Below are 72,089 nucleotides of genomic sequence, written 5' to 3' on the forward strand. Positions count from 1 at the left end.
GTTTACATCGAGAGCTAACTGCATCAGGCGAGCATTCAAATAGAAGAAACACCACCACATATGCAAAAAGGAAATGAAATGATTGATAACTGGCGGGAAACAGCTGCCTCCGCCACCGGCTCGGTAGCGGCACGGACACGGGAGGCTGTTCCCGCGGAGGGGACGTCTGGTCGCCATGTTTTGTCTGAGGCTGTAGTAACAGGGCGGGGAGGAATCCGGGAGGGCGGGTCTTACCTAGAATACGACTCGCCTTGTTGTGTGTATTCCCGTGCTCGCATCGCCATCTTGTTGCAATCATCTTTTACGTATGCGAGGGTCTACTTTCGGTTTGGTCCGAATAAAAAAATTCCGTGCACTTAGAGGAGAACCACCGAGGACCATCCGCTCGGGGCGCGGGGCAATCGTGCACACGGTGCTTCCTGGAGACTACCGCTCGGTTTTTATCCTCCTTCCGTCCCGGGCCACCGGGTCGCCTGTCGTGAGGGGTTACGCGCAATGAGCATCGATACTCTTTTGGAGGCGGCCAGATATCTGGAATGGCAAGCCCAGCAACAACAGATCACACGTGGTAAGTTGAGGTGAACCGCGGCCGGGCGGAGGGTGCGGGACATGACAGCAGTCACAAATTGTGTCAATTTAGCCTTAAACTAAGTGTTTTTGGGTGACCGGAGCGTGTTACTATCATTGCAGGGCATGCATTTCAATTGGCCCGCCTAGGTAAGGAGCGTCTGCAGTTTTCGCTCGTCGCTTCGCTTTCGGCTCCAAAGAGAACTTATTCCAAGTAACATCCGCGTCATTTTATTGCAAACTTTGTTTTCGCTCAATGCGGAAATGGACAAAGTTGTTTTTCCGAACTACTTTGCGCGCTCTCGATCAGTGTGTGCGTGTGTGCGCGCGTGAGTGTGTTTGTGACCGAGTGACTCAGAGAGAGAGAGAGAGAGAGACGGAGTCCTGTCAGATCACGGCATGTTGCGCCTCCCCGATTTCTATTTCTGCACGTTATGAAGTAGGTACTTTATTGCAGTGGCCAGATCATGTTGGAAAACAAAGGAAGTGATTGGCGCCTAGTATCTGCTGGATGTAAATATGTGTGACGAAAGTGAATCATTTTCTCGGAGGTTACATTAAAATAGTCCTTGTGGAGTCGATTTGCCCTAGTTTTTTGCCGTCGAGGGCCGACAGGGCGGTGGCGAAGAGAGGCTTGCTCTTTACATAATGCCCTGACATTGCTCGGCTATCTTATGACACACTGGGGCGGGCCCCTGCGCGCTCGTTCCGTTTGTGTATATACGCGCGTGTATATGTACGCGCGCGGGTGACCCCCACCCCCTCTCCTTCTCTCGCTGGTCTCTTCATAATCAGAAACTAATATCTTGCAGTGGGAAACACATTGTACATAAACGACACGATGATCTTTTTTTCTGCCCTCTGATGACGTGTCAGACTAATCAACACCCCCCCAGCCTACATACCTCGTGCTTGGACCCGCCCTCAACAACCACGTGCACATACCCCCCCCCCCCCACCCCTCCCCGACCCTCCCCATTCAGCCTACTGACAGTGGCAGGTCACACAGAAAGGGGGGGTAAGTAGGGCAATCTCCCCTGCCCCCCCCCCTCTGCCTCCGTCAATGCAGAAGTTATGTAATTTACGTTTTGCGTGCAGTGGCAGTCGGGAGCATGGCTTAATAGTGTTCCTATATTGATTGTGCACCAATAAGAGGAAAACCGACCATAATCTTAAAAAAAAATCTGTATAAAACAGTAAGTTGTGTGTGCTGTCTTACACTGCACTGCAGGCCTTGGGGTGATTTTTAAAAGAGGCAAAAGCCGGGACAGTTGTGACATGTTTCTTCCAGACAGGACAGCAGAATGATTTGTGCATAGTGGCGTTATGTCGCTTTTCCACAATTAAACACTGTAACATTTAATTTTATTTCCCACTGCAGTTGAACATGTCCCGTACTGTATGTTTATAGAAGTTACCACACAAAGCAGTAAATAAATTTTGTTTACTGCAATAACAATAAAAGAATGTTCCAGGCACCCCAAACAAGTGAAAATGTTATTAGTCTTTATTGATGGTTAATTTAAAAGCAAACCTGTGATTTTGGTGCCAAGATCATCAAGGCTGCTAATACAGATTATTTATCAGGATTACAGCATCAACACCTACAGGGTAATCACGTTTGACAAAATCTTTCATATTCCTTGCCTTACCCTACATAAAAAGCAGTTGTCATAAAAGGGTGTGTCATGTTCAAAGGAGATATGCAGTGTTATTCAACATGACATGCAGACAGGCTCATTGGCATGCAGTGTGTGTGTGTGTGTGGTTTGTTTTATAATGGTAATGTCTGGGCAGTGTGTTGGCATCGTGTAGGTTTGAGGAATCCCTGGGATCTTCTGTTTCTAATGTTGCTGTATCCATAGTAACTGAGGGCTCTTGAGACTTTCTTTGAGTGGTGAACCTGTCTGCCTGTCGTGGTGTGTAGTAAATCCCTCATATTGTTTAGTGCAGGAGTGCCTGTGCTTTATTTGTGTGTAGTGTAGTGTGGGCAGATTCCTGACCTACAGTATGAATGCTTTTTATTTGGCGTGTCAATGCCGCTCCTTCATATGTTGTCATGGTGCCAATTGTAGTTGACCCAGCTGAGTGGCTCCTTGACAACCAGCCACTCCCATTCAGCAGGCTGTCCAATTGGATCCCAGAGGTGAAAAGCATGCCTGGAATGATCCAATCAAACGGCAGACAGAGGGGTGTTCTCTCTGGTTAGGAAACAGACGCAGACACCTTTTCTGCACGTCTCTGCACTGTCTGCTACTGTGATGACATCACTCTGTGTGTGTGTGTGTGTGTGTGGTATTTCATTCCCAAATAAAAGATGTACCATATGAAAAAAGTAACAGTTACTCTGACAAAGTGATTTGTAGCATAACAGTAAAACACCTCGTGGTACTTTATGAAAGTCAGTGGTTAACTTAAATTCTTGCCTGACAAAATTACACTTGAGAAGAGTATATTCTTTACAAGGGTACAATCAATAGACAATAGACAATATTTGTACAGATATTCTATATCTTCAAATTAGAAAATTGCCATGTAAAAACTAGAGAAAACTTATAAGACTAAAACTGTTTGTTTGGTTAAAGAAAATGAACAAAGAAAATGTTGCAAATGCAATGTAGAACTAGAAGAGTGCACAAACATTGGCCAAACTTGTCAAACAATTTTAAGAATCCTCTGAAAACGAGCAAGAGAATAACATTTTTTTAAGTTCGAGAGAGAGAACACAGACACAGCAAGATCCGATATTGAGAATATAGGCAAATGTTGTCGATGTAGATCAGTAAATCAAAATGATAAACTCCAGGCAAAGGCTTTTTGTCCGAAATGGATGTGAATTTAATAGAATCTCTCATAGACCCTTTGTGTCTATATGTACGTGTGTGTGTATATGTGTGTATCTGCGTGTGTGTTTGTGTGTGCTTTGCATTGGTGTATTTATGGAGGATATTTGCACACTGAACATATTTGGTTGGTGGTTCACATATAGGATATATTCAGTTATATTTTGCTGATTTACTTTAGAAATTGAGGACAGATCCTCACATTTCTAACATAATTTATTTCCTGTTTTTTTGTCCTCATATCCAACCACATAATTTGTTTTTCCTCCTTTTCTTTATTCCCCCTTTCCCTTTGCCTTGCTACATTAATTTTCCCTCCTCTTTCTCTCACCACAGAAGAGGAGCAGCGCAAAGAGAAGGAGCTCCTTAACAGGGAGGCAGAGTCAAAGCACGTGGAGGTTTTGACCCCATCAGCCCAGCCAATCAGAGCCAACCACGTCACCTGGGGGGATGACACTCACCGTCAACAGCTACACCCCTCCCCTGCACCTCCACCCCCTTCTCTCCCACCTCCTCAAGTCCCTATTGCTGTCATCCCCATGGTCCCAGTTGTCACAGCGACACCCTCAGTCCCGCCCCTCCCCCTTGCGACGCCCATCGCCGCCGCAGCAACGGCCCTCAACAGTTCCCCGCCGGTTAAGAACTCTTCTTCCCCTCCCTTGCAGCAGCAGCAGCAGCCCACCTCCCGTCACCTGTTGTGCACCCCCCAGATAAAGGTGGAGACCAGTCCACAGCAGATTGGTGGAAAACCCAGCCAATCACAGCCTCAGGTTCAGATTCCATACCCGACTTCCATCAGCACTACTGGTTCCAGTTCCCAGCATGCACTGGTTCCCCAGCAAGCTCCACCCACATCTCAGCCACGGCCCAATGGAGTGACAGTGGAGGACATGAAGGCGATGGATGGGAAGAGACGACCTGGAGGGTCAGTTTGTGTGTGCGTGTAAGAGTAAATTGGAGTAGGATTTCATTTTCCTTTCAAATATTTTTATGTGCCTTTTGCCTGGATAAATGTTTTTTTTTATTATGTTTTCAGGGCGGGGACCAGAGAGGTACACAACAAACTGGAGAAGAACAGGTTGGTCATGACATCTGAAGTTAAACATGATCTCTGTCAGGTGAAAACCTTGTTTCTCCAAATCCAAAACATTTATGGAAATAAGAAAAATCAACCTTGTTTTCAGCTTCACCGCTCTGTATTTTTGAGTTTGTCAAGTGAGGGTTTGAAAAGTTTTCACCAGCCCACACGGTTCATAGCATTTTCCAACCCATGGAGAATCTTTTAATCTTCGAAGTGAAGTTACAGCTGTTCTTGGCATATTTGTAGAAATGAGCAAGACTTTAGAAGTACACAATAAAGAAATCCGCCCCCTCCACCCTCTCGTAACATTGCCTGTCAATTAAGATAGTAGGGGCAAGCTAAACAAACTCCAAGCATTTTACACCAAAAACAACAAAAACAGCTCTTCTATATTAGCCTAGTTATTACTAATAGATTTCCCAGCAGAAAAAAACTGACTTGTATTTGGCTCCTGATGAACACATCCTGTGAAAAAAATAGCTCACCTCATAACATAAATGCGTTTCAGTCCCAGTTTTGAATTTACATGACGTTTACATGCAGTTTTATGTCATGTCTTCTGTGGACATGATTGGCTGCCCCGCTGAGGACAGGGACCTAGACTGACAAAGGAACTGCTCTGCGTGCATGTGATTGGCAGTCAGTGTTGACGTCTCCTTGCGTAGAGCTCACCGGATTGGTCTAGACCTTATGGCAGCAGTGAGATTTTTGGCTGGATCGCACAGTGCAGTCAGACCTAGACTTGGCCCTGTGAGTGAGAGAGTGATCAAATTTACTGGATTGATTGGCCGACCAAAAACATGTTGGTTACTGTCACTCGGCAGCGTGTTGGTCATTGCCTATTGGCTGCTGCTCTTTCAAAATGAATCAGCACACTGCAGCTCATTCCACATTTATCAAACACACAGAGACACAGAGAGAGAGAGACAGACGTAGAGAGTGTAAGTAACCGGTGCTGAGAAATGCGCTTCTGGTGAACAGCCAAGCTCCTGCATTTCCATGATTTTACGCTTGGCCACGCATTCGCAACACGACTAACTCGAAATGGCTGCTTCATATGAAAAATACTGGCCTAACTAAGACATTGGCCAAAAAATGTTTCATGTTTTATTATCCATGTAAAACAAATTTCACAAGTCTCGTTTTTCCATTTCTTAGATAGCCTGCATTGTTCCTCATAAATCTGACCTCATGCGTGACAGTGACTCATCCCTTTTACCCACTGTAAGACACCCTGAGTAAGAACAACACTGGTGTGTGTGTGTGGGGGGGGGGTTAGTGGGCAAAGGGGGCAAGAGGAGATGATGTTTGGCAAAAATATAACCATCAGAACAGGGAAGTAGGCAAATCACCATAGCAGCATAACTATCACAGAAATGTTGAATTTTGTTCTTATGGTGAGAGAACATCAGTGCTACTAGACTGTATAAATAATCAGGGTTTGAAATCCATCAAGTACAAGTGCTGTTCAGGGAACTGAGGTCAAAACAGCTGCTTTCTAAATGTAGTCATGATCTAGCCATACACAAGGTTTTGGCCTAGTCTTGCCATCATCGTGCATGTGCGCACAAATGTTCTCTCTTATATAGTGAGCTACTCTGAGAGTTTGAATATCCTCGTTTGAGAAGAACTGATTAATGTTGATGCATAACCTTATTAGTATTCCTGCGGTATTTTTGGAGGGATAATAATGTTGAAAAAGGACAACCAAAGTTTCATAGCACTCACATCAGCCTGAGAAATTTTCAACAAATAACACCAAAATGACATTTATCTGTACTTAAAGAGGTGAAAATCACTAAAATTGGAGAAGCAAGGTTTTCAGCTGTAGGGGTCATTGTTAATTTCTCAAGCAAATTCTCGTTTTATTAATTTGTTACTGAAACTTTTACAAGGCACCAGTAAACCAAAAACTTTACCTAAGCTTAAACAAAGTGTTGCTCTTCTCTTGTTTTTGCATCTCGGCCCTTCAGACGAGCGCATTTGAAGGAGTGTTTTGAGACGCTGAAGAAGAACGTTCCAAACGTGGACGAGAAGAAAACCTCCAACCTGAGCGTTCTCCGCAGCGCCTTGCGATACATACAGGTAGAGTCCAAAAACATTCTCTCATTTTTTCCCTGACACGTTCCCAGAATCGGTGCTTTGATCAGACTCTTGCCGGCCTTGATCACCAAATATTCACTCACAATAGCAGCTTTTTACAAAATGAAATCCAACATGCTGTTCAGTTGTTCATACTTCTCTGGTCTGTCATCTATCAGTTTAACTCTGATGCCAGTAAACACCTAGGTCTAGTGTAATTGAAATGCACAGCGTGTGTTAAGCATACGACAGTTGTGTGCTGGTTAGTCTCATGACATGGTGTCACCAAAGCAGTTTCTGTCAAGATCAAGAATCGTCTTTTTTCCCCCTGCAGTAGGGCTACATTTTAACATTTGGTGAGAATATTAATTTGCATGTTGTATATAAATTGTTTTCAGTCTACAAAGTTAGGTGGAGGAACTCTTCAGTCCTCGCTGAAGTTACTGATAGCCTGGAGGCAGATGCAGTGGTTTCGTTTGAAGCCTTGGAGCTTCAGGACTTTGAATTGCACGGAGGAAGTTATGAGTCAGTGGAAGGGGCTCGGTTAGGCAACGAGCTGAGGGAATTCGTGGAAGATCAAAGCAAGATAGGCCCAGAATGTTCTGGTTGAAAAATCTTGAGTTAACCTCCAGGGAACGCATCAGGAGATATTTGGATATGGTGCTGGGCTAAGTCCCTGGTGTGGAAAATCTGTACTGCAAAATTCAATTTTATGTTTAAAGCTTGCTGAAGGCAGATTTATCATTCCAGTCACCAATTTTGATGTGCAATTTAATGAAGAGCACAAACATTGAACTTCATTCATTCATTTATTTAAACAAGCTAGGGAATCACCCAGGACCTACGTGGAATCGTGTCATAGACCGGGTTACCACAGGTCATGGGATTTATGGAAAGTCAAGGAATTTAATAAATTCTTTGGAAAAGTAATGGAATATTAGGGAATTTTGTCAGCCTCATTTTTTAAAAACTCCGTTTGTAGTTATTCACCCCTCATAATACTTATTTCTCTTTCCCTGCAGAACAGAATAACAATCAACCGTTTAAGATCTCAGAGGCTGAAGTGTTTAAAACTTCATTCAAGAAAAAAAAAAACGAATTTTGCAATTACATACAGTAGGTCATGGAAACTCAACATTTTAGTCATGGAAAGTCACAGACAAGTCAGGGAATTTAACATTTATCAAAGAGCAGAAACTTATCAGGACAGGAACCATACAATACTGCTCTATAAAGGCAGTTGTCAGGACCAGGATGCAGAGCTAAAATCACTAGAAATTTGCCCGGACCGTTGTAGTTAAAATGTACTGGGACTGTGAACGCTGCCTCCCCCTGCCTCTCTGTCACTGCTTCTCTTGAGCTTTCATGCTCTGATACTTTGTGTGTGTGTGTGTGTGTGTGTGTGTGTGTGTGTGTGTGTGTGTGTGTGTGTGTGTGTGTGTGTGTGTGTGTGTGTGTGTGTGTGTGTAAGCTGTACGTTGAACCCAGAGTGGTTATAGATGCCTACAGGTCGTCACACATGTACACGCACGTCCCTCTTTGTAGCTCTCTTATCTGTGGATTAACCCACTTTGCAGCAAGCAGATCAGTTAGATTACAAAGACATGGAGGATTTTTTTTTAAAATGATTTGTTATTTTTGATTTTCTATTTATGATTTGTGATTTTTTTTTTTTTTTAAAGGATTTGTTTTAGACATGTCCATGCATGTTCCGTTTATTTCAAATTAAAGATCACCCTTTTCCTGTTATTTTGTTGTCAAGATCACTTGTGATGTAACAGTACATTCAGCTAATGGTTCGGTTAAAAATACAATACTGGGCTCACAGTGCAGTGTTACCACAATATTATGAACAAAATCCATGACCAATGCTTTATGTAAGTTAAATTTTTATCTATTTACGATTTTTAAAGCCAGCTCAAATAAAATGTGAGACCCCTCCTTTGTCTCGTCAGTTAACTTGTTACTGGTTCCTTCTTTAATTGAAAAGCCAGAAGCTGCCGCATAACAGAACTAAAACTTGACAGAGCTCCCGAGTCCATCTTGTTGCATCTGTCTGCGTGCTGCAGTGTGATGATCCACGCTTAAACCTGCTGCCCTCACACTCTTTAATGTTCAAACACTGCGAAAGAAAAAACGCCATTCGAATGTTTTGTATCAGATCACAGCTAAAATTGCCAACATTGTTTCAACTTAAAGATGCGTGTTTTCACATTTTTCATTGCAAAATTCATGTCTCAGACAAGCCTATTAATCGCATACAGGCCTGTCCTGATCCTTTGTGTGTTGCCGTACGGTTTGACTGACTTGGGTTTTTTGAATGCTGGTACCAGTAATTTGTATGAAAGCTGCCAGTAATTAACATTTTATTGGATTAAAAAAATGACACGGCAAAACATTTCATGTATTACACCCTCCATGATTTTTCTTGTCGGCAGGTTGGACAAGCCTCTGAAATGGTGTTTAGAACATGTGACACTAAAACTGAAAGTGAAACTAAAGTAATTCTTTTAGGTGAGTTTGCTGCCCACTGTGCCGACTCAGTGGCAAGTCAACTCGTTACTACCTTGAATTATTTCATAAAACAATTATGAAACAGAAACAAAAATGCAGAAAAGAGAATCAAACTTCATTGCAGGCGTTTGAAAAGCTTTAAGATATGGGATTCTTTGGATTGGATTTCAGGTCTCCTGCAGACCTCTCCTAGGTCTGCATCGTTCTCCAAACCCTCACTCCCCCGCCCACCCCATTTTTTCCTCCCACCTTCTCTCTTCCCATTTCTCCTCCTGTAAATCTGCCTCTCCCTCCCTCTCCCTGAGCCATGTGAGATGTGAGCACATGGCTAGCGCGAGCCTAATGACATCACCGTCTCCCGCCCGCCCCCACTGAGCTCTGCACCTCTCCCTTGTAGAGAGACGGAGAGATACTGGATGTGCTGTGTTCTTGCTGAGCGTGCTCCTCTGGTTTCGTGTGGCAGGTGATGTGTTTCCACAGCGATAATGGAGGAGGCAATGCAGCAATGCATCCGGGATCGTTTTGTTTCCTTTCCTGGACTTTTTTTTTTCCCCTTTTCATTCCCTTTTCCTCTCTCACTATAAGTTCCGTTCACAACATTATAAGAACATTATATGATTTTTCTTTAGAGCAAATGTTGCCTGTCTTTTTTTTTTTTTTTTTTTTTTTTTTTTTTGCAATTAGATGGCGCCCCCAGGCTTTTATTGTAAACATTGCATTCACAATGTAGGAATCTCTCTTTGCCCGTCTCTTCCTGTGTTTCCTGACTGCCTTTAGAACACTTGGTAACCATAGCAACAGGCGGCAGGTGGCCAGTGCACTGTAGGCAGTCTGTTCCTCCATGTCTGTCTTCATAGAAGTGTGTGTGTGTGTGTGTGTGTGTGCGTGTGCGTTCTGGCTCGTCTGCGTGGTCGTTGCCCTATCAGCGCAGTGCATCGACGTGTGTGAGGTGACATTCAGACAAAACGAATCAAATTTTTCATTGATACGTATGATTGAGCAGCGATGTGAGCTTTCAGGATTTCCTCTTCTTATTGTATACCTCACATTCATCGCTACTGGAGACTCCAGTGCTGTTGTTTTTCTTCTGCTGTGTCCTTAACCTTGTGATGAGGACAAGTTCTCATGGATATGTATTATATGAAATTAAAGCAGATGTGACACCTGTCAGGCCAGATATTACACCTGAGTCTTTTCACCTTCTTCATGAGAGAGCAAGTGTTGAAAGAGGAAGGGTGAATAAGATGTGGATGGAGCGGAGGAGGGAAAAATGGAGGGGGAAGGGTGCCCAAGGGAGCCATAAATGGAGTTAGGGGGGTGGAAGGAGACGGTGCTGGCTAAGGAGGAGGAGGAGGAGGAGGGGGCTGGTAGTGATCTGAAGCACCCCACTGGCACACGCCCAGTCACATCACTCCTTATATGTAATTACCCCTATGCCTCACCCAATTAGATCCCTCCTTATGTTCTCCTACAAACTGCTGCTCAAACAACCAAATCCTTGTGGATGAGGTTGCCAAGGAAACGGCTATGGGTGGCAGCTGTTTCCTTGGTGATTTGCTGCGGGACCAGTGTGGTGTGGTGTTTTTTTTTTTTGTTTGTTTTTTTTTCATCAAGACCCAACACCTTGAAATTGTGTAAATGGAAACACACACACACACACACACACACACACACACACACACACATGCAGGTGTATTGCCTCTGTGGCTAAACAAACACACAGAGAGAATAGCTTTGTGTTTCAGTTGGCCTTGTTATCCTTTGTTTTGCAGTAATGTCATTCTTTGTCTTGTTGAAGTTGTGTGTGAGAAGTTTATTCAGAAGCCGCTCTAGCATGACACAATATGAACTAAAACAAACATACACATGCTCACATGCACACACACAGAGGGGAGGGGGGAGGTGTCGAGCTGTTACAGGTTGGAAGAGTTCACTGGGTCTGGGCTGGTAGCAGTTGCAAAGAGGGCTCTGTATTTGGAAGGGAGTGGAGAGGGAAGCAGGCGCGCGTGTGGAGCCATCACGTGCCTGCCGAGAGTAAACAGCTTTGCTCACTGAACTGGGTGTCCTGTAGTAGGATCATGTCTCCCCATATGCTCATTTTCTGCCCTCTGTTCTTTTCATTTCTCTCCTCGCCTGCTGGAAACAAAGTCTTCCGCCCAGCCGCAGTGGCCGGCACATCCCAGAACTCGTCGTGACTATTCAGGGAGACAGCTGCACTTTTTAGAACAGAGGGGGGGACCTCTGAATGATCACTGGTTACCTGCCAAAGCAGCTGCTAATTTGGTGAAACTAACCAACCACTTGGCTTGGGCTTAGAGTTACACCGATTAATCTAATCTGATTAATTACTGATATATCGGATCAGTATCTGCCTTATTAAAAACATTTGATTCTGGCATGTCCATGATATCAAAGAGACTATTCTCTTGCTTTATTAAAAAAAAAAAAATTGTAATATAATCTGACAGTCTCTCTCTCTTTTTTTATTTGTTATTGTCTTTGTCAAGCTAGTATTTGTTTTCTTGTTTACTTTTTTGCATAGTAATGTTCTAATTCAGAGATACCAAATATTGGCACGGGCATACTGGTGACTAGTACAAGTTTCAATTTTTTATTATTATAATTTGTGTTTTTTTTTTTTTTCTCACCCTGCTTACTGCCAACATAAACCCTTAATTACCTCCTTCTCCCTCCTTTCACCCTTTTCCAGATCTCCATCCTCTTCGCTTATACATGCCCCCCCACCACCACCTCTAACTCCCTCTCTTTCTAACCTCCTTCCTCCTCCTCTCCCTGTAATCTGTGTTAATGTCCTAAGCCTGCCGTTCTGTTTTGGTGTTCATCCGTCATCTGACCCTCACAGAAACTGGGTCACAGTGGCAGAGTAGTGCGGCTGGGAACGCTCTGCTCCCCTCTCTTTATCTCTCTCAGTTTCTCTTGCACTCTCTTGTTTTCACTTGTCATCCACATGCACACATGTGTTACTCAATCTAGTCCTGTGCTAGAATCATAATGTCTTTCATTCAGATAGACACACAGCCCATAGAGAGCCTATAGTAAACCGGTGACATCAGAGTTGTGGGGAGGCTTGTGATTGGTTGAGTCAGAGGGTGGCAAAATGTCGACTCCCAGTTTGACCCTGTTCTCATATAACATGAGCATGAAATCCAGGAAAGGGGAGGAGCATAAATAAATGTCACAGAAAGCAGTTTTTGTGTGCATGCTTGTGTTTTCATGCGTGCATACATTCACACTTGTGTAATTGTGTGACAGAGGACATTAGGATCATTAATTAGTTCTATGAAAACTTTTGTGTCTCAGACTTGTGTAGAGATGAGGGAGCGGCTGACACTGTTGAGTTCCATTCCCTCTAAATAATAATTCAGTTGTACTGTCTCACACTACAGTGACCCCATAGTAATAAATAAGTGGTCCTTGTGTCCGCCTTTGACCATGGTGTGAACTGTCCACCGTTGACATTTGTTCAACAATACATTTTGTCAATGAGGAATGTGTGCACAACATGCAGTAGATCCTCACCTGTATCATGTCTGTTTCCCCGCAAGACTCTGAAGCGTAAGGAGAAGGAGTACGAGCACGAGATGGAGCGCTTGGCGAGGGAGAAGATTGCGACACAGCAGCGGCTGGCGGAGCTGAAGAACGAGCTGAGCCAGTGCATGGATGTGTTGGAGATCGACAGAGTCCTGCGACAGACCATCCAGCCAGAGGACGACCAAGCCTCCACCTCCACTGCCTCAGGTACGATGAGGAGATCCAGAACATTAACCACACACACATCGTGGCAGTAATTTGTAAATTCTGTGCCTATACCTGATACTGTTCTATAGATCTATTCACAATATGGGGGTGTTATATACTATACCTATTATATCAATATTTGATCTGAACTAAGAATCTGATACATTTAAGTGGCATCTGAAATTCTGTGCACAATGACTTAACAGTAAATATACGTTATATTATAACACTTCCCTGCTTGGTGTGTGAAGGAAATGTGAGCAACTGTTGTTTTTTTGTAAATTAATTCAGAGCGAGAGTTCAAAACTGAGTCATACTGCACCAATGCAAAATTATAAAATGGAAGTTAGTGGGTATTCACCCAGACAATGTGTTCATCTTACTGCAGAACAATTTTTTTGAATGCAGCCTGTTTACCGTAGGTGTATGAGGAAGTAGTTGTGGCATGTACTCTTGACGGTGAACTACTGCTTACTTCCACTTCTGTTTTACTAGAAATTTGAGGTAAAGGGATTTGCACTGGAATTGGATCAAAGCAGGCAGATTTTTCAGCCGGGATGGTGCTCAACAACACCCCGACATCAAGGCTAGCATGCCAAAATTTTTCTGGCCTTTGTGGACTGGTGTGACAGCTCCTACAGTGTGAATACTAATATGCTGTTCATTTCCTGACACATCCTAAACCCACCTGTGATGTTGCAATATATTGTGAAAAGACAGCTCATGTGGACTGGCCAAAGTCAAACATATCGAGCTTCTTCATCTCAGACAAGAAATTATGTCTCTATGAACACGGAGCTCAGTCACTGTTTGTAGCACAATGCCATGTAGCGTTGAAACGATTGCATGAGGAACTTGAATTGAGCTTGAATTCCATTACTGAAAATCGTCCATTCAGATTGTCTGCCTTGAAACTGCGTTTCATATCCAGGACCCTATACAGTGGTCCATGGAGCGCAGTCATTATGATTACTGTGACACAAAACTGATTTCACTGCACGAGCTGCAAACTATGGTATTGAGATGGAGGAAGGGAGAGAAAACAAGTGAAGAGCGTGAAAAGGCAGGTTTGTCTAGAACACGGCAGAAAGTGTGTAAACTTTGGGACCTATAACAGCTGCAGCCAGTGTTTTCCACAACCAGACACTAATAATGTCTCTCCTCTGATCTACAGAAGGGGAAGACAACTTCGAGCAGGACATGGACGAGGACGTCTCCGCTCCCCCAGCTGCAGTGTCCCTCCCCAAACCCGCCGCCCCCATCTCCATCCCCCATCCCCAAGCCCAGCCACTCCTCACCCCTCACTTGTCGATCCAGCACACGACTCTGCCTCTCTCTGGAGTCCTGACCTCGCCCTCCGTCTCTGCCCCTCCTCCACCTCAGGCCATCGCCCCAGCTCCTGCTCCGGCTCCCGCTCCAACCCCTGCGCCAGCCATCCATCCCCTGCAGACGCCGGCCGTGCAGGTGCAGCCCACCGTCATCGCCCACGCTGCCGTCTCCCACCCGTCGGTCATCCAGGCCGTCAATCACGCTCTGCCAGCCAATCACAAGCACCTGACGCACATTGCCCCCTCGCCTGGCCCCGTCTCCTCCACCCCTCAGCCAATCGCAGCAGCCCCAGCTGCTGCGGCCGCCGCCACTCACCAGCCAATCACAGCCCAGCCCATTGGACACATCACCGTTCACCCGGTGGCACATCTGGGGGGTCCCCTCCCGTCCCACCTCCCAACCCTCTACCCCCAGGGTGTCTCTGTCTCCCAGCCTACCATGGTGGGCCACATCACCCACACCTTCACCCACCACACGCTGCCCCACGTCCAGGCTAACGCTAACGGGGCACAGGTGAACGGTGCGACCGTGGTGAGCCAGGGGAGCCCGTCCCTAGGGAAGCCGACAGCCGTGCTTGCCCCCCACCCGCAGCTGGTGGGGCAAGCTGCCGTCCTCAACCCCGTCACAATGGTTACTGTTCCACCCTTTCCTGTCAGCACACTCAAACTGGCCTGAAAGATTGAAAAACAAACTAAAACTGGGGGTGGATGGATGGATGGAAGAGATAGAGAACACAGATGTATTCATCAGCAGGATCAGGGCCAAGTGAACCTCCTGGATCGGAGCTTGAGTTACTTCAAGTGGTAGTGGAGCATTTCTGACAGATTAATGGGATTGTCTGGACTCAAAATGACAATAATCAACTTTGGTAACAGGTCCATGTGTTTTTATCTGTTTCTAAGTGGAGGGTTAAAAAAAATAATCTGAAAGCAGAGTCAGTGGGTCAGGCCGCTCTTTGTGAACACAGGACTGTGATGCTTGTCCCTGCTGCAGAGACAGGACCATTGTCTTTTTTTCCTTGCCTCCCTCTCACCTTCCTTGCTTGCTTCCTTACTTCCTTCTCCCTTTTCTTCCTTCTTTCTTCCCCTACAACCAGAAGCACTAACGTAATAAGCTCAGTTCATACTCAGGCATCCGGGATTTACCTTAACTATTCACTCACTCACTTATTTAGGAGAAATGTATGAAAGGGAGTCATTTCAGATTAGAGTGTTGCAGTAGTGGTTCTGTATTCAGGTACTCATATGATGTCATCTTGAAAGCGCCAAGCTCACATCATGGTGTTGGCAGAATGATGTCACTCATGTTTTTGAGAAAAGGAGAAACGAGCTCAAAGGTTAATGGGTTTCTTTAGCCGCTCTGAAATGCAGCCAGACTTGGTATCCTAATTAATCACACTCAGTTATGTTTAAATTATTAAATGTGAACCAGATCAGGGGCACATGATAGATCTATCTGCAAAACACGGCCAAAGCATTATGTTAATTAAGAATGTAATATTGTCATTAAAGGATGACTGCAATGCCACAGCAAAAAGTGATGTATTGGCTACTCAACCTTACCCATTTGGATAAATTTACACCCCTAAGCTAATACTTACCACAGCAACAAATTCACCGTGATAAGTTAATGCGGTTAAGGCCTTTGTGAATGAATGCAACACTGACAGCAGTCTCTCTGTGTGGCTTTATATACAGTTACATGTGATAAATTACCTCGCGGTGAAGCCATTTACAGAGTTCCCGCATCAGTGTCACTGAAGAATGTCAGACTGCATGTACTTTGGCTGTCAGTCACTGGCCAGGAACAGGTTCTCTTCTAGATAACCCCAACTGCAGATTTAAAATGTGATAGCAGCAGTCAGGATGTCCCAAAATAGTCGTAAAAGTTAGTCGGGGAAGCCAAGGCAGCTATGATTGGTTTCACTGATTTTCCGCTAAGCTTGAGACGATATCATTTGAGCAGCGGGGAGTTTCATCTGATTTTTGTTTTGTCCCTGATGCATAAATGCAGCGTCCTCCAGTTTCAATGTTTTTGTCCCACAATGCAAAGCTTTGGAACGATGTTGATGCTCTTGGCCAGTGGGTTGCAACAATTAAATGATGTCCATCAAGACAGAAGCCATCTTTATTTTCGGTCTTTCATGCTCTCTTCTAATGGCTTTTGAAGGAGAAGCAGTGATGTCAGAAAAGCTCTTGTACTTGTCTAATGCTGTCAGGTCACTACGATTCTTATGTTTCAGGTGGAATGTGACCAGCTGGTTTCTCTGGTAGAAATTAAACTTAAATCCATAGATTTCTGTCAGTGGAGAATATCTGTTTATTCATTTAAAGTGCACACATTTGAGGGTTTTTTTTTTTTCGTTTTTTTTTTTGGCCAAAAGAGGCTTTGGCGCTGCCCGGGAAACCAGCCCATGTTACATTTCATTATTCGCAATGTCCTCTTGTGCATCACATCGGTTTTGAAGTGAAATATTGTTCATCAGCCAAGATTGTCTCTTGAATCCAACTGAAGCCTGTGGCAGAATGTTTGGACAGCAGTTTCCAGTGGGAAAGAGGGCCACACCATCACGACGGCCACCAACACCGTCAAAGATTGTAAAGTTCTCCCACACGCCTCATTTCTGTGTATTGGTTTCATTTCAGAGAGAACAAGGATGATGCATCAACAGGTTTTGTGAAGGAGGGAAAGATGATACCATCACAGTCATGTTCACACACTTCCAGCATTGTGGTGTGGCCTTTTATAACCACTGGTAACTGGTCCACAAACATTTAGTGACAGGCTTGTTGTCACTGTTACTGTTAACTTTAATGGAGAGCAATACAAGTTTTCATTCACTGTACTCAAATGCAGTGGCTCCCTCTGCTGCCACATCTCAGACCGTGTGCTGCTGTTACACAAAACACACCTGGGGAACAACGCAAGAGTTCCTCCACACCTCTAGAGAATTTGGAGAACAATGGAAAATGTGTTTGATTGTTATATGGTCTTGGAAAAGATTTGGACAAGCACAAAAAAAAAAAAAAACTTAAAGGATGGAAAAGTTATTGCTCAGTCCTGACTACAAACACTGATATTTTGCATATTGTCAAGCGTTTTATAATGTTTTTCCATTGGTTACACAGCCTTCTAGTCAGTCCGGCCGCCATTAACAGACAGTACTGAACATTGACCAAAAGCCTCAGATTCACTCAAGAGAAAAGTCTGGAGAAAGTTTGGAGTTTTGAAATGGAAAGATGTATTGGGGGCCCTGAGAATGAACACCCATCTTACTGTATGTGTGTGTGAGCGTGTGTGAGCGTGTGTGTGTGTGTGTGTGTGTGTGTGTTTTTACGTATACTCTAAACGTTCATGGCTTCACAGCCTTCTTGCCAGCCTATACATGTATCTGTCCACATGTACGTCTCTCCCTCACATCGTAATATCTGTATCAGTTCCCATCAGTTAATGTGTATGTACTCAATGTTACGTGGATCTACTCTTTGCCTCTTTTGCTGTTTCTGTATGTACGTATGCATAATGTGACTATATTCACTATGTTTTATATTCTGTACTATAGTTAATCCTACTGTACCTGTAGCATGGCTCAGTTTTGGTTGTAGAATTTGCCCTGTGCATGACGGTGTGTGTGCAGCGAGTGAGATATTTTTTTATACGCAGGTGATTTATGGTATGAGTCTGTTCGGGTGCTATCGTGTGTGCCTATACTCAGTTTTCCTGAACACTGTGACAACATTGGCAAAACACATACGCACGTACACATGAGAGAATTGGGAGAAGAAAAAAAAAATATATAAACTGTCATTAATTGTTTTGGATGTTTAAGTTTCCCTTTTTTTGTGAGATAGCCTGAGACATGGAGTGGAAAAAAGTAAAAAACAAAAAAGATTTTACTCTTTTCTCGATAAGATAATGTCTAATATTCAATCTGAGTTTTATAATATTTGTATGTATGAAATTTTTGTAAATTTGTGATCGTATGCACGTTTTGGCATATGAGTGTACGTATCGTAAAATTTTACCCATGCCTGTTTTTTTTCTTTTTTTCTTTTGTTTTCTGTTGAGTTTTTTGCATGTAGATTGCTGTTTGTTTTTGATTTGTTTTTTTTTTTTGTTTTTTTTGTATGTTTCATTATTTTTGGGACCATGTACAATACTGTATAACGTGGGCAGGATCTTGGACCTCATGCTACATTGATATTATATATGAATATAAAATCATGTTTTCCCTATGGAGAAAGTTTTAAGTTATATATCGCCTGTACATTTTGGGCTGCCTTTTAGATCTAACTGTCCACTGTTTAAGATAACAATGATAATGGATAAAAAAAAATATTAATGATGAAGAATTATGCTGATGAAATAATAAAGATTCTTAATAAATCTTATTACATTTACAACACAATGTGTTCCTCCTGGTTCTTTTCCCTTGTGTGAAAAAGTAACATGCATGGCTGAATTACAGTGGGGTTTGAAAGTTCTTTATTCACACTTTTACTCGTCATCCCCAGTTACAAAATAGTAAAATTCAGTTTAAAGATGAAAAATACAAAATCCATAAAACCAATGAGCATGTCACATACTTGTAAAGACTTAAAGAAACATTTTCCTCAAACAGATATATATTAATATTTTCCCACTTACTCCTACTGCAGGCTATCTCTCCAGATCCATGTGATTTGGCCATTATTTATTTATTGTTTATTTATATGTGGGCTCGAAGAATGTACTCAAAAAACACAATAGCAACAGCTGTTTGGAGAGTGATGACACCAAGCATAACCAAGATTGTTTTTGGGTGCCAGGAGACAGGGACGGTCAAGGCAAGCGGGAAATCTCGTCAAATCACACAGACACTACCTGAATGGACAGATTCCCTACAGGATATGATGAGATAGATGCCCTGGGAATAAATGGGATTTTTTTTTTTTTTTTTTGTATTTTGGGTGAACTGTTCCTTTAAAACTCAAAGTTTCAAAGTACTACTATGGCCACTAGGTGGCAATGTTGCACTGTCATCAACTTGGATCCATACTGGAACACAAATCATGCAAAGAATAGAGTAAAATAGATGAATAACAGCTGCAGAGTGACCTGACATTTACAGACATTATCCCCTAGCTGAGAAGTAACAGGATCAATCGACTCCTATGTGTCCTGCCAAAGTGCCCTTGAGCATGACACAAAACCTCTGACTGCTCCCTCGCAGCTGTCCCTGTGCAGCACCAGATAAATGCCTAAGCTGAGAAAGTAATATGGCTGAATTCATTGTTATTCAAGTTGTGTTTTCATGGCCAGGATCAAGCTTCTCTATTTTGGGCCTTCTCGACGTTCCTCTGCTCTCCAAGGGACGCTGGGTAAATCAGAAGTCTCCTTTCTGGCTGTTTTGCATCTGCTCCTGAATCCTCTCCAGCACCTCCTGCATCTTCCTCAGCTGCAGAGGGGGAGAGAGTGTGATGAGGGAGGTGTGGAGATTATTTATGAGTGAGAAAATAAATAAATAAATGAAGTGACCGAGTCGCTGAGTGAGATACACCTCCTCGTCTTTCTCCAAGATCAGTCTTTCCTTCTCTGTGTCGATGGCAGCCAGCGGCAGAGGGAAATCTGTCCTGCTCTCCTGACGAATCTTGTCCCGTATACTGACATGCACATGAGCGCGCACACACACATACACACAAATACACATACACACTGACTGACTGTTCATCTTGGTCATAGAGGAGAAATTCATGCATGCATGTCCGTGTGCGAATACAGGCTGTCATTGACATGTTGTGAGTTGTGAGTGTTGCGAATATAAAAACCTGTCCTGAACTTCTGCCATGAAACTGGGGTTAAAATAAAAATAGTAAACGACATAACAGTAAAACCTACTGAAAAATCCCAAACCATAATAACCTTCAGCAGTCGCCATACTGAACACATTTCCATGTTGATCAATCACTACACCACTGCACCGACCTGCGTTTCTTCTCCTGCACCACCATGCGGGTCATGCTCTGGATGCACTGGGCTCGGTAGTTCTCGTAGTGCGTCTCCCTCGTCACGTCCTTCAGATCCTGCATGTGGGTTCTCATCAGCATGTTCCTCAGCAGCAGGAAGTCCGAGTGAGCCGGGTTTTCCACTGCGCAGGAGACAGCAGCACGTCACTGCACCTGACACTCACACTAGTAACATCAGTGCCGAAAATAAAACTAGCTATTTGATGCAACGGTGCAGCGATGGACGATAATACACGATAAAACGATGTGAATTCTGCCAAATCATTTTTTCAAATCAAATCATCGGGACAGAGAGTCGTGTGTTATTAACCTAAACTAAAACTAAGATAAACACTCGGTGTCACATATTGTCTGACACTGAAAGAAGAGTAAAAACTAGACATGGGGATGGGGGTGTCTCACACCTGCCTGTAAAACTAACTGAACTAAAAGAAAATATTTGTGACATGCTGTGTTTGTTGTTTATGCAGAGTAAAAAAGTGTGTGCGTGTGTTTGTTTGTGTGTGTGTGTAATACCTTCTACCATTCCCCATGGATAGAGTCGACCCCTGAACTTGCGGCCTTTACTCTCCACCTGAAGGTTACTGCCGATTACTGCAAACGGGATGCTGTCCTGCAAAGAGAAGAGAGGGAGGAGGGGTGTAAGCTCAGATTAAAAGTTGATGAGTCAAGTCACCTTCGAGAAAATAAATACAGTACATCTGAACACTTATCAAGATCCAGATACTATGACAGATTCAGCCATGGCGAATCACCTTGAGTATCTGGTCCTGTTTTTTAAACGCTTCATCCTCATCTGAATCGCAATCTGGAAACTGGTAGATGCTGATCCCAAACTGCTTGATTTCTTCTTTGATCTGGAATGTACAGCACAAGCACACATTGTGTGAAAGAGAGGGTGGGGATGTAAAATAATAATAATAATAATAATTATAGTTTACAGCATAGGGATAATGTCTTAAGATAGGCCTAGATTACTAGATTAAAGATGGCAATTATGATGAACACATTAATGGAGACTCCAAAACCAGTGGGTTGTTGTTTGAGATTTATAAAAAATGTTTTTCTTGTATCCTAAATTATAAGTTGGTTTATCAGTACATTGTACCAAGTCAATAGTCAAGTTCTACAGTAGCAGATCTATGGCTTTACACACACACACACACACACACACACACACACACACACACACACACACACACACACACACACACACACCAGGAGGTCTGATGTGTGTTTCTTGTCTCTTACCTTCATCTTCTTCCTGCAGACCTCTGCGGGCGTCAGGCTGTCAGCTTTGGCCAGTACAGGAATTATGTTGACCTTCTCATGCAAAGCCTTCATACACTCCACATCCAAAGGTCGCAGGCTGCAGGGTGTGGATAGACAGATACAGGAACACACACAACTTCTTGGTGAGGCTCTTGTAATATATAAAGTATGTTTGGTTTTCTTTGGTTAGGTGAGCTTCATGTATGAATTATTTATGTGCACGTAGCCTTGTGTTCGCCTACCCGTGGCCAAAGGGAGAGATGAAGTAGAGGCAGCAGTGGACTCTGTTGTCCTGGATGTTCTTTCTGTTCAGCCCGCTCTCGTCTCTGAAATACTGCTCAAACTGCCGGTCGATGTAGTCTTCTATTTCCTTCCAGCTGAAGGGAGCATAACATAACATCTCTGAGAAAAGACTAACTTTGGAAAAGAACTGAAAGTCTGTAAACTGAAGGAGCACTAAAGGAAAAGTTGCTGAGCACAAATACTCTTCTGTCATCGCTGTGATGAAAACAAATGCCATGGGTCAGAGGATCAAGTCACAGTATGAGTGTGTGATGCCATGAGCTCAGGGTTGGTTCATGATCTTTACTATAGTTACCTGTAGGTTTTTTTTACCCTCCACTGTTGTTAACAACAGCAGCAGCGCACCAAAAACAACACTGGGTTTGTGGCCCAAACGCAAGGCAGCATCTTCATACAAGGTGCCTCAGAAGGACTTTGGTTTTAGATGGACTACCAAAGCAGCATACCACATGCTGTTGCTAAGATACCACATTTGACAGCTATTTTTACCACTGTTTATTACTGCTCCATTACCAACACCTGGCTTGTCATTTTCTCTGTTTTTTTGTTTGTTTGTTTGTTTGTGATTAAAAAACAACAACAACAACAACAACAACAAGATGGATAATTAAAATGTCATGAAAGTCACTGATAGTTGATCGATGTTAAAGAGTGAAACATATATAAATGGTAGATTTTAGTTTATAGTTTAAACAAGTAAATAGCCAGTGACTTCACTACATATTCACTAGTAACCCTAACCCATGGCAGGAATAATTTTTCCATCTGTGACACAGAGTGCATCATGTGTTTTAAATTGCAAGGAGTACCTCTTAGTGGGGATTTATCAAATCTGTTTTTTTTTTGGTGACTTAAAATAAGTGCAACTATAAAAAAAAAAAAAAAAAGATTCAGCTGTTACATATGAACATTACAAGCCATCACAGTAAAAGGAGTGAGGGTCAAATCCTTACAGTTTCATCATATTCCTGTGGCCCTTCAATTACCATACAACAGAAAAAGACAAAAAATATTCACTAAGGACAGAGGTCAAAGGGAATGTTAATTTTAGGATGGGAGCACATCAGAGTGAATAGAGAAGGAAGATATGGCAGAAGATATATTGTTCATGGAGAGAAGGTGTTGTAAGATTCGTATTGGACATTTCTGACATTTCTGTGTCAGCTGAGTTATCAATAACAGAAGAATACTAAATGGACTTTAAAATACCTTCCTATTTCTGAAAACATCCTTGCACTCATAATGTTGTATGTGGCAAACACCACACAGTTGGCAACAAAACAGGCTGAGAAAAAAAAGTACTTCAAAATAGCGACCTCACCTCTCTGTGTTGTTGACAGCATCTCCAAACCCCGGTGTGTCTACAATGGTCAGCCGCAGTTTGACTCCCTTCTCCTCAATGCCAATGGAGTGTGTGGTGATTGTAACTGTCTGAGAGATCCGCTCTGCCGACACATAAACAACCATTTAGTCCAAGGCACCAAAGTAATGGCATGTACATACACGCACACACACACTGAGATCAGTGCAGCATCTGACTTTAGTTAATAAAGTGAGTTATCTATGGCCATGTACTTTCCTTGTTCTATTTTTATAGCACAGAGTAGAATTATGACAGAATCTGTCTCACCCTCTGCATTAGGAACCTTCCTGTCTTTATACAGGTCTGTGAGGAACAGACTGTTGATCAGCGTGGATTTACCCAGACCAGACTCTCCTGCAGAGAGAGAACGAGAAAGAGAGAGAGAGTGAGAGAGAGAGAGAGAGAGAGAGAGAGAGAGAGAAAAAGAGAAAGAGAGTGTTATTTGTAGATTACTTGTATGTAATATAGCCTCCATATTCCCCACAATAATTTATTTCATCACCCCATACACAAATCCTCACATATAAACACATATTCACATATTCTTCATTTTTCACATAAAAGATGGACTGGCACAGGAAACTAAAGTCATCTGAAACAAAAACACTACTTTAGGAGCTTCTTTACCTACGAACCAAAGATTCATTCATACCAACTGCAGTTATTTTGCTTATTTGCATGTGCAATAATATAAAAAATTGCCATGTTTGCACATTTTTTAGCATTGAATCAACTGAAGTTATAGCATGTGTTTATGATAATTGTCTCTGTCAAACCAGTGAATAAATCCACACAAATGGGACGACTCACCTGCTACTATGAGAGTAAATGTGAAACCTTTCTTCACTGTCTTTCTGTGCACCTGGTTGGGCAGTGTGGCAAAGCCCACATACTCCTTGTCCTGATCCTGCAGGAGACACAAGTATAACAAAAATGAGGTTAGTTCACTGATAATTGCACATGGATTAGTGCAAATTTATTAAGACTTTGCCAAAAAATATCCAAATAAATACTGTAGTATTATGGTAATCATCAATATTAGCACGGACATTGCTGCTAAAACATTAGTTAAAATATTTCACTGTATGTTTTACTTTGCAAGTCATTAAGCTAAAACATTTGATTATGCATTTATAATCAGATGCTATTTTCTGCTGATTTTTTTTGTTTTGTTTTGTTTTATTTTGAACATGCTGTACTCATTACTTTGTTGTCAGAAACAGTGGGTACTAACAGTTATCACCTTAACAGACACAGACTGGTTGTGATGTGTTTTACTGTGGCAAAAACAAAACAAAACCTGGTCAACGAACCTGCTCCTACAACAGAAAAACACACACCTGTAACAGACAAACACATGCACTCACAATCAACAGAAACTAAGACACACATACACACAGCAGGCACTGTTACACTTGTACAAATCACAAACACACACACACAGCAGCACTCAAAAACACACCTCTGGAGAGTCATAGGGGTCAAAACGTCCCCAGGGGCTCTGTGGTCGTGAGGAAGGGCTGAGCGGTGAGTCCAGAGACCCCTGAGTGGCCAGCTGCCTCCTCAGAGACAGGGGCTGAAACTGATTCTCCGTCGCTGCACGATGCGGCCTCGGGGGGGCCACTGGAGAGCCAGCAGGGCTGCGGGAGAGGGAACGGGGCTGAAGTGGGGTCCCGGGACAGCTAGGTAGTTTTGCAGTAGTTCCCATTCCAGATCCCTCCAGCTCACGGTCATTGACTGGCGTCTGGCGGTCTGGTGTCTGTTCACCAGGCCGAGGAGCGGGAGGCAGATCCCTCATGGCGTAGGGCAGCTGTGTGTCCTCCTGGTCCTCGATGGACAAAGTGGACGACTAGACGATCAAAAGGCTCAAAATTACAATACGATCACTTTCAATCAAAAACAAAATGGAAACAGACAACAGCTTCATTATTTACAAATCTGCTTGGGATAGTAAAGCAACAGTAAATGGGTAAATTCAATTATAAAAAGCAAAAATGAAATTCATAAGATGGAACCACAATTTGAAAATGAAAAATTTTAATCTTAAAATTTGAAAGCCAACAATTCAAACTGTGAAAGCAAAAATGGAAAATGTTTTTAATTTATAGAGGCATTGTTCTCCCATATGTCTCCCAGGTGGAGCCACACATTACAAAGATGCAGGCTCAGGCCTGCAGTTAGGTGATAACCAAGGTGAAGTGTTAGAGAGCTTAAGAAATCGCAAAACCTGCAATGGCAGCACGCGACGCATTTGGCCATAATGCTGCTGCATCTGCCAGTCGGTCCTCCGTTGTTCCACAGTCAAGGAGCCCTGATGGCAAGAGCCACATCACTTTAAGTCTTCAGTCCAGACTGAGGGACAGTGACATGGACCTTATCCAAGGATCTCAGTGTAAACATGATCAGTAACATCTTGAAATCAATTTTAAACTGTGCTAGTAAGCAGTGAAGCATTAGGGATATATGCTCTTTTACTTTAGCAGCAGATTAAAGCCCTGCTACTGCATGGCATCAGTAGTCCACTGTCAGAGGCCAGAGGTTTGTTTACCACCAGATTACACAGTCTGAGCTATGCTATGGTATTGATAAGTGTGTGCTTCCTGTTACACTGACTGACTACATCCTTTCTTTACTAGTGACCCCGTGACCTGTGATCTCATTACACCATTACAGGCCCTCATCCATCTGTCTAGGCAGGTTGATCAGGCATGGATCAGCATGCGGTGTGGAGAGACTGACAGCACACTCAGACCAGAGCATTTTAGAGAAGTGACTGACATCTCTCAGTCTGGAGCTTCAGCCTTAGAGACTGTATCTGTCAGTGTGGATCAGTTATATGTCTAGCAGACAATATTCATCAGTGCTATGATTAGATTAACCACCCAGTCTCTGTTCTTTGCATTCGCTCTCCCATTTTGGACGCCCTGTTCTGCAGCTACTTGGTTTAGCTCACTGGTAATGTGCATAGTGGGTGCCTCTTCACAGCACAAGGAGGTTCAAGCCTCCGTGCCTCACTCAAAGCACATACATCTATTTAGTCTCACAATATGCTCCCATCCTCCTGATGGCCTGGCTTATGGACAGCAGAGTAAGGGAGCCCCCACTGTTTCTTCTGACATCACTCGGCCTGTCAGCTCTCATTACCCACAAACCTTTGCAGCAGGCTTAACCCAGCTCCTAATACTCTAACAGGGTGGGGGTTTAAGAATTAACTCATAGTACACACACACACACACACACACACACACACACACACACAAACACACGAAAAAACACTCACAAAAGCACATAGACAGTAACTACAAATGCTATCATCACAAAATATTCTAGAAACTCTCTCTCTGAGCCAAATGTCCTACCTCCTTTTCTGAAAGAGCTGCAGGTATTTGAGGACAGAGGACAGATTAGACAGACACAGAACATCATGTTGGAAGTAACAATGACAAACAAATACAAATAAATCATCGGTATAAACGCTTGCTTGTGAGTGCCATTATTTGGGGAAAATGAATGGAATTTAAAGTAAGACTATAAGAACATTAGATTAATTCTATCCATACTGAAAAGGACACCTGGAAAAATATCACCCAAATATATGTACAACAGTAGCCTATAATGGGGAAATTATCAGTCAAAACCAATATCACTGAGAATTGTATTCTCACACTATACAGTATCTAACTATAAATTCGTTATTAAATATAACACATGAAAACTCACAATAAATCTCCACAGGAATATCAGCCTTGTGTTTTTTTTTTCTTTTAGATGAGTGCAAGTTAATTTTGGTCGACTGAAAAAAGTGCACGGTAAAAACTGTGTTTAACTTGAAAATCCACACACAAAGTTATGACATTTCAAGGTTTCAGTGTTTGGACCTACCTTTATTGCTGCGGAGCCTGACCGGAGACGACATGTGCTCCATGATGAGCTCTCAGTCTGTCATACGAGGCTGGAGGAGTCCTGTCCGTCCAAATGACGTGTCCGAATCAGCTTGTTCAAATGAATCAATCTGCGATTTCAGATATGGCAGAAATTATAATAAGGCTTGCGTGTTTACCTAAGACTGAGCTGCAGATACAAGTCGCTCTGACGTTGTTCCGGGCATTTAGCGGAGAGTGGAGCCGCTCAGGTGTTTTTATCTCCACAACAGGTCACACTACACACTACAGTTGCAATTTATTAAGCACAAATAAACACACACGAAACTGCGGTGATGGTGATGATGATGATGATGATGATGACGACGACGACAGTAATAGTAGTAACATCATCATTGTTGTTGTTCTGATAAATATTTTTTATGCAATCGTTTTTATTGTCATTGTTGTTGTTGTTGTTGATGTTGTTAAAATCACTTACCACGACTTCGATTGCAACTGCTACTACCAGGCCTCCTACAACAACTGCCATTGTTGCAACGACTGCAACAACTTTTATTACAGTTACCTGTGATAAATGCTCATTTGCAAGTAATCAAATCTGTCTGACAACAGCAAAATTGCACATTTAGTGTTTTATCTGGAAAGCAACCGATCTCTGCAGGGGACCAATACTTCTCAGGTGAGTGGAGATATATGAGGAGGTCCTTCATCAACAGAAAAGTTGAGATGTGTGTGTGTGTGTGTGTGTGTGTGTGTGTGTGTGTGTGTGTGTGTGAGAGAGAGAGAGAGAGAGAGAGAGAGAGAGAGAGAGAGAGAGAGAGAGAGAGAATTGCTTATTATAAATTGTGAATGCAATACTTACTATAAACGCCTGGGGGCGCCTTCTGACTGCAAAAGAGGTGCTGCACTTGCCCCTAATATTTTGTGCCTGGTCTTTGTCAGTCAATTTGAATTTACTGCCCCCGTGACTGGCCCCTGCCTGAGAAAGGGCCCCCCTCGCTAGTCCCTATTCATTTATGGAGGACAAGAGCCCAGATCAATTCTGCATAATGTCAGAAAATACTTGTCACTCAGTGTCCACTTTGTTAGGGCCTCCTGCAGTCTAGCACAATCCAATTCAACTGTTCTGCCATAAAGTTTCCTTCTCTGATGCCTATAATGCTCAGGTTTTCTTCCTGTCACAGTAATAGAAGTGTTCATTCAACTCTGTTTGGCATTGAGCTCAGTTAGTGGTGCCGTTGTACTGGACTGTATTCTGAAGTCTATTTACGATGCTAATGTAAGTAGCTAATGTATTAGCTAGTTATCGCTAAAGAGTTTATTTGACGGTGTCTACATCGAGAGGCCCCATAGTTGACAGATAATAACTTTGTCCTGTTTTTAGGGCCGATATTGGAGTAAAAGCAGCAGTAAGTGCTTTGCCTGCAAATCTCAAAACGTGTGTGTGACCGTTAGGACTCAAAACACAGAGGTCAGCTAACGCTAGCTAATTTGCTAGTGGGTAAGTACCAGAATGAGACGTCGTGTTAACATTGCAAAACTGACCTTATGTGTAGACCTAGTCATTTTCGAGGACTGGAAGAAAAATACTTTAAAAAAAAAAAAAAAAAAAAAAAAAAAAAGTAGGTGAATGTGATATTCAGTTTAATGGAGCATCATTAATTACATTCCCGTGTGTCTGTTTTGTATATTTGCCGGGGCACAGTGTCTTAATTGTCCATAACCGACAGTAACGGCAGAATTTATTTTAAAACAGCACTGTGCGCGTTAATTAATATGTGTAATGTATTCAATGTAATGTATGTAAATGTTTTCAGTATGTAGCAGACATACCTAACCTTCCCAAAATGTCAACATGTTTTTTTCTTTTTTGTGCATTGCTTCAGTATACGACAAACAAAGTAGTTGTGGACACAGTTGTGTTTCCATGTTGTCCACAGCTGTATGGTTTAACAAAGTGTGTAATTTTGCCTAAACAAAAACACGGACTATCTTAGGACAAAGAGTATTTTAGGCTTAAATAGGAGAAAATGCTGCCACTCATGCCTAATGGTGAGTTAATAAATTCACTGGTACAGATCTGCGTTTTTATTTATCCACTGAGTCTTTTAATAGTCTAACTTCAAACATTCATAGTTCACTGTATTGGACATAAAGTAAAATATTTTAACACAAAATACATAAGGCATTCTGATAAATAATTGATCCATGCAATGTAGCTTAAAGCATAAAGTGCCGGGTGTTTCACAGCTTTTGGAGAAGGATGAATCCTACATGCTAGTTGGCAGAGTAGTATGGGACTAAACTGGTGATGTGAACTGAAAGAAAATACATAGAAATACCTCTGTTTGCAGTCTGCAACACGCTCATGAACCTTCATTGATTAATTATTGATCATCTATGTCTCTACTTGTTCCCTCGCCCCTAGGGTTCTACATGCAGTGATACTTAGTTTTATTTCTCTTTCTCTTTCACAGTTGTTTGAAAGGGTGGGGCTTGGGGATGGTGCAGGTCTAACTCAAGTTTAAAGTCACATTGAAATGGCAACTCTAGAGCATCTTGCGTCCTAATTTCCTACAAGGATATTGGGATCATACATGCAGGGAGGGATTGCTCAAAATTGCTAAAAGAAAAAAAAAACTGTTATTTAAGGGGCAGAGCAGATGGGCAGTATTATTCAAAACCCTAGATGGTTTTATTTGGTGGAATCTTCAATTATGCCTACAGGTATGCAGTCATTAAAATGTGCTGTTTTTGAGGGTTTTGATATGCAAATACGATAAAAAAAAAAAAAAAAAAGTTGTAATTTCTTTGGCTTCTGTTGTAAGTTAGTTAAAATGGATACAAATTGATTTTTCATTTCATTGTGACTTTAAGACCCCCTTGAATCATTTTGCAGAATGATCCCACTGATGCAGTGTTGTGCTTTTAAAAAGATGTGGCAGATACATCCCCTTTTTGCTCTTAGTTTTATCAGTCATAGAAAAGAGCTTTCCCCTGCATTTCTGTCCCACACCACCCTGCATACTCGTCTGGGCCTGTGAGGCCGGCCTGGAGGCGGGCTCTGCACCTGTGGCTGTTGGGAGGGTTCATGCTGGGCTCTTGGTTGCTCTGAGTGGTTGTTGTGTTCATGGCTTTCAGTGCTGTCTCTGTTTGAGTCTCTGCTCATGGATCTGTGTTGACTGTCGACCTGTGAATGGTCCTTATGCTCAGTTGTCATGTCTTCTTTGTCATGCTTGTGCTGCTGGCTATCTGAATGGCTGCCGGGAGGGCTGTTCTGCTCTTGGTCGACCATGTGAGGGTCTAAGTGGTTGTTTTCAGTGGTGTCTGAATAATGCTCGGGGTCAAGGTTGTCGTTTTGCGGCTGTGGAGAGAGGGTATGGTCAGGAGAAAGGTTCTTGTCCTGGTTGTGAGAGTGGTGGGGGTAGTTGTGGTTTTGCCAAAAGGCCCTGCGGTGCTGCTCTAGCTCGGAGAGCAGAGGCAAGCCGATGTCCAGGTGCATTAGCAGGTTTTCCAGCCACTCCTCTAGTTTTGCAAAGGGAGCACTGAGAGAGACAGAGGGAAGGGAAGAAGACATTTAAATGCTTTGTCTCTGAAGTGTGCAAATAATTTGTTCTCGTAAATCAGGTAATAGGGCAGAGGTCAAACAAGCATCAACCGGCTTGAGGCTTGTGCAATATAGGCTACATTCATACACCAGGAAGTTAGTCTGGTGATTTTCTAATTGTAGTAGTAGAGTCATCATATTAAGTATTTTGTTCAGTTTTCAACATCACCATAGTTTCTCTTACTTCAGTAATACACCTTGCACCCTCTATCTGAGCACCTATAAAGTACTGTACATTGTACAATGCTAATTTTTAAAGTGGGGAAATATGACAGTTCTGATGGAACTTAACACCTCAACCACTTGACTTTATTTTTCCCTGTGAGCAAATTCAAAATGATAAAAAAAAAAAAAAATGTCTATATTGTATGACTGTCACATATTCTCTGTATCTGCAGATTGCAACGCTTCACTGAAGTTACATAACACTTCTACTGAGTGTAATATTCAAATCCAATAAGCCATTGTTTTATGGCTGCAGCACTACATCAAATAGAAAATATCTAGATGTCTGTGGGCTTGAACAAAACTGGGTCATGCAGCAATGACGAACTGACGGATGGGTTTTGCTTGGTTCAAGAAGTTAAAGGCAAGAAAGGAATCAGTCTTTGTGTTTTGAGACAAAGTATAGGACCTAGCATATACCAGCAGCCAGAGAGAGGATGTTTTCTCTCTTGCATATCGATAACTGTACCATGGCCCACCAAGCAACATCATGCCATGAAACAACAAATATTTATATTTTATAAAATACCGATAACATTCACATGATGCCTAGAATTTGGTATTTTACAAGCATATTTAGGCTTTAAGTTGTTTCAAATAATTGGAATAAGGACAAAACAGTAATGAATCTTTATATCCTGTCATACCGTTTATCGGCCTCCAGGTCACAGCAGAGTGCGGCCAGTGGCAAGAAGGCGGAGGGGCACTCTGGAGGGTGGTACTGCTCCAGGAAACCAGCTACATTTAGTCCAAAGTCTTGGGTCCGAGGAAGGTAATCAGGATCTGCACTCACTCTGCCTATTATCTTGGGAGACAGGGATGCAGCCTCAACTATAAAGTTGACTAGAAATATGTATGAAACTGCATAACTGCAGTACTTGCTTTACTCCTTTTAAATTTACAAAACATTTTAGCTTAATGATCACTCACAGATTTCTCAGTCAACAATGTGCAGCACATGTTCAGTGCGATAGACCATAAACTGTCACAAAGTGCTTCACATTTTTGGGAATGTTTTGTGCCCCCTGCAGGTTAAATAGAAGACATCAAGTTACCATAGCTCTTACCTCACACATCATGATCCCAAAGGAGAAGATGTCCACTCGTTCATCATAGCTCTTCCCTAAGAGGCACAGAGGAAAAATGAACAAGGTAGGCATCAGCAGTGATTTCCTGTCACTTACTGCTGGAGATGCTTTGGCCTGCTTTCAGATGTAATTGCAACCTCAGTTTGTGACATTTTTGTCATGTCTGTGCTCCTTTTTGCCCCTAAAGTTGTCTGCAAGGCAGTGCTTCCTAATTATAACCATTACCCTAAATGTAACCATAGCCTGAGAGGCAGAGCTGTCTTACACACAATACTGGGGGCAAAAAACACAGAGTTTTGTTGTGGTGCTGTCATTGCAGCACTGTCAATATCCAATGGAAAATTGAGGCCAGTCAAGGGACAGGCACTTCACTCATCAATATCTGTGTGCTGTCAAATGGCATGGTGTACAGCATTGGAGGAAATAATTCTCTGCACTTTACATCTTTTCTTTATTGAGCAGTATTTCTTAAAGTAGTACTTTGTCAATTTAACTTGTACTATGAATCTTCACACTTAAGCCTTGAATGTTCGTGTTATGTTCACTTCCCGAGAATAAAACTGCAGAATAAAACTGATTAATAAACTGTAATTACACTGTTTAAAACTTTTGTCAAGGAGAAAAATTTCTTGTTATGTTTATTCAGATCATGGAAATTCAACATTTTACTCATGGTTAGTCATGAAAAAGTCAAGGAATTTTATACTTGACATAAAAGTAGAGATGTTTACCAGATCGGGTTATGGCGTCCAAAGTGTATCAGGCTTGGCACACATGACACAGAAATTTGAACCCTCCATTGTAATTGAATGTGCGATAAGTTGGCAACCTGCCCACTCACCATGGATCATCTCAGGGGCCATCCAGTAGGGGTTTCCCACCACAGTGTACCTCTTCCTCCGGTCAAGCCTGCGGAGCTCTGACAGCCTCGCTGCGGCAGGTCGCTCCAGAGAGGCTGTGCGGCTCTGGCTCCTCTCTTCCATCACCAGCCGGGCCAGCCCGAAGTCTGCCACCACCACACTCTGGTTCTGAACCAGGAGAGACACATGTAATGTTGACGGAGCTTAACGAAAGAGTGAGAATGCTCTGTCCGTGTGTGTGAACATAATGAAATGGCATACAGGCAGCTTTTGTATCGTCTGATTTGTTTTTTGTTTTTTGTTTTTTTCTCACAATTGACCAAAGGTGCTATGGGTTTTTTTGCTGATGCACTATATAAATAAATTGGCTTTTTTAAAAAAATCAAATTTAAGATCATATACCTTATGAATTTTCTTTCTGTGGCAAAGAGGATGCTACTATTTTTTTTCTTTTTTCTTTTTGCTGTTTATTCCTCCTTTCCGGAGCGGTATTCCTCAAAGCAGGATTAGAATGTTAGCCAGGTAACTGTGAAAAAGGTTATACTATATTGTGGTGACTTAAATCTGCAAAACAAGCCTGAACGTCACATTTTGGAATATGATTCAGTTCAGGAGTTCAGGAGATATTTTATAAGTTTTTTTTAGTTATGTGGCTAACCTGTTAATCATGCTTTATGGAATACCCTCCTGTTTTGAAGAGCATTAAGAAAGACAGGAGATCATAACAGCCCTTGATTTCAGCAAATATTTGTATTCAGAAGAAGCGTGTTTTAACTATGTACTTAGGCGAGTAAAACTGGAAAGCTATCACTTAATCACAAAATAAAAATATTTTCTGTTTTATGGCTGAAATCATTTCATCAGATTTTTAGCAAAATCTAACTCAGTCTCGTCAACTGTAAAATGCAATGTAGAGACAGCCCAAGGCTGCTAGTTGTTTTGGGACTGTGATCTATTTGTTTACACTTAATATATGTCTCACACTGCAAAAAGTCAAATCTTACCAAGATTATTTGTCTTATTTCAAGTCAAAATGTCTTATTTCTAGTCAAAATATCTCATTACACTTAAAATAAGACATGATCACCTCAGAAGTAACTTGTTTTTAGACAATTTTCACCTGTTTCAAGTGAAAATTTACTTGAAACAAGTTAAAATTAGCTTGAAACAAGAAACAAATTCTGCCAATGGAACAAGCAAATTTTTACTTGTTCACTTGTGTCACAAGTAAAAATTTGCTTGTTCACTTGTGTCACAAGTAAAAATTTGCTTGTTCCATTGGCAGAATTTGTTTCTTGTTTCTAGCAAATTTTAACTTGTTTCAAGTAAATTTTCACTTGAAACAAGTGAAAATTGTCTAAAGACAAGTTATTTCTTAGCTGATCATGTCTTATTTTAAGTGTAATGAGGTATTCTGACTAGAAATAAGACATTTTTACTTGAAATAAGACAAATACTCTTGGTAAGATTTTGACTTTTTGCAGTGCAGATTGTTCAACAGACAAAATTACTTATTTACCTCTCTGACCAGGCAGTTGTGTGAGTTGAGATCTCGGTGGATAACATTCATGGAGTGTAGATATGCCTTAGAAAGAGAGATTGGTACATGTCAGTGAGAATTAGTACTCTTCATTGAAGTGAGATGTGATTTTAAAAATTTACACATTAATTTAAAATATTGACCTGAAAAACTTACCATTCCAGCTGCTATGTCTTTCGCAAAACTCACTCTCACACTCCAGGGAAAATCAGCATCCTAAGTAGATTGGATGTGGATTGACACAGTGTGGTCAATATATTATTGGTGTATTCCTCTGACAGTACACAAGGAGAAATGTAAAGCTCATTTTACCTTACCATTTTCTTAATGGTTTCTCTGAGAGTTCCCCCTTGGACATATTCAGAGATGAAGTTTAGTCGTTTGTCTTTATAAAAGAGTCCAATGAACTTGAGAACGTTGGGATGATCCAGACAACGCATCACCTTTACCTAGAAAAAAGGTAGTGAAAACATGGTTAAACGTCGTATGTAATGTAATGTATGCTGTCTGCAGTTTGCTTGTGTCACATCACAAAATTTCTAGACTTGATTCCAGTCATTCTTTTTTGCTATGCTCTGGCTCTGGATAACCGGAGACTTTTGTGGGTTATTTGGCTCAAGTATGGTTGGGAACAAAGAGACCCTCCAAATATGGGCAATACGTAAAACTGGAATGTAAACATTTTCTCAAAGAAAATATCCCTTTTGAATCATTTAGCATGCTAGCTAGATGGCGCTTTTATTATTGTCTGTTTCTCACAACATAATTGCTTCTACTCAAGACACATTAGTTGCATGGGCTGCTGTGTTGTATTGCTGACGATCAACTTGTCACTCTTAACATCCCCAGATATTTTCCATGAAGAGACAGAGAACTGCGTCTGGCCCCACAAGCCCATAGTTACCAAATAATGTTGGAGTTTGCAGCATATACTGGAGCTTTAACTACCCACTTGCAGCTTCAAATACTACAGACCACCTACCTCTTTTAAGAAGGTCTTTTGTGTCTCTTCATCAAAACGTATAAGCTCCTTCATCACCATCACCTCCCCAGTCTCTTGATGCGTAACCTTCACAACAATAGCTCAATCAAATCGCTGGTATCCCTATGTCATGTAAAACTGATCAAACTAAGAACAGCATATTATTGTGTCAAACAGGCATACAGACATCTGAAATTTTTTGTGTCATAAATTCATCAGTCATCACAGTACCTTGACGGCCTGTCCAAAGCAGCCCTTGCCGAGCACTTCTCCATGGATGAGGTCAGAAGGTCTGAAGATCCGGTGGGTTCGATCTCCAGGATCCACACGTAGAGACTCTGAACGAACCATATCCCTTCGTTGGGATAAAAGTGGCAGTGCTCTAGGGGAAATGGGACACTTGTCTATACTGCAACTACGTCTGAGGGAAAAAAAGAGAGAGTGAGACAGACAGAGGGAAAAGGGAGCTCCAAACAGTGATATCCAAAGTGAATCAAATTGCCCCAAACTAAGAGTCAGCACTCTTACAGGATGTGTCGAGAACGCATTCCCATGGTTCCCTGGTGCTGAGGCGGGGAGAGGCTCATCCTGATTGGTTCATCTGTCTCCTCTGGACTCGGCTCTTCCTCCAGGCTTGGGAGTTTGCCAGTTGACGCAAGGTTGACACGAACACATGTGTCGGGACAGTGGATGGTGTCCTGAGAGCCATCAGAGCGGAGCTGGGCATCAGGAGTGGAGGGGTTGTGTTCAATTGTCAACTGCAGGGGTCTGCTTGTGTCCTGAATCACGCGATTTATCTGGAGGAAAGAAATTATTTTGCTTAGGATATGATGCTGATGTCTGATGTAGTCTATTGGTCTTGGGTTGGTGTTAACCTTAAATTCAAGGAATAATGATATAATATTGGTGTGTGTTTCGCTTGTCTTCTGTTTCAGTGATGATTTATGTCCCTTACTGCCTGTTTTTGTGTCTTCATGTGTGGCTGCGTCAGTCTCACCATCACCTGTGCTGATCATTTTGAATTTTATTTTGTTTATGCAACATGGTCTGATTTGCTTGGAGGTTAACCACTGCTGATTGCACCGCTAACTTGGAATTGACTTGGTAAAAAAATATATATTGTTATGGTAATAATGATTAATTAATGACTGAGGCCTACCTCATCCAGGGAGATGTTGCGGACTGGGATGCCGTTGACTTCCAGCACTCGGTCACCAGTGTGGATGGAGGACAGAAGGTCATGACTGAGGAGGGCTGAGTCTAGTCTGAGGCAGATGAGCAGAGGGGGTGATTAGGTGGAGGAAATGAGCGGTAAGACAAAAGGAGGGGGAATTATGGATGAGAAGTTTGGTGGTTTAATTAGAGTTCATTACTAATCAAAAAATATATTTCCTGCATAAAATGTGTGATAGCTGCAAGCATCTGTGTTAAGAAACCTAACCTTTAATGTTGTGATGTTACTAGGTCTTTACCAGGTATTTCCTTGGTTGTTATTAAGGTGTTGCCAATTTTTTAGTAGGAATAAAAGCAGCAGTAGTAGTGGTAAGAGGTAAAAAGAGTAGAAATGGTAGAATTTGTTGTATGCTGCATTCCATAAATGTCTGAAATTGGAAAATTTGCCTCTAAGTAGGAAAATATAGTGGAGTGGCCCTTAAATGTGGAATTTCAAGCAGGAAAGTGGACAAAACATCAGTTCAGAGTTTCCAAAATGCAGTTATCTCAAATCAGCATACAGCGATACACTGTGAGCACCACAAAGCATCACTTTTATTTTCTAGCACTCCGTGACATCAAAGATGCAAAATAAGATGTACACTAAATTTAAGATGTGCAGTTGCACTTACAGTTCCAGACATTCCAAACATTCAGTGCTAATTAGCTAACATTTCCAAAAGTCATGTTAAGTATACAGTTCGTCTGGTACAGTTATGCTGTAGTCGAAATAATGTAAGGAATTGTACCAAAGTATTGGTAGAGACAGTGTTAGTTTTAGGAGTAGTGGCAGTATTAGTGTGCCATTGTATGTGTATGTGAACAACACACCTGGCAGACAGAAAGAAAGAATAAGAGTAGAAGAGAATGAGAGTAAAAGGGTGAAAGAAAAGTGAAAGAGTAAAACTGTGAAAGTGAAATTGTGTAAAACTGATCAGTGCAATCTGTAAATGAGAGTAAAAAGTGTAAAAAAGTGAAAGATTAACAGTGAAAATGAAAGCAAAACAGACAAAATAAAAGAATGAAAGTGAAGTCTATGAAACAGCTAAAGTGATGTGAAATGACCAGTAATCAAGTTGAAATTCAAACAACCAGTTAGAACAGTGACATGCATAACTAGTTTATAATACTGAAACCAGCTGTAACTGAAAATGGTCAAATGTAAAATTCACACTTCACTTCCCCTTTGAGACCCATAGAACTCACTCTGTCACTGTGACCAAAGAGCCTTTTTCTTTGCTGAGGTCTGTGGTTACAGACACTCCCCGTCTGCCATTTGCACTGGGAGGGAGGGACACCAGCGCCACCATATGAGAACTCTTGGTCAGCGGTGAAGTTGGTTTTACGGCTGATACTACACCCTGACAGAAACAGTGGCCACTGCATGAGAGACAGGAAAACATAGAGAGATAGAAAAACAATGTGCAAACACATCAGTATCAAAATCATGCATGGGAATAAGAAACAGCTTTCCCATTTTCTTCTTTTTGTAGCGTCTCATATATGCTCTTTTGCGATTGAACAATATGGATGATTCATTTCTCCCTTCCCTTTTCTGAGCATACAACATACCAATAGAGTTTGGAGCGTTCAACTAGGGTGAAGGTATCTCCATCTCCAATAAACATTCCACAACTCATGCAAGTGAAGCATTCAGGGTGGAACTTCTGCTCTCCAGCGACCTGTACAGTAAGGGTGGTGTAACACAATAGAAAGAAAAAGAGAATGATCCTGGTTTTCCATTAGATGAAATTTTGATAGGTGAGTTAGATGGGTTAGAAATAATGAGTCAAATGCAGTTTTGAATTATGAAAGTTCTTTGTGCACATTCCTGCATCCAGGCCATGTAATATCCGGATGTCAGTATTCACAGTGAATATCCTGTGCTTTGAGAGTTGAGGAAGAATAACAACATTTACTTTCATATCAGGAAGAAAACAAGATTGATTTAAATTTAGGTAGTAGATGGCTTTACAGTTTGAGATTACATGATTCTCATTTCAAATCTTGCAGAGCATATGGCCATGCACCTGTTTGTGAATTTATCATGTATTGCAAGGTGACGCCAAGGCATTTTAACCAGCTTGTTTTAAGGGTGGCCTTGAAATATCCATGTGTCATTTATTTTTAAACTAGCCTATCAACATTAAGTCAACGTGTTAGTGGCTGAGTGTAAAATGTTTTGTAGCCAGTAATGAGGATTATCTGCTGAACTGGCGGTGGCTCAGGATTGTACAGCTTGGTCTTTGATTGTGATATTGTGACTGAACACAATGAATTGGTGGTCAACCTGACAAAACCAGGCCGGAAGAGGAAGGTTGGTCAGGAAATGGCTCTTTCCTCAGTAGTGGGTTTGAAGTGCATTTAGAGATTGTAGTTTGCACATTGAATAAGATTTTTTAAAAACGGTAAGAACTGTATGCTAGCACAATTTGCAATTTGTTTTGACTGTTGGACAGATTGTACAGTATTTTCTAATAAGAATGTGTTGTTCATTTAACATATGGACAATACTGAATAGCATGGTATTGTATTCTTTGTTTATATTCAGTGACGAACTTGTTACCATGATGAGTCCTGTTGTGATAGCCTCCTTGCAGCCGTGGCAGTGCTCCCCGTAACGAGCCCAGTAGTGCTTCTTACAGAAGAGCTGTCCGTCTCTCTCATAGTACCAGTGAGACAGGATACAGCCACATTCACAGCACCTGGTGAAGAGGAGCACCAGATGAAGACAGGAGAAGAGATGGCAGGGGTAGAAGAGATGATAAGGAAGGCAGAGAGGAATTGGATGAAGAGTGGAAACAAAGAACCATGATAGTGATTAGGAAGAAGTAGAGCAATGAAGACAAGACAGGAGGAGTCAATGGGGAATACTTTAGATATTTCAGGTGTGTTCGTGCACTGTAATATGAGCCCAATCAGTGATGGAACACATGAGACTTGCGAGGAAAGTCGACCTGTTTCATCGTCTCACGCAGGATCAGGTGGAGCACTTCCAGGTCAGCTGAACCAGAGATTATCTCCTCAACTTGTTTAAACATAAAGTGTACAGTGACACTGATATCTAACCCCCTGCCTCTCTTGACCCTTTCGACCTTGGTATCGTATAAGTTGCCTGCATTGAATGACAACATCATGCTTTCGTTTGTGGCCAAGTTAAACTGACCATCAAACCTGCCTGGATGTTTATCCGGACATGCATGGGGGAAATCCAGTTATGGAGTCTAAATTATGCTGTGCAGACACTGAGTTGCTGATGTCATTGAAAGAAGAAAACACTCTTTATCTCTCTGCCCCATGCTGCACTTTTTCTGGTCAGCTGCCGAAATAATACTGCTTCTTACAATAAGGGTACTGATGCTACACACTACTAGGTCACTCATCAGTCATATGACAACATAAAAACACTCTGACATAAGCATACTGCTAGTTTCACATGAGCATTATAATTCTGAGATCATTGATTTCCGCCCTATAGGGAACCCACTAAAATGCAAGCATTATGACATACTGTCTTTCTGTTCACTGTTAGTTCCTTCACAAATGCAAAAAGAAACCACAAAAACTTTCAGGGCATCTTGGTTGAAGCTTGGTGTAGAATAATAGCTCTTTACTGTGGTAGCCCTGAGAGCTCAGCACACTGCAGCTTAAGAAAACACATGCAAATAGACAAAACACAGACGAATTAAGAAAACATCTTCATCAATTTGACACCATTTAGAAGCATTTAGAAAACACATTGCAAATTCAGAGCTTGCCAAAATGAATTTTCAGGGTCTATAAGCTAATTTTTGGAGTCACTGTTTACAGTACATGTTCATCACATGTCTTCTGGAAACACTTCCACTGTTGTTTGGTGTAATTTCTAAATTATGCATGTGTTTGCAAAATGAAGATGAAGCTTGGGTTTTGTCTATTTGCAGTGTGTTGAGTTCTCAGGGCCACCAAAATTTACAGTCAAAACCAGCTTCCTTATCTCTCCAACACTACCACTGGAGTGGGAGGTGACTTCCTGGACAGAGTAAAGCTCCATGTTTCCTCTCTCTCTTTGCATGTAAATGCCATGCAACTCCTACAATGGGTTGCTGCACAATTGAGAATTAAATAGTTGGGGGAAAGGTAAAGAATCTGCTCCCCTCCCATGTAAGAGGCTTTTTCTGACAATAGCAACATAGCCTTAACCATGTGTTTTTTGATAACACACAAGATATATAACCTTGTAATTTCATACATCCAGCTCAACATGCAGTAAAATAAATCATCACTATTGTCATTTTTTTACCCGTGGTTTTGGTGCTGATGCAGTTTCTGTAATTACTGCTCTTTGGCATTGCTTCCCGGCTATCAGTTTCCTCTTCTGTTAATTTCAAACAAACTCCTCTCACCACTCACAAAAATGTACAACACATCACTTTCTATGTATTAAAGTATTTTTCCTAGGAACCACCCATTTGACACCAGGTATTTAAAAGTGCAAAGTGCATAAGCTTTCATGAACTGGGTGGAGGACAACTATTTTGTTATACCAGCTGGCGATAGGGAATTGTAAAGTGAACATTTAATTACATAAAAAGATTGCAGAGATTATTACTTTAATGGCAAGTTTATTATGGACAGAAGACAAGTTGACTTCAAGAAGAGACTAACCTACTTGTGGTCCTGAGCTCTATTTCCACAGCAGCCAGTATTCAGGAGAAACTTGGTTTGAGAATGAGCATCCTTCTAAAGTTACTCAGAGTCTTGGATCCTAACACAAGCTGTGCCCTGGGATATACGATAGTACAGCAGTCCATCATGTAGCTTGGGAAGTGCCACATCTGTTAGACCTGCCTCTCATTCATTGCTGAGGAAATGATAAAGGAATATAACCATCAGAGACAGCTGCAGGTTTATTTTTGACCTCCTGTCTGTTTTTCTGCCTCTGGCAACAGATGTGGGACCTCTCAGCAGCTTCACATCTGTGATTCCTCCTAAACATCTGGGTCCTCATAAAACAATCAACCCACACATAAAATCAGAGATTGTATCCCTGTCATATTTTCTTCTCACACCACCTCTCTCTCCCTTTGTCTCTGAGTATTCTCCTTACCTTGGCTTGCCCTGCTCGTTTCCGCTACCTTAAGCCTTTCCCAAACATCCTCTCTATCCTAACCCCTGTTCCTGTGACACAGAGCGGGTCTGCAGACACAATAGAACATGATGTTTAAAAAAACAAAAGCATGATATGATGTAAGGATAATAACCAGGGTCAAATGCCAATTTCTGATGACGTATTCTCCTCCCTTGGTTTCCTCCCTGTTCTGTCTAGATATCACCCTGGTCAGCTTCCTTTTAAAAATATAAATCATTGTACTGTGGGCTGCTGGGACACCTGACAGCACAATAACTTTGTCTGAAATTGTCATGGTAGCATAAACTACTACTGACACACATACTTGATGTAGCCAGAATATTGCACCATGTCTTTCTCATGTATCTATCTGTAGGCAGCAGATTTCTGTTGCAGGAAGTATTCTAGATGTTGAAATACTATTTGTGAAGATACACTCTCTTTCACAATCACTTTTCACTTTTTCTTCTCGCTCTCTCTCACTCACACTTGCACAAACACACTTCAGCAGTAAACTACAGTGGTTCTTACCTTCCTTTCATTCCTCTCCGAAATCTCTGGTCTCGTCGTGACATTCTGCCTTATCAGTTCACCGACATATGCCTGTCACTCAGAAATAATCCACCCTTTCCTTAAGAGAATGCTGGTTTAGAAGGAAAACCTCCAGTAAGGAATGGAGCTTATCAGGCTTATCAGTTGTGTGTCGCCTACATGAGTGGGTCTTCTATGTCGCACACATACTGTACTGTGACTGGTGAGCAGGCGGTGTCTTTTTTCCCCTCCATGCAGTCAGACGTTTCCTGTGCAGATGAGCTCTCTCGCTAATGTGCGGTCTGTAGCTGTGAGGGAAATAACTCTGACCCACTGACACCAGCTGGCCAGTCTCCCTCTGCTGGCTGCTGGCAAAGAGGCCTATCCTGGCATAGACTCTTTACTCCGCCCTCCTCCTGTAACCTCCAGTATGTAGTGACTTCAAGTGACAGATATACGGTTACAGTCCTCTGCACCATGCACAGAAACTACAGAGTGTGTGTAGTGAGGCTTAGAGAGGATGGATTATGTAAAGGTATGGCACCGGTGCTACAGTGTGGGTACTTGGGTGTTTATGTGATCATGTGTTAAGCCGTGTGTGTGTGTGAGAGAGAGAGGCAGAGAGAGAGAGAGGGCAAGAGGGAGTTTGTGTGAGTGTGAGTTTTAGTCATAATCTGTTTATGAATGCCCCAATTACTGCACTGTCCCAAGTCCTGATCCTAAAGCACTCTATTCATCGCACACAAGAGACAAAGAGGGATGAGGCGACGTAAGTCTTGCCACACGTATGGGAAAAAAAGCTCACAACCAGATAACTGAAAAAACACTGATACTGTACAGTATATAGCTTCCCCATGTGCTGTAGATGCCTCATTAGATGATCTATGTGAGTCAGGTTCTGTTGTCAGTCATTTCACTTGAAGAGCATGAGACTATATTCAAACCAATGAATATATTCAGTTGCTCTGCATGTGATTATCGTTGTATTGCAGCATGCATGAAGATTGCTTATAAGGATATACAGAACCTGAGGTGCAGTTTCCAGCATTAGTTCACATGTTGCCCAGTCACTCTATGAATAGCCACAGACTATAATTTACGGGAGTGGTATACCATGACAGCAGATGAATCCCTGCTTTGGGAACTGCAAGCCTCATAAACTGACAGGCGCAGGGTGTTTGTCCCATCATGTTTGAAAAAGTGCATAAATACAAGGACACAAAATTGCAACTACCACATTTGTCTACCTTGACAATACCTGTATATTTGAGTTTCACATTTTATGCAAAGATTTAAAAAAAAAATGGCCTTACAACAGTCATTGGTCATTTCTTTATTTTTGGGAGGATTGTCAGAAATAGTATATTGTATACAAAAGTGCATCATTTTCTTCATGTGCCACATATAAAACACAGTTGTTAAAAACACAAGTTGGGCTAAACTGTACAGACACAAATGCAAATTCAAATGAAAGAATAAATGAAGAATTAGTTGATTTTTTTTATCCAAATGACATTACAGATTACATTCGTGTCATATTCAGTACATAATCAAGGACAATGTAGAAAATAAAGCACTTCACTGTCATTGTAGCAGATATGCTTAAAAATGGTTCAAACTCTCACACACATACACAAAATAACTCAAACATTTAAAATCGTTTAATGCACTTACATTCCTAAAATGAGACTAAGTAGCTAAAGCTTTTTATTTATTTATTTTTTTGCATTTCAACATAATTGACAACATAATTTAAAAAGATAAGTGAACTTGAACACATTTTCCATCACTGTTACAGGAGGTACATAAAAAATACAGTGATTTGATGTTTATCAGAGGGAGGGTATTTTAACCCACCATTTTACAATATCATAATTATAATATCTCACATTTAACTTGATGACAGCTTTCATCAAGAGCAAATGTACAAGCCAGATTTAACCTTCGCCATACCCTCATCACAAGCACATTACTACTTGAATATTCAGGAAAAAAAATGCTGAGGCATCTTTAACAAAATTGTTATGCAGCTTAAACACTAATATCAATTAGTGTTGTGTAGCTATAAATCAGTGCCATTAATAAGTGAATGTCTCAAGACCACATGTTAATGATGAGGGACTTTAAGCTCCCATAATTGTAGAAATTGCGGAGGCCAGTAGGGGATTTAAAGCATGAATGCAGTTGAAATGAACACAGACTGCTTCTCAGGGATCAGATAGTCATGACTCAAAACACCACACCATAAAAATGCTCCCTAGATTCCCTCTTGTTCACAGTCCCCCAAAATAGCAGCTGTCTATGTTTCTGTCTATACACACCATTGGACAGATTATCCATGAGTGTTTGCTGTTAAACATTAAAGCTAGAAACAGTGAATAAAAAAACAGATCGCAATCTGGTGCAAACATCACACACTGTGCAGACTGTAGGAAAATCCAGTGCAACTGGATAAATTGTGGCCTTGGAAAAGCTTTTTTAACACTGTATCAGCAAGCAGACAGGTCTGAAGGAGCTGCCCTGAGGGAGTCCTTGATATCAGTGTTCACCAGTAGGATTCATGGTATGGCTGACATTTGCACAGAAAAAACAACTAGTTAAACTCTACAGCTTGGCCCTATCCACAATTAAAAGACAAAAATCTTGATCTTGTATTTTCAGTGGTTCTCAACCTGGTTGTCAGTGTTCTTCAGTTTCAGGGTGTCACAATATAATTATGGAATTGGATTAGTTTCATTATCATTTTCTTGTTTGTGAAATGCTGAGCAGTTTTAAGCATCTAGGGTTCATTAAATAATTAGTTAGGAAACAACTCTGTCCTTTGTTTATAAGGCTCACCACTCCGTATATGCACCCCTGTGATGGGAGTGTGAGTAGGTGTTGCACTCAGCAGCCAGACAGGTTGAGAACCACTGCCTTATTTGAAAGAGACCATACATAAAATCTGACAACATTAAAGGATAGCATAACATGTGGAATGTGCTGAAGCTTTAGCTTCTATGGCAGGTAAAACTTTCATTCTGAGTCATGCAATAGCACCACGGTTTCAATGAGGTCACTTCCTGTCAGTTGGTCTCTCACTTCCTCCTTCGGCGACAGTATTTACCCTGACATCCAGCGCCTGAGGACCAGAACAGAGAAACCATTGTTTACTTACCAGTGCAAAATGTTCTATGGTCTGTTAATATAATAGTGATTGTTATGTATTTAAACCAAATTAGTCATCGCAGTCTTGTAAAATCATGGATACTCTGTGACTTTTATGTGAGGTCAAATAAATCAGTAGAGGTAATGATGATGTTTACAATGGTTTCGCAGGGTATGGTTGAAAATATAGATATGGCTGACTGTAAAGCAGTGCTTTGTCTAAGATGTTTACCTCTGTAGCCTCCGGGTCCCAGTAAGGCCTGCAAGGCTGCATACTTGGCTGCCTTCTGTGCTGTGGCTGTAGGACCATGAAGTTAAGAGGACCGTTAGTCTGCAGATATTTGACTGATAAATATATTTGAAGCAGGACACCTTACAGCAATACCCATAACCGGAAGTAATGCAAGAATAATGTATGTGCTTATTTATTTCAACACCAATTTCAGAATGATCATATTTTTAGGCTTATTTTTTAGAAGCCTTTAGGCCAGATGACAAAAATGCTTCCTTTTTTTGGATAGTTTTCCCCATTGCACATCTCTTTTCAACTGGCTCAGCTATTCCCCTTTAGCAAATTTCTAGGTTTTTATATTTCAGTGCATAAAACGGACAGAGAGGGAGAGGTTGGATAATTTTTTCTCATCAAGATGATTATATGTCAACGTGTGCTTTGTGCATCTAGTGCATGCATGGACATATGTGTGTTAAGAGCTTGTAACTAATTGGAGCATGTATGTCCCAGAGGACAGAGTGAGTTTTCTTACATTTCTGTCCAGCTCCTGCATATCCTAGGGAACAAAAACAGGAAAGAGAGCCAAATCAGTGATAATAAACAATTGGTTATCCTCACAGTATCCCCATTCACCCTGTTGTTGTCACAGCAATGAAACGAGTGCAAACAGGTCAAAACCAACATTCACCAGGCTGTAAGGCTGTGACACTGGTGAATTTAGGATACAAATATTTTTCTATACATCCTATACTGTATGGTATAGGATGTATAGACTATAACTCTGGGTTTCACCCTTTGAGGGGATTTAGGGAGTCCAATATATCCATCTCTTATCTCTTCTCATTGGTACTGTGAAAAAAGGAGTATGATGAGTGACAGAAAGAGTGAGAGAGAGAGAGCTTAGAGTTTACCTGGGTAACTCCCACCAGCTATGCTTCCATAGCCAGGGCCAACACCCCCTGTTGGACAAATAAAGACATTACAGCCTGCACTACATGCATTATGTATCTGTCTGACTGTATAGTCCCTCACTTGTTGTAATGTAGGAAAACTGCACATTTGCAGGCATATGAATTTGAGCAGAGTTCCCCATAGTTATGAATCCAATCAGCTGCAAATGTCACTCATCTGAGAATACAAAATATTACTCTGCCATTACTGTTGTACTTTATTAATGTTCAAGTTAAACTGACCTGGTAAGCCACCGGGTCCACCTCCTATTCCCTGGCCTGTTCCTGCAGCACCTCCTGCTCCTGTTCCTACCCCTCCTGTTCCACAACCAGGACAGGCATGGGTGTAAGAATCAATCAAGCTTGCAAAAACATCAGGAGACATATAGTGTGTATAGCGGAGAGAGAATTTACTAATGAGGTACTTTCACATTTCGACAAACCCAAGTATTGTCATAGGAGAATATATTCAACATCAGGCAAACTGGCGAGGACTATGAACTGATACCTGAAACAGTTGTTTGGATGCTATGGTTTCTTAAAACTAAAGTACCACTGTTGGCAAGTGAAAACCTTCAAACTCCAATTTTAATGTCATCAGTCAATGAATCAATGAATACTAGTGCTATGACAGCTTACAGTGCATAACTATTTTGCTTCTATGAAGGAAGGAAACCCACCTGGGACCCCACCTGGGCCAACTCCTGTTGGTCCTGCACCAGGAACCCCTCCTATAGTTCCACCTATGAACATAGGAAGGGTTTGGGTGTATTAGTTTAATTATGCATTACTTACGTAGGACTATAAGTTCATATTTTAAGTGAACAGTAAAAAGGAAAACCAGTAACATTTCCCTCATGTATCTTGGAGACTCCCTCTCGGCTAATCAGTAACAAATATATGCCCTTGTTTGACCCGTAATTATAGCACCCTCGGGGCCACTAAGTGTAATTTTGGAAATTGCTTTGCCTTGACTTTTGGAGCCAATGCAGATTCCTTGGTGATGATGAGACAGATGGTGCCCTCTATTGGCTAGCAGTAGAACAGCTTGAATCTCCACCCCAACTGAATATGAATCAGTAAGACCGTGGCCCAGCTAATATGTAGAAGTATGTCAATATTCAACAGGAAGTAACAAAGTTCATTTAATTTCTTGCAACTGCTCCACTTTTGGTTATTTTTTAAACAATGTTCATGTACCAATGTGCAGTTTCAGTGCATGGAAGGGGGCTCATTTGCATATTTCTGTCCTTGGCTTGCGACATCACCAGCTCTTGGGGCAACATGCAGGTATGGTTTATGAATTTTTGAGGTAACATGATCTCATGGCTCACCCTTTTATGCTCCTAATAAAACTTTTGCTCCAAAAAGAAAACATGTTCACAGGCAGAAATCTCACTTCCCATGTTTCACACAGCCCAGTAAAGACTCGACAGGGGATGTCACTGTGACTATTATATTCCTCATTCCTCAGTTCTTTATGTTCAAAGATTTTTTAACAGCAAGGATTTTTTGTGACTTGGTCTCCTGTACTGCACAGTTTCTCCAAAGACATCAATATTATACTACAGCTATTATAACTCTGGTTCCCAGTATAGCCTACCTTTTATACAGTATGCAGTGACTGTATTAACAATTGTAATAATTATTAGCACCTCTTGTTAAAATGTGTGATCGTCAGCAGAGAATATCACCTGGTCCATAGCCAGTTCCACCCAACGATGAGCCATAGCCTGACTTAGGAGGTTTCCGTGTCCCCAGCCCTTGGCCACCTAGTCCAAATCCACCTGCCCCACCAGGCCCATAACCCCCTGTTCCAGCTCCGGCACCTCCTGGTACATAGCCACCTGGTACAGCACCTCCAAGACCGTAACCTCCAGGGCCAGTCCCAGTCCCAGCAGGACCATATCCACCTGTTCCCAAACCGCCTGGTCCAGCTCCAGCTCCACCAGGGCCAGTTCCTGTACCCTCTCCTAATCTCACCCAAGACAACAGGTACAGATACAGGTTAAAATGAAAAGAGTATCTATCACCTAAATGCTTATATCAGACATTAAACACTTAAGTGGAAAACCTCACCTGGTCCATAGCCCGCTCCACCCAACAAGGACGAACCATAACCTGATGGAAGATACATGGTGAAAGGATATGACCAAACACTTTTCTTCCAGTTATTTGTCGTACATGACACAAGAAAACAATATAAATGTCCCCATCATGTATTGCTGATTGCTTTGTGGTAAAGACACAATTATTAATTACCTGATTTAGGAGGCTTTCTTGGTCCTAATCCTTGGCCACCTGGTCCAAAGCCACCTAGCCCGGTCCCAACACCACCTGGTCCAAAGCCACCTGGCCCAGTCCCAATGCCACCTGGCCCAGTCCCAACACCACCCGGCCCGGTCCCAACAGCACCTGGTCCAAAGCCACCTGGCCCGGTCCCAATAGCACCTGGTCCAAAGCCACCTGGCCTGGTCCCAACACCACCTGGTCCAAAGCCACCTGGTCCGGCCCCAACACCACCTGGTCCAGTCCCAACACCACCTGGTCCAATGCCACCTGGTCCAGTCCCAACACCCCCTGGTCCAACACCTCCAGGCACAAATCCACTAGGACCAACACCCGCAACACCTCCTGTTCCCCCACCTTGCAAATAGCCACAGGTGGTTGGAGTACAATAGTATCTCTTCTTTGTTTCATTTCAGATAACACTACTGCTTCTTTGAGGTAGTATTAAAATACTGATTTCCACCTAAACAGCGTAGCTATACAGACAAATTAAAATAAAATCCAAATAAAGCATGTCATTGTAAAGGTGTTGGACCACCACAAGCTGCCAAGTTGGAAACTCTACTGGAGGGATGGAGCACCTCTCTTCTAAAAGATAGTGTACATAGAGAGGGATATTATAGTAGGGTTTCAGTGCATAAAGCCCTCATTATAAAGACAAATGAATATTTGAGTGTTCAGCAGTGCAAAAACCATAGGCTCTGATCTACAGAAATGTGGAACAAAGTGATGTGGTCAGATGAGTAATCCTTCACCTGTGGTGTACACCAAAAGAACAATACATGCCTGGCTGCTTAGAGGAATGGTGTTCCATCCTTCCAGTAGGGCTAAAGATCCAGGCATGTAGAATCTAGGCCAATACACATTGAAGCTGTTCTGGCAGCTTGGTCCAACACCTTATTAAAACACTATTAAAAGGCACCTCTATGTACATGTAGAGTAGAAACAGCCAAAAAGATATGGTTTAAGGTAAGATTATTTTTTTTTGTATTCATTGTAGCATAAAAAAACTAAAATGTAAAAAGAAAATAATCTTGTTCCGTGTTTCTTACCTGGCACATAGCCAGCTCCACCCAATGAAGATGTGCCATAGCCTGTTAAGTGAAGTTAATAGGCTAATTAAAACAACAACAACAACAACAACTAATCATTACCACACTATTCTCCTATTTTATAACATAATAAAAAATAAACAATGTTACAATAAGTGACCACTGCACCTGATTTGGGTGGCTTTCTCGTCCTCAGTTGCTGACCACCAGCAGCATAGCCACCTGGACTAACCCCTGCCCCACCAGGTCTATAGCTCCCTCGTCCTAAACTAACACCACCTGGTCCAGCATTGCCTGGCATTGTTTCAATGCCACCTAGCCCACTACCAGCAGTGCTTGGCCCATATCCACCTTGTCCAGTGCCTCCCAGTCCATAACTGCCAGGCACAACTCCACCCCCTCCTAGTCCAGTGCCAGGTCCCCCATGCCCTTACCCACCTGGTCCATAACCTCCGGGACCAGCACCAACTCCTCCTGGTCCAGTCCCATAGCCACCAGGGCCGACCCCAGTGCCCCCAGCAGCTGCTCCCCCATAACCTGAAAACAAAGAATGGTGTGATTTGAGTTGAATGAGAATGATTCAATCAGTGTTTGTATACTCTGCATCTGTTAATTCATATCATACTTTTAGGTGGTTTTCCTGTGCCTGTTCCTGTACCCGTGCCATATCTGGAGCCTGGATAGCAAATGCATACAATAATTACAGTTACACAATATTCAAATTAGACCATGTTTAAATGTCACTCTCTTTTGTCATCTAATCTAATCTCTACTTTTTGGCATGCTGGCTACTTAGTTTCAATTATAGTAATCTATACTCCTGAGTGTCAACTTACCACCAGGTCCTACACCACCACCATATCCACCTGGTCCACCAACTCCACCAAGGCCTCCTGCTGCTGCTCCTCCAAGACCTCCTCCTAAACCTCCTCTCAGGCTTCCACCCACTCCTCCAGGACTAGTTCCTACCCCTCCAGCACCTAGGGTCCCGGTACTTCCAGGACCTCCACCAATGCCAGCAAGTCTGCTCCCAGTCTTGCCTCCATAGCTTCCAGGTCCAGTTGCATATCCCCCAGGTCCTGCACCAAAGCCTCCGGGTCTGCTGCCATAGCTACCAGGTCCAGCCCCATACCCTCCAGGCCCAGCTCCATAGCCTCCCAGTCCTGCACCATAACCTCCTGGACCAGTACCATAGCCCCCAGGACCAACCCCATAGCCACCAGGTCCAATCCCACCCTGGCCTCCTGCCCCAAGAGTGCCATATCCTGATAGAAAAACAAAAAACATAAAATCTACCATGTAGGATTGGCCATGCGTAGGTCCAGTTTTCTTAATAGAAAGGTGCATATAGTTTGACAGTTGAAGTTACCTTTGCCTGGTTTTCCTGCTCCTACGCCAGCCCCAGATGGGTAACGTACTCCTGAGAAACATTTGAAAACATGTATATTTCTCAATACATTTGAGTCATACAGTATAATTGCCATAACTTAAGCAGGCAAGGATGAGGCAGGTCAGCCTACCTCCTACTGGTAAAACTCCTCCAGCGCCACCAGCACCATAACCTGTGATAGGCAATGTATAGGATGTATCAAAAGAAAATGTACGGTGTATGTATTAACCTAATAACCCATAATATGGCATCATCAAGTTTAGCACAACATGGAAAAGAACAGTAGCTCACTTTTGCCAGGTTTAAGGGTTCCTGTTCCTGCTCCACCTGCACCACCAGTTCCAGGTACCAGGCTTGCTCCTCCTGGACCACCGCCTACTGCTCCAGGACCTGCTCCAACTCCTCCTGGACCCGCTCCTACTCCCCCTGGGCCTCCTCCTACTGCTCCAGGACCTGCTCCGACTCCTCCTGGACCCACTCCTACCCCTGCTGGAACTCGTCCTACTCCCCCAGGCCCACCACTTACACCTCCAGCTACAGCTCCATCAGGTCCATAGGCTTCAGAGAAAAAACAGCTATCTTAAATCTTAATATTGGATAGAAGGGATTTGAGGGATTTTATTTTTATGACTTTGACAAGAATAATCATTATTGGAAAGAAAGCACAATCTACTGAATCACATTCACAAAATATTCAGATGTATTAAATGCACTTAACTGGTTAATTGAAACATATATATACATGAGTACACTTATTCATGTGTAAGCATGTTCTACTTGCATGCATCAATATGAGATTTCTTACTCCCTCACAATTAATATAATAATTCATTTTTAACATTGTTTCAGTAATGTCTGCATTACCCAGTTTGAAAGTCTAGTTGAACAAGTGACAGTGGTAGATAATGGTCGACACAGTGGTATCACACCTTTGGGTGGTTTTGTTGTTCCTCCTACTCCACTGCCTGTACCACTGGGTCCAACTCCAGCTCCAGTCGCAACTCCATCTCCTCTTCCCTCACCACTAGGACCTCCTGTTATACCACCTGGTACTCCTGCTCTTTCTCCATCAGGACCTCCCTCTCCATCTCCTTCACCTGGCGTATCTCCTCTGGGGACACCTGCAGATAGAGCCAGAGAACTCTATTTCAGCAATGAAATAATTGAACCAAAGGTGAAGGATGAAGTGACTAAAATTCTAAATCCACTATGCAACATAATAACTAGTACAAGAGTGATTCAAGTCTTGATGATATGGGTCTAGGAAAAAAGGAGAAATTATGCTTCTCTGAACGAATAATTGATTTTTGTTTATATTGGTTGCTGTATGACTTGTGGTGATGACAAGCTGGAGGCCACAGATTACCCACCTTTTAATTTCCAGCTACTTTGCTAGTGATTGGTAATTGCTATGACTAAGTAATCCTGAATTGTAGTCCAGTTATTTGGGTTACCTGGGGGTTTGAGAGGTTTAGCTCCAGGTAGTGTCCCACCTGCAACATCCCCACCAGCACCTGCAAAAATCATAAAGTGAAATCTAGTACACATCAATGATCATTTTTATTTTTATTGTTCAAGATCTCTGCCGAGAGGATTTTGAAATGAAACAGGCTATCAAAAACAAAGACACACAAGCAGGAATTATAGATTTACTGCACTGTGTATGTCCAACTTAACAGTTATAGGATATCTCACCTCCAGAGGGCAGTCCTGTACCACCTGAAGATCAGAGGGAGAGAGAGAAAACACATGAGAGAGACATCTGGGCAACAGCTTTTAAGTCAATCCAGGTAACACTGCAGGAAAAAAAAATACACTACAGGAAATACTGGCATCACTATTGTTTTGCAGGCCAACAGGGGCTACGATTGGAATATGCAAATACTCACCAACAGTTGTACCAGCTGTTTGAAACAAGATGAGAAATATTGTTAGGGAAAGCCTATAAAACTATCTACAGTTGACTCAGTTAGATGTATTATATATATACCACTTACTTACCACTTGGCTGTACAGCTCCACCACCAACTGGCAAAAATACAGATAATAACTTTAAGTCAGAAATCTTAAAAATTTTGAATCTAACAGTTTACACTTACTGAATGTGAATGGTGCAAAAGTACATATGTACATAAAATGTTATGTTTTTAGGCAGCTAATTTGTGAATCTTATAAAAGCCATGCAATGTAGAGTGCTTTGGTGTGATAATGTGAGAAAAACACTCACTCTCTTGTACAGGTAAACCAGTGACAGCTGTAAAAGTATTTCAGTGGAGATATGTTGTGATTTACATCAAAATGATAAATTTTAAAAAAAGCATTTGCAATAGCGTGATATACCATTGTATTTTATCAGCCAGCTTTTGTGTAAATCTGAAGAGTGCCTATATAAGGAATTTCATGCAGGCATATGCATCAGGAAGAAAAAACACAAGCTTATATAGAGTAAAGCCCCATTTTCTACCATGTTATCAAATATAATCCAAACAACATTTCAGTAATCTGTATGCTGTGCAGCTTGATATTCAGGCCAACATACCAGGGTCTGCTCCTGTGGAACCTGTTTGATACAAAAGGCAAATTGTATCAGTCTTGCTATGCCAAATACAGAAATGAGTAAACAGGAAATGAGCAAACATGCCATCTCTCACAAATAATGTGTGTATGTAGCAAACATGGCCCTTCAGAGTTTCAAATTTGCACCTTTAAATCATAGCATCCTCTCAGCCCCAATTTTACATTCCAATATGCATAATCTCTCTAGTATTCTTGACAAAATTACCAGTGGTGGCTGAGATATTATATATGAGTTGAAAATTAGACCTTAACCCTCCTGTTATGTTCAAATTTACTAACATCTTTTATGTTTGGGGTCAATTTGAGCAGTTCAAACCTCCACGAAATTATTATAATTAAAATTGTTACCAAAGTTTATGTGTCAGGTACTTTATGTTTCTTTGTTGACTATCTAAATAGGCCTTTAAATAAAACATACCCCTCCCCACCCCCCCACGCACCACCCCCACTTATACATCCAGTATTCCTATTACGCGACTATGGAAAAATATGCAAATCACCATAAAATCTCACTGATTCACCTAAAATTGGATTTATTATAACCGATGTGTACAGAGTGTGTACAGGACATTGAAAACATATCATGTGAATTTCACGTTTACCCAGTAGTACCCATTAAATTAGGAAAAGTCATTAAATATGAAGCAAAAAAAAAAAAAAAAAAGATGTTAATCATTTATGTAGAGATGTTAAACATTGAATGGGGTCAAATTGACCCCAAACATAATAGAAAGGTTAAAATGCACAACAGATGACTAGGAGTGAATATTAATGACTATGCTGCTTAAGTTGAAAAATAGGTAAAATGAGAGAGATGACAAAACTAGCACATGAAAAAGGACATGAAAAGAAAAAGTGGGTGATGTACTGAGAAGCACATGTGGTCACTGTTCTGTGCTACATAAAATGAAAGCACTTTCAGCTGTTTTGCTGCACTGTACGCAGAACATTTGACAAGAGCCAATGGTAATGCATGGTAGATACACTCATGTTGAAGGTAAAACAAATGAATAAGCATATAGTCAACAGTATAGGTAAACATGCAGAAGCTATGGCTATGACACAAACCCTCACCTGGAACTGCGGTCCCACTGAGGCCTGTTTTATATGAAGAGAGCCAAGAAAAAAAAAAAAACATGAACGTCGAGAATAACAAGAATGCAAAGAGAAAAAATACATCGCTCTACATAGCAAAAACCCACCCAATACATCTTTTATTATAATATGTTATGTGAAGTATTTGAATGAGTATAACATAGTATTAAGCAGTATTTGAAAAAAGTACCTGGTTTTGCACCAATTATGGGGATTCCTGTCCCATTCAGCACATCTCCATCAGCACCTGTACCAACTGGCCCACCAGTGATGCCGGTACCTCCTGTGAGGATATTGTTGTAGTCATGGCCATGTGTACATTATTCATAAGAAATCACCAGCCAAACACAAGGCCGTTGCATATGTAATAAAAAATGTAAAATGACATTATATATAGCATGTTTTGCAGATTGAAAAATACTGTCATCTATAAAACAGATTTTTTTTCTTTCTTTCTTTTTTTTTTCAGGTGTGTCAGCCTGTAGGTCATTTTCCGTAATGCTCTGATCTTAGACCTGGATTAATTATTTATGATTATAATTATGATTATGATTGTTAAACTTTAAACATGCCCAGCACTTTAAATTTTAAAGTGCTGGGCGTGTGCAAATGCCACATGTCATGCCAAGTTAAGAAAAGATAGGTTTTGAAAAACTGAGCACGCCTTGCTGGGTTTACACCCACCTTCACCTACAGAACTTCCAGACCCTTCTATTACACTGTCAATGCTGCCCTCACCTGGAATGAGAGTAGAATATTGAAAAGAGCACTGCTTATAGCTATAATCAGGGATATAGGATTAGGTTCACACTACAGACAGAAAAAAAATCTGGAATACAGTGGCCTCCTGTTAAAAATGTATGCAAGGTGTGATAAAATAGTCTGACAACCTATCATCCTTTTTTTCTTGAAATTAATAAACAATACAGCTCTGCTTAATAGCAAACAAACTGTGCTAAACACAGTGACTTCAATTCCATGTGTCGGCCAAACACATTCAACAAAAGAGTAGGAAGAAACCTATTTGATGTATTTTTATACAAGCTGAGTTTGTCATTCCATCATCAAACTTGATAGTCACCTGGACTTCCAGCACCATCCCCATCTTTTCCATCCTTTCCAGCTCCGACACCACCAGGGCCTGAAAATGTGATAAGGTGGCAGACAAGGTCACGTTAGAATGAAGAACTAGTGCTCATTTTACAGTAAATTATTACTCACGATTATAGAGAAGACCTCAGTGAATTCATTGCTTTGGTAATGTTCATGCGTCTAAGGATATGCTATAGTGTTTTGTTAGGTTGAGTGCAACTGGCTGTGCACCAGCTAAGTGCCTAAAATGGAAATGGAGATGGAGATGAAAGATCAAAATGGTCCAATAGTAAATTTATCGCCAAATGCTTAATGCCAACACAATGTTAAACACTGACACAGCCCTCCTCTTGCAAGTAATATACCTTGTGTTGCTGTGCCTGTAGCAGCACCTCCTGCTGATCCTGGAGCTGGTGTGGCTCCTCCAACTCCTCCTGCTGCTCCATCAAAAATTAGACAAAATTATATTTCAGAATTCTTCAAATTCAGTACCATATTCTCTTTGTTGTTTTCTGTTCTCGTCTCCCTCTTCTCTTTAGTTTTTCTCTCACCCCTTGTCATCATAATTATAATTTTTCCCTCCCACATTATCATTGTTAGCACTAATTCAATGGCTTGGGAGAGAAGGGTGACAGGATTTGTTTTCATTTTTTCTCATCGATTGTCAAAGACTCAGTTCTGAGGGCTCCAGGGGAGATTAAAGAGGAAATTACTTACCGCAGTGATAATGGCTAAAAATCAGTAATTTCTTGCTCAGTTTACATAACACACACACACACACACACACACACAACACTCCTTATTAAACCATGCCTACATTTGCTTTGCACTAACCCTTTTTTGTTGGAGAAATAACAAAGCACATCAGTTCTGCACAACCCTACAAGGAACAGTTGAAATTAATTGATTTAAATTATAATTGATTATACTTAAGTTAACCCAAGCAGGATCTTACCACCAGCTCCAGCTGGCGTTCTTGCAGTGCTTGCGGTTCCAGTGCCAGTCCCTGCAACACCAGTGCCAGTACCAATTCCAGTTCCAGCTCCAACTGGTTGTCCTGCAGTTTGAGAAAAAGAGCATGAGGTAGAGTCAAAAGAACAATCAATTATTTTAGGTTTTACAAATGCTTATGCTATACTTGCAGAATTAGAATTAAAAGAAAGAAGAATGCAGAATTAAACTACACCCATTCTTACCATACTTAGCAGCTTTAGATCCAGCTGCAGTGCCATAGCCTGCGGATCATAACAAATCAGGCAAGCAATGACTACTCAGACAAAGGGACAGTATAGTATTCTCAAGCAACTTAACAGTAGTACATTTTCATTAGAACTTCACTGTAAAGAAATCAGTCAAATAAATCAAGTCTAAGTTTAATAATGTGAAGTGATAAAACAGTGAGAAAATGTAATAAAGAGACATTTGTGCCACTGAGATGAAAAACACATCTTAGAGTGATTATAAATAAGACTTCTACTGTCCCATCACACAAAATGAAACTCAGAGGGCATTGGGATGAGATAGAAACCAGCGCAAAGACTAAAAAGCTTCATCCTTAAGCCAATACAGTAAATAACAAAGTAGTGTTATTATTACAGTATTTTGCACCGTGATTGTTCACCTCCTCACTTGGATGTTTCTGTTGGGTTTTTGCTCTTGTTAGCCAGCTTGTCTGTATTCTGACAATTTGACAGTATAACTTGTGGAACTTTTAGGCAACTGTAAGCACTGCTGCAGGCCTGTTACAGTTGCAGTCCCTGCAGGTTAGAGGTCAGTTAACAGTGTAAAATATTTAAAGCCCTTGTAAGTGTGGCTCTTAATTATAGATCTAAACACTAACAAATCTCGGTACCTAAGCACCCTCCTGAAAACCCACCTGGACCTCCAATGCCAGTTCCAAAACCTCCTGGTGTATATCCTCCTGGTCTGTAGCCATCTGGCCGATAACCACCTATAAAATAAAACAACAGAATGGCTTGTTTTTGCTATTATTTTACCACAATTGTCATAAAGCCAAAGGAAACACTTCACCACGATTATGCTTGTTTTTTGTTGAATGATGTGTTTCGCTAACCTGGTCCTGTGCCATAACCACCCGGTCCAGTCCCAACTAAGAGAAAAATACATAAATAAATGTATTAAAACTATTGTTTATTTCAAATGATTTAATTTGTGTAACAGTATATAATGCTGACTCACCACCTCGTCCTGCTCCACCTCCAAGAACCCCACCACCACCTGTTCCACCTAGGCCTACACCAGGATCAAACCAGAATAATTTGGTCAGTAGTGGAATTTGGATAATACCATATATCCATCATCATATTATTGTGAAGAAATGAAACATTGATACCATATTTATAAGGTTTTGATCCAGCTCCATAACCTGAAAGAATGAGATACATTTTTGGTTCAGCATTTCTACAGGATTTAGGATTTTCTTTAGTTTTAATTTACCAGAACTTATCTCAGTCACATTCTGTTGAATTACCCCCTGTGCCAGGTCCATATCCAGCCCCTGGCCCTGTTCCAACACCTAATCCTGCACCATAACCTCTTCCTGGGCCGTAACCTGTCCCAGCTGCTGACCCAACTCCAGCTCCAGGTCCATAGCCGGCACCGGGTCCATAGCCACCTGCGCCACCAAATCTCCCATCCAGGCCAGATCCAGGGGCTCCACCACCACCTGCAGTGCCTTGGAGGAGGCAAATAGATGAGGAGTGAGTTTTTGTTGTTGTTGTTGTTGTTGTTGTTGTTGTTGTTGTTTTTTGTCATTGTTGTTGTTGTTTTTCTTAGAAAATACTTTAAAAATGTGGTATGTGATTCCAAATGTAGATATCCACATAGATGTCTGTCGCTTCAGGAAAATGTCACTTTGACAAAGTGGTCGCTGAAAGTAAAGAATTGAATGGCTAATGTTAAAGCTGTTAGTCATTTTTATACAACATTTGAAATATGTCAAATGACTTTATCTCCCTAATCTTCCAATTTGGTTTTAACTTTAATGTACTTGTATTGGTACTATATATACACTGCTAAAGCTGATGTAGTGCTTGTTATATGCATTAATCAAAAGATTTTTCATTCAAATGGAAAGGCATAAATCGTTTTATATTACAGTACACACCATATTTGAGAGACGTGGCCCCACCAGGATATCCTGTAACAGAAACACAGGAGTTATCACACAAGGCACTTACAGAAACTTACTCTATGAATAAATGGGCTTAGTAATAATGTATGCGTGCTCTTCTAGCACTACTCATTCAATCCTGTAAACCTGACAAGGCTGTCACAGATGAGCTGTGTTGGTTTTAAATATTAAAGTTGTAATACTGGGTAACTGTGCTTTCTCGTCCCCAAGTGGCAGCAGGATGGAAGTGTTGGAATTTTTGACAGTTTAAAGGCTTTCATTACCCAGGAATCATGTAATAGAATGGCAACAAACTGCACTCCTCACACCTGAATTTACAAATTTTTGTGGCTTTTTGGGATGATGGAGGTAATAATTTATTTATTTAAATTGATTTTAAGCAATAAGGTGAATCTACAGCATCTCAGTTAGTCACTGGAGATACCTCTCAGTGTTGTGATTAGATATACTGTACCCTAATTTATATTCATGTTACCAAAAAGTACAAGGAGGCAGTCTTTGATAAGTTGCAAGCAGCTCAGCACTTGCAAAATCATCTCAGGATCCCTGGCATGAGAAACCTAAGCTATGCCTCACCAACCAAGATAAATCACAGTATTGTGGTTTAGCTCATAGCATCTTAATAGCACTTTCGTCTTTCTCTGGTATAGGGCTAGAACAATTTGATTGAAAATTGCACGGCCACCATACAAAGTGACTCATCTGCTGCTTGTTCTACACGCACCTAGCAATGCAACACTTAGTAAGTAGTTCTCTTGTACCTAACAGTATTTTTTCTTCCCCTAGGGGTCTAGGGCCTGAACCATTTTTATGGCCGGTAGAAAGTAGGTTGCCTCTAAATCACTTATAAATCTTACAGATTTGTGAATAAAAATAGCATATAAATTGTGGGAATAAATCACCGTGCCCTACTCCATGTTTTATTGAAAAAGCACAGGCCCTCCACCACTGGTGGCCTTCTAGCTTGGTGCATGTCAGAAGAATGCACGTAAAAAATGAGAAAAGGCATTTGTAAATTTTGAGATTGGTGCTAGAAGAAAGGTCATACGGTCACCAAAGTTCACAGGATTTATCCTCTGGGTAGCATTATTTTACTTTCCAAATTTCATGGCAGTCCGCCCAGTATCTTTTGGCATGTCAAGTTGGACATTTCGATCCAAAGGTGGTGCTAGAGGAAAGATTGTGAAGTCACAAAAACTGGCAAGGTTCATGCTTTGAGGAACATGAATCTGTTTTCTGAATTCAATTGTAACCTGCCCCACAGATTTTGAGATATTGTGTACATGTCAAATTTTTTCCCAATGTTGGTGCTAAAGGGATGACATGAGGCCACCAAAATTGACAAGGTTCATTCTCTTGGGAGCATGAATGTGCCCACCAAATTTCATGATAATCTGCCAAAAAGATGTTCAAATATGTTGCCTTGGAATTAAGTGCTGAATGGATCCCAAGGTCCTCCTGCCAGCAAGGCAAAAATATACAGCCCTCCCTCAGGCATACAAATTAAAATGTCTCCCCCTTTTTGAACCAGGTTCCAATCATATCTAGCATATAAAGCATAGCTGATATTTTTTGATTAGCACACTTTGGACAAACAGTGACGCTGTGGCAAATGTTTTGCTCTTCATACCTTGAGCACTGCCTGGTCCAAAACCACCAGGTCCACCTCGAGTTACAACTCCGGATCCAGGTATTCCACCTGTCCCTAGTCCTGATCCTGGTCCTCCTCCAGTTGTTAGTCCAACACCTCGTCCTGGGATCCCTCCTACTCCAATCGCAGAGCCAGGCCCTCCCACCTGGCCAAGGCCAGTACCTACTCCGCCTCCTGGTCCACCACCTAGTCCTCCTACACCCAGGGCACCTGCAGCACCTCCAGGCAGACCTGAGAGTAGTGTTTTGTTAGAAATAAAACAATAGATTAGCATGAACGCTCCCAGAGAGCCCAAACCTATATCAGTGCTGAACATTTAGAGTTTGGAAACAACTATCTCACTCTATTAGTGTCATAGTTGTGATGGTAAAATTGGTAATTATCAAATGGCAATAATCCCTGATCCAGATCATCATCAAAATCTAATCAGTTGTTCCTTGGCCCATTTCCTATTTGTCTACCAAATTTAATGTAAACCCTCTCATAACTTCTTGCAACAGAAGACAGAAGCATGAGGAAGAACCTTGTGCTTGAAATGTCACAGCAGAAAATAAAATTCCTTTCAACAGGAGCTATTTTCACCTGACTGCATGTATTTGGACAGTGGGAGAACTCATGCGCAAGTAGGGGGAACATGCCAGTTCAACACAGAATAGGCCATGGCTGAGAGACAAACCCAGGACCTTCTTGACATGAAAGCAACAGTGCTGCCCACTGAGCCACTATGCTGAACCAGTAAGCAATCCCATAGTCTTTATTGGTACATAGAGAGGTGGTGAATCTTATGACTGCTATAAACTTGTAAGCTGTGACCAGCTTTTTTTTTTTTTTTTTTTTTTTTGGGGGGGGGGGGGTGGGGGGGGGCAAGTCTTGTGGATGTGGTATATGTTCTATCAGTGGAGCCAGCGAGGCACCTGCATGATTAGCTGTTGAATTAATTTCAATATAAGTGATTAATGTCTGTTTGCAGACTATTAAATGGAATGACAGACCATGTTGAACAAATAACTTGGTCACTTCAAAGTATCCAAGATGAAATAATTTATTTCTTCTTACCATATTTGCGTGCTTTGGCACCAGCATAACCTACAAAACACAAAAGGAAGACACCAAGATCCATTTCAAGTGATATATTCAAGTGATATAGTCTTAAGTTATACTATATCTATTTTGAATCCAGGTATGCCTTCAGATTTTGATATTGTTACAGTGATACAATGTTACACTTTCAATTAGCAGATGCTTTTATCTGAAGCGACTTACATCTGAGAGTTAATACAACAGAAGCAAGGAGAAAACAACGCAAGTGTTATAAAGTTAAGTTAAATTCGATAAGACGTATGTTTCAATACCCATACGCAAATCTGATATACAGCCATATATGTAAACTACATATTAAGTATGTCCATGTATGTCTCATACATATATGATAATTATATAGGCATATATGACAAATATATTTTAAAATATAGCAAAAATGGCCACTTTCAAATATGTTCCATATATTTTTCCAGATATACACATATATGGCAAATATATTTCTATTGCATAAATGTCAATATATGATTTAGTCAACATGCCAACATTGGGTTGTGAAAAACAGGGAATTTTTTTTTTTTAATGTGCTTGCCACCCTTGCAACCGCATGGACATGTGGTAAACCAGCAGCGCTATGCTGTTTGCAGGTTGTGTAGTGTCGTTCCTCTTCCCGAATTTCCCTGGTTGGGATCAATAAAGTATATCTATCTATCTATCTATCTATCTATCTATCTATCTATCTATCTATCTATCTAATGCCCAGGTGGGGAGTTGAACCCTGGTCTCCTGCATGGCAGGCAAAGACACTGGCTCTGTCCCAATTCAAAGGCTGTACGCTACCTAGGTCGTATTTGTAGGCTGCTTACGTCACGGCGGCGTGACAAGTGCTGTCCCAATTCAGTTTTACCGCGCAGGGTCCTTCAAATGCAGCCGACAGATCCAGCCTATTTTTGACTAATTTGCAGGATACACCTCCACGATGCTTCGCGGCCGACATCACAGCCTACTTCCCATGGTACCTTTCGGTCCAGTTGAATTTCTGGATCAGCCATCATTGCTGGAATTATTAAGCATGTTTTAGACCGTCTTAATGTTTATATCATGACGTTTTGATAAGTTTTCGTGCCTATTATTACCACCATAGATTCGGTTTAGCTGTTAACTGTATCCGAACAACATCTGTAAATGCAAGTTTAGTTAGATGAGTTAGATAGGCATTTTGCATGATGTTTCCATAGCAACCATCAGCGCATCAGGTACGTTACAATGTAGCCATGTGTACAATTACTTTAATTGGGATAGTCTGTTGCAATTGAGGTGAGGTGTAACATTTATCTTAATTTTCTGCATCTTCACGAAGACAAAATAAAATAAAATACATAAAACTACAGAATCAATGTTGTCCCATCTTGAGAGCGTTGAAGCTGCTTATTGTTTTGTTTCATGCACAGGTGTTCACTGACACACCTCCGAAATCTACTTCGGCATTTTACGCTGCATCACTCGAATGCACTTCGGGAAGCCTCGATAATAATGACGTAGGAATCCTCCGCAGGCTACACCGTCCCAATTCACTTAACTTTTAGTTCCGGTAAACTTGGTATCGGCACCTACGTCAGACGCCTCCTACGTGGGCACCGTAGGCTGCGACCTAGAAGTCATCTAGCCCTTCGATTGAGACAGACACACTATCCACTGTGCCACTGGGGCTTGTGTGGCCTGAGCCAGAAATGAGGCTCTACAAAGCACACAGCATGAGTGACAGTGGAGCTTGGGAAAGAGTCGCCTAAAAGTAGTGGTCAAACAAAGGCTTTTTTCTCAATGACAGTGAGTCCAAGCGGAAAATATAAGATATCATGGGAAAGGCAAGGCTTTGGGCTTTCAAACTGTGTCAAATTATTTTCAAACTCCCAAAAATCCCTGAGATTCGGCGAGTTGAAAAAGTGTGTGTGTTCGCAAGAGAGTAGGGTCTTAAGCTGTATTAAGTATGGACTTAACTCATAAAAATCCCTGAGATTCGGCGAGTTGAAAAAGTGTGTGTTTTCAAACTCCCAAAAATCTCTGAGATTCGGCGAGTTGAAAAAGTGTTCTGTGTTCGCAAGAGAGTAGGGTCTTAAGCTGTATTAAGTATGGACTTAACTCGTAAAAATCCCTGAGATTCGGCGAGTTGAAAAAGTGTGTGTGTTCGCAAGAGAGTAGGGTCTTAAGCTGTATTAAGTATGGACTTAACTAGTAAAATTCCCTGAGATTCGGCGAGTTGAAAAAGTGTGTGTGTTCGCAAGAGAGTAGGGTCTTAAGCTGTATTAAGTATGGACTTAACTAGTAAAAATCCCTGAGATTCGGCGAGTTGAAAAAGTGTGTGTGTTCGCAAGAGAGTAGGATCTTAAGCTGTATTAAGTATGGACTTAACTAGTTAAGTCCATTACAAAAGTGAAGAGTCTAGCTAGCAACTTAAGGCAATTTAGTAGTAAAAAGCACCTTTCCATTTCACTCATTTGTCTTTTAACTTACCTCCAGGTCCATAACCAACACCGCCTGGGCCAACTCCACCACCTGGTCCAACTCCACCGCCTGGTCCAACTCCACCGCCTGGTCCAATTCCACCGCCTGGGCCAAATCCACCACCTGGTCCAACTCCACCGCCTGGTCCAATTCCACCGCCTGGGCCAAATCCACCGCCTGGGCCAAATCCACCGCCTGGTCCAACGCCACCGCCTGGTCCAACGCCACCGCCTGGTCCAACTCCACCACCTGGGCCAAATCCACCACCTGGACCAAATCTCCCAGTAGTGCTGACACCACCTGCTCCAATGCCAGTGCCAGTACCACCTGGTCTATAACCAGTGCCAGTGCCAGCAACACCAGGTCCAACTCCACCAGTACCTGCTCCTGGACCTCCAAGAGCTCCACTTAACATACCTGTCAAGAGAACCGCGGTTCTTCAACTGTTTATTCAGATGTTCTTCAGCAAACAGAATAATGTAATGACACAGCAGCTACATTTGATATAAACTCTAATATTGCCTTACTGATATAGCTATACTTACCATATTTGCGGGCTTTAGCACTGGCATCATACCCTGAAATGCATAGAAATGAGGAACCATTCTAGAAATTCTTTATATTTAATATTTTCATTAGTAACTACTTAACTGCTTCTAAAGCACCACAGTTTGTATTTATCCTAAGCTTTTATGTAGATATATATTCATAACAGAAATTCCTAAAAACCTTATTGATTGATTAATACTTACCTCCAGGTCCAGTTCCCAGTCCTCCTGGTCCGGTTCCAGCTCCACCAACCCCAGCACCACCAGGACCGTAAACAAGACCACCTGTCCCAGTGCCAGCTCCACCTGGACCAAATCCAACACCTTGCTGACCTGGAGAGATAGAGAGTATTTTAAACATGTTTTAGTGTTTAATGCTAGACAAAGAGACATTGTTATAGGCGAGTTTATATGCAAAAAAAATGTTTATGCGCAAAAACAAAAAAAGAATCTCACTATATTTCATGGGTGCAAGAGATACGTTGAGTTGAGCTTAGCTGGATTTCTGTCAAAAGGGAATCATTTGTTCCGTCATATTATTTAGGGCCATCTCCTAGTGTTCTCCCGTTTTGTTTTGCACTTGGAGTAATAACCACAGTTAAGTAGAATTTTCTACTTTGACTGCAATACTGGCACAACCCACTGTGGTGCTATACCATAATCAGCTTAATGCACCACGTTTGTGCTGCCAAAGAAGAAGAGCAACTCTGAGCCTGGCTAACTAAAGCTATGAGCTAGAAACTAATTCACACTGAAAGAGGGAATAGATGGTGAAACGAGGCAGTAGTCATTATTTTGCAATCAAACAGAATAGGTTTGCAGTCAAAAAATAGATGTGAGTGCAAAATGATTGACTCTGCAATCAGTTTTATTGCAAATAAAATAAATTTGTGATAAAATTCAAATCAAAAACTTTTGTTTTTGCAAATCCCAAAGTATTGTTTGCAAATCCCAACCTTTTGCTTGCTGTTGAGCTGAATCTCGTGGGCAAGGCCTACGCTTGAAAACTTGAATAAACCTGAATCCATTTAACTGTTTTTTCTAGACATGACCGAGTTACTATAGGAATATTATAAAAGATTTGTTTATTATTTATTTATTTGTTTATTTAAAAGGGATAGCGTACATTCATAGACATTTAAATATTGAATTAAAATGTAAGTGCATGAATTAGCTAGATTAGCTAGTTTTCATCCACAGTCCCTTGGCAGGTCAAGGCAGAAGACGAGTAAAATAGTAGAAAGAAAAAAGGAAATAAAAACAACATAACAAAAAAGAAGCACTGTTAGAATAACAAATTACTAAAAACAAACAAGCAAGCAAGACTTACAGACAAGCAGACATACAAGGTGTTAGACATAAAGACAGCACAGTGCAGATGGTACAGTAGGCTAGCTATGGTTACAGCCTTGGTTAATTTTAATCTACCTCTTAAGTTTATTTTTAAAGGATGGATAACTGGTGATATTACAGGGGGAAGCACTGTGTTTGTGTGGACATATCTTGTACATTGGTCAGCCCCTGTAAAAGGTGCAGTATTCCAGACTCACCTGAGCCAGGTAATATGCCTCCTCCAGGCCCGCCTCCCGTTCCGACTCCAACACCAAATCCAGGTACACTTCCTGGTCTGACTCCGCCTCCAAGTCCAGGTACACCTCCTGGTCCGACTCCGCCTCCAAATCCAGGTACACCTCCACGTCCGCCTCCACCTCCAAATCCAGGTACACCTCCAGTTCCAACTCCACCTCCTAGTCCAGGTGAGACTCCAGCCCCTCCTCCAGGAAGTTGTCCAGCTCCAGCCCCGGCAGGGGCCACACCTCCTTGACCAAGCACACCTCCTCCAGCTCCAGCTCCTGCTGATAGAAGAAATAACATGACAGCTCAAATAATTTTCACCACTGAGCATTTAACAATTTGGATGGCACTATGATAAGGCCTCATTCAGATATACCAGATTATGTAACTCATTGTATGTAAGGTTGACACTGTGCTTTGTGTCCTTACCATATTTAGCTGCAGCTTTAGCTGGGTTCTTTGATTTGCCCGCACCTGGAAAAAAGTATATAAATTATTTTCTTTGGTATTTTTTTCTGTACATTCATCACCATGTGCAAATGGATCCTTATATGGCTGTACTGTTCATAGTACTGCTGTTTGCCGTGTACCTGATTTCGGTGATATGAGAGGGTAACCACGGAAAACTCCTGGTAACTGTTGTCCACCAAAACCTCCACGACCAGCTGACAGGAGAGATAGAAACGAGAGATGCTTATAGTATGAACATTTATTTTGGGGGAATTAAGCTTTCATATTAAGCTGGAAAACATAGTTTCCTGTGTAAACAACATCCATTAGTTTACGTTTATAAATTCAATCTTACAGACATGTCTATAACAGTAACAGAAATGACTGTTGAAAAAAATATTGCTTACAAGGACATTTATAAAGTCCTGATATTTAATGTTTACTAAATATGTGTATTGTGGAAGCTGCTGTCCTTTATTTGATTGATGGCCTGAATTGCGGGTATATCCATCTACCATCCACTGCACCCTGCAGCCTCTGGCAAAGCTACACATCTGGGAGGAGAAACACATGTAACCCTGGCCCACAGGTGCTCATTTTTTGTATCTTCTCCTGACATGGTTATTTAGTGAGCTAAGAGGAAAAACAACCTGGGATGGTGTGTGGGCCCTAGTCTTTCAACACACAATATTCTGTACTGGGTTGTGCTCCTTGACATTCCTTATGCTTGTTTTTGTTGTACGAGGTCCCACTTCACTCACAAATGCTACTACTGGCTGAAAACAGTGTTGTTCATCTGTAATGCTGACATGATGTCATTTCACAAAATATAATTGCAGTTGTATTTTTTTTGAAAAATGTAATTGCATTATGCGTTTTTTTTTAATTCAGAAATTTTTGACACTTACCACCTCCTGCCCCAACGCCCCCCTGGCCCAGCACTCCTGAGCCTGTGAGAAGAAAAGCAACAGTTTCATTGTAGGACACATAAATTAACAAATGTTGTATCTGCTGTTATTAAGAAAAACATTCAGGATTTGCAAGTATATAGTGATATGCTAAAATTTTACCAAGTCATCAACTTACCTGTCTGTGGCGCAAGTCCAGATCCAGTGGCAACTCCAGGCAGAACGCCACGGCCTCCAAAACCTAACCAGGAGATTAGATGAACATAAATTTGATATGAGACATAAGTAAAACAGAAAAATACTGATAAACTTCAAAACACATGTACTGCTGTTTACAAACATACCTTGGCCGGGTACAAGACCTCCTTGATAGAGACCAGGAACCCCAACACCTATATGAGACAATACAAAATTAGAGATCATGACAAAACCATGCAAAAAAAATTTAAATTCATTCATTCAATTGTTTCATTATAAGCAGTGAATTGACATTGGCATTTCTGCTGTGTAACAATATATGAGGTGTATTCTTTTGGAGTTTACCTGGGACTTGTTTTGAGGCTTTACCTCCACTCTTCCCCCCAGGTCCAACCCCAGGAACCCCAGTCTGCGGTAGCACTGGAACTGCAACATGGAAAATACGGTATCACTTCAGCTTGAGTAAAGTTTAAATGGGACTGAAATTAAAGCATCTGTATGTTGTTCCCTTTAACAACCTTCATTCCCTGAGAGTTTGAGTAAGCTTTGTTATAATACGTGGTATGTGCTTACAACATTCAACCTTGCATTTTATTAATTATTAATGATTTTTGTGTGAAACCTTTCCATAGTATACAGTGCAAATATAGATGTCTTCCTACCTCCTGCTGGCACTGCAGCTCCTCCAGGCTGGAGTCCACCTGCACCACCAGGCACAAGTCCTCCTGCACCACCAGGCCCAACACCTGCACCACTAGGCAGAAGTCCACCTGCACCACCAGGCAGAAATCCTCCTGCACCACCAGGCAGAAGTCCACCTGCACCACCAGGCAGAAATCCTCCTGCACCACCAGGCACGAGTCCTCCTGCACCACCAGGCACGAGTCCTCCTGCACCACCAGGCAGAAGTCCACCTGCACCACCAGGCACGAGTCCTCCTGCACCACCAGGCACGAGTCCTCCTGCACCACCAGGTACAAGTCCTCCTGCACCACCAGGCACGAGTCCACCTGCACCACCAGGCACAAGTCCACCTGCACCAGGCACAAGTCCTCCTGCACCACCAGGCACAAGTCCACCTGCACCAGGCACAAATCCTCCTGCACCACCAGGCCCAAATCCTCCTGCAACACCAGGCCCAGCACCTACACCGCCAGGCACAACACCTGCACCACCAGGCACAAGTCCTCCTGCACCACCAGGCACAAGTCCACCTGCACCACCAGGCACAAGTCCACCTGCACCACCAGGCACAAGTCCCCCTGCACCACCAGGCACAAGTCCCCCTGCACCACCAGGTCCATATCCTGTTCCTCCAAGTACTGTTCCAGCCCTGCCTGAGGTAAGGTTATTGAACTTAGCCAGTGATTATCAATAATCCAATGGTCAAAAAGATGTGGTATGTAACTAACATAATATACAGGAAATAAACAGAAAATACCTGATTTTGGAGGTTTAGGGCCTGTTCCACCACTTCCTGGGTACAGACCACCACCTGGCCCATAACCACCTCCATAGCCACCTACAATAGGACAGGACTTGGTTAAAGTTACAAACATACAACAAAATAATATAGACAAGACCTTCATTTATCAAGACAAACTGGAAAAACTGTTAATGACACAGAAACAAAAATTTTACGCAAGTGACCACATAGGATAAGCAGAATATCTTAACTGTCATATAGTTACTAAGTTCTCTCAAGGGCTTTTGTACATTCATGTGTGACACTTTTTGTAATATACAAAATTTAAGGGAATTATGGTATGTGCTGTCTAGGCCTAAAAGCTATGCATCTTGCCTGATGCACAGTACATTAATAAACCATAGTGTATCTCAGTGCTTTTCTACAACACTGCAACACTGTGCTACTAAGGGACTTTAATGAGTACTGGTGGAGCTTTCAAAGTCAAAGTAGCTTCATTCACTGTAATCATGAAGACTCCTCCCCATTCTTCCACTCAAGCATCCATAAAGCTCTAGCATACTTATTTTAATGAAAATAAACAAGTGCATTTAAAAGTATTAAAATGAGGTGTCATATAGACTGACAAATGAAAATGACTGACCTCCAGGTGTGTAGCCTGTACCAGCTCCTTGGCCTCCAACACCTTGACCAGCAGCCCCAAATCCTCCAGCTCCCAGTCCAGCACCACCTTGACCCCTGCCAGCCCCAAGCCCGCCTGTTCCAAGCACTCCTCCACCCAGGCCCCCTGCTCCATATCCTAATGAGAGATAAGAGAGGCACAGTACTCAGTTCTTCCTTTTCTTGTTCTGGTAAGTACACTATCCTACATCATACATTAATGAAATCAATCTGTCCCTGTGCAACTCCACCCATTAGTAATGTTATACATGGATGACTGCTGCCAGAGAGGAACCTCACAAGGATTAACTTGTTCTCCGGAAAGGTTTTGCATGTTTGTTTGAAGTGTGAATGTGTGACTTTAAAATCTTTTGAAACTTTGGCTGGCTAAAGCTATGGATGGGTCACTGAGCATTTACAAGGCTGGAGAGAGGGAAATGAATCCTGTGAAGAGGATGTCTGAGAAAAACAGTGGGAGAGCAAGGTGTCAGTTTCACTGTTGTGGTGTCAGCCTATGAATCTCATTCCCCTGCTTCCTATTAAACAAGTCTGTCACTGTGTACATGCTGTGCACTTGCACAAATATGGATGTTAATGGTTTGGGTATTTTTGCTTTGAATTACATTACATGAATGCCTTCTGTTGTTTGTTCAGGTAATACACGCAGGATGTTTAGGCCTTATTCCTCAGGGTGGAGCAGAACAGTGCAAACACAGTTTGTGGGCATTATTGTGCAAAATGGACAAATAACGTGCTTGACTGAGATGACTAGACCTTTGGTAAACTGGAAAGTGTGACATATTAGGCTGTTTCCTTTGCTTACACTGGCCCACTTACTACCAACCAGCATTATGGGTGGAATTCATAAGGTTCCACAAAGCCGAGGCTTAGCCACTAAGAATCGTTTGGATAATACCACTAAAATTCCTCATCCTACACAGGCAATCCGTATGTGTGGGGATGAAAAACAGAGAGGTCTGAAATTCCAAAGCAAATCAGTCTTTCTGACTGATGTGATTACTTCCGTTCTTTATCACGGATCTGCCATGCCTAATGCATTAGCCTTTATCGCTGTGTGTGCACAATTTTGTGTGTTTGTGTGAGTGTGTATGTGCAGCCCCTTAACAATAGCTTATAGTCTTGAAGTAAGGAGGAAATGAAATAATGGTAAATGCATGCAATCCTTATCCTGCTTCAGTGAATGGCCAGACGAACAATATTTACAGTAGAGGGCTGACCACTGATCAGTGTGCAGTGCAAGGAACTTCCAGTCATTGTGAGGGTCAGGTGAAGGAGGCTCAGTTAACTTAGCAGACAATCTGTTGTTTGGACTTGTCTGTTGAAGCGAGAAATCTGCCGTCAGCTGTGACATACAGCAGCCCACCATCTCTAATCTTAATCATGAGTAGGGCAAGAAAACAAACATGTCCATCACTCACACTCTTTCCTAAAATTCACCAGTTTCTTTCAGGGTTTTGCCAGCAAAGTTGTTTTTTAGAGTATAATATTACATTATTAATCTCACTTTGGGGTTTTATTCATCACAAGAACAAGACAAGAATTGCACAGCATAGTCACAGCACTAAACCTCAGCATACACACAACACCAGGCGTGCACACTACAAACAACACATACATGCACAATCATCCATGTCAGTGCTAAGCAGATAGGTCAAACAAAATCCATCATGTGATAGTTCTACAGTTTCGTGCACTGGAAACAAATGACAGTTTGAACCTCATTGTAGGCTTTGGGGGAAATATTAAGTTAATCCTGAAACAGCATTGTGGTGTATCAGAAAATTGAGAGGTGTTACATGTTATACTGACTTTTGACACGGCTCTCCTACTGAACTATAAAGGAAAAACTGTGTGCTCAAGAAGTATACAGCTGATATCTGTGTATGCATTTAACCTAAATTTTAAAAATATAGCTGTCTTTACTAACTTTCCAGGTTTCACTCCAGCTCCGGCACACAAAAAAGATGGAACTTTGTA

At 41.7% G+C, this 72,089-nt stretch overlaps 3 protein-coding genes across 7 annotated transcripts; 1 reads left to right on the plus strand and 2 right to left on the minus strand.

Annotated features, from left to right (window-relative positions):
- The first annotated feature begins 264 nt into the window (after positions 1–264).
- Positions 265–18,580, plus strand: mntb (MAX network transcriptional repressor b). The gene is made up of 6 exons (XM_030068064.1): positions 265–568; positions 3,747–4,335; positions 4,447–4,488; positions 6,465–6,576; positions 12,654–12,846; positions 14,021–18,580. The coding sequence occupies exons 1-6, from the start codon at positions 496–498 to the stop codon at positions 14,848–14,850; spliced, it is 1,839 nt and encodes a 612-aa protein (XP_029923924.1). The 5' UTR covers positions 265–495; the 3' UTR covers positions 14,851–18,580.
- Positions 18,581–18,637: 57 nt separating this feature from the next.
- septin4a (septin 4a) lies at positions 18,638–27,723 on the minus strand. Of its 5 annotated transcripts, none has more exons than XM_030068066.1 (14): positions 27,481–27,723; positions 27,001–27,130; positions 26,478–26,494; positions 25,346–25,429; positions 24,581–24,967; positions 23,929–24,025; positions 23,386–23,472; positions 23,077–23,200; positions 21,695–21,829; positions 21,432–21,549; positions 20,936–21,037; positions 20,697–20,793; positions 20,140–20,302; positions 18,638–19,817 (listed from the first exon to the last, which is right to left on the minus strand). In XM_030068066.1, exons 2-14 carry the CDS (start codon positions 27,041–27,043, stop codon positions 19,541–19,543), a joined length of 1,731 nt encoding a protein of 576 aa, XP_029923926.1. In that variant the 5' UTR covers positions 27,044–27,130; positions 27,481–27,723; the 3' UTR covers positions 18,638–19,540. The 5 variants fall into 5 exon arrangements, with proteins under 5 accessions (XP_029923926.1, XP_029923930.1, XP_029923927.1 ...); XM_030068070.1 differs by lacking the exon at positions 27,481–27,723 and having other exon boundaries at positions 18,638–19,612; positions 19,715–19,817; positions 27,001–27,274; XM_030068067.1 differs by lacking the exon at positions 27,481–27,723 and having other exon boundaries at positions 26,478–26,485; positions 27,001–27,276.
- Positions 27,724–29,083: 1,360 nt separating this feature from the next.
- Positions 29,084–42,721, minus strand: LOC115371376 (LIM domain kinase 1-like). Its single transcript, XM_030068717.1, has 15 exons — positions 42,158–42,721; positions 39,083–39,221; positions 38,089–38,198; positions 37,723–37,896; positions 36,464–36,569; positions 35,833–36,101; positions 35,536–35,725; positions 35,305–35,391; positions 34,640–34,771; positions 34,479–34,538; positions 34,302–34,367; positions 32,764–32,950; positions 31,902–31,957; positions 31,482–31,639; positions 29,084–30,547 (listed from the first exon to the last, which is right to left on the minus strand). Exons 1-15 carry the CDS (start codon positions 42,199–42,201, stop codon positions 29,980–29,982), a joined length of 2,346 nt encoding a protein of 781 aa, XP_029924577.1. The 5' UTR covers positions 42,202–42,721; the 3' UTR covers positions 29,084–29,979.
- Between the last annotated feature and the right edge of the window lie 29,368 nt (positions 42,722–72,089).

This window comes from Myripristis murdjan, chromosome 14 (genome assembly GCF_902150065.1).
Source record: "Myripristis murdjan chromosome 14, fMyrMur1.1, whole genome shotgun sequence".
Lineage (NCBI taxonomy): Eukaryota > Metazoa > Chordata > Actinopteri > Holocentriformes > Holocentridae > Myripristis > Myripristis murdjan.

Bases quoted from the DNA above. Each gene is read 5' to 3' on its own strand.
- LOC115371376 (XM_030068717.1), bottom strand. From the start codon at position 42,201: ATGTCACGACGAGACCAGAGATTTCGGAGAGGAATGAAAGGAAG. The intron at 39,222-42,157 runs GTAAGAACCACT...CCTCTTCACCAG, and splicing joins CGGAGAGGAATGAAAGGAAG to GTGCTGTGAATGTGGCTGTA. The intron at 35,392-35,535 runs GTACTGTGATGA...ATTGTTGTGAAG, and splicing joins GCTTTGGACAGGCCGTCAAG to GTTACGCATCAAGAGACTGG.
- mntb (XM_030068064.1), top strand. From the start codon at position 496: ATGAGCATCGATACTCTTTTGGAGGCGGCCAGATATCTGGAATGGCAA. The intron at 569-3,746 runs GTAAGTTGAGGT...CTCTCACCACAG, and splicing joins GCAACAACAGATCACACGTG to AAGAGGAGCAGCGCAAAGAG. The intron at 4,336-4,446 runs GTCAGTTTGTGT...TTATGTTTTCAG, and splicing joins GGGAAGAGACGACCTGGAGG to GGCGGGGACCAGAGAGGTAC.
- septin4a (XM_030068066.1), bottom strand. From the start codon at position 27,043: ATGGAGCACATGTCGTCTCCGGTCAGGCTCCGCAGCAATAAAG. The intron at 24,968-25,345 runs GTTTTGCGATTT...TTGATCGTCTAG, and splicing joins GTCGCGTGCTGCCATTGCAG to TCGTCCACTTTGTCCATCGA. The intron at 20,794-20,935 runs GTGATTCGCCAT...TTCTCTTTGCAG, and splicing joins AACAGGACCAGATACTCAAG to GACAGCATCCCGTTTGCAGT.